At 40.8% G+C, this 51,644-nt stretch overlaps 1 protein-coding gene across 1 annotated transcript; it reads left to right on the forward strand.

The window, feature by feature from the left end:
- The first annotated feature begins 4,933 nt into the window (after positions 1 to 4,933).
- Positions 4,934 to 20,827, forward strand: LOC101522461 (guanylate-binding protein 5). The gene is made up of 11 exons (XM_004582189.2): positions 4,934 to 5,106; positions 9,668 to 9,872; positions 10,341 to 10,468; positions 11,414 to 11,523; positions 11,772 to 11,968; positions 12,276 to 12,518; positions 13,869 to 14,149; positions 15,742 to 15,954; positions 16,779 to 16,881; positions 17,166 to 17,347; positions 19,786 to 20,827. Exons 2-11 carry the CDS (start codon positions 9,683 to 9,685, stop codon positions 19,897 to 19,899), a joined length of 1,761 nt encoding a protein of 586 aa, XP_004582246.2. The 5' UTR covers positions 4,934 to 5,106; positions 9,668 to 9,682; the 3' UTR covers positions 19,900 to 20,827.
- Positions 20,828 to 51,644: the final 30,817 nt, after the last annotated feature.

Here is a 51,644-nt window from a genome sequence, read left to right on the forward strand (position 1 = left end):
TTCTCGTGTGCTAGATATTGTTATGGCCCTGCTAATGAGACCCATCTCCTGATCCATCATCATGTCAGGTAACAGGATATGATTCTGCTGGACAAGCCCCATGTCTTAGCTTTTGCATGGACAGGTATTTGGTGATCAGCATTATTCAGTGATTACAAGTTCTTCAAAGGAGGAGTTACTGTCATTGGGAATCTTTAGGATTGATTCACATCCCAGAAGCACTGTGGGTTCAACCTGGAGCCACCTAAACAGCACTTCAAAGAACCAAAATCCAAGAGCTCCCCAGCCGAGTGGCCAGCAGGCAGAGCCTGGTGCCAAATGGTGCACTGGCTGCCTGGGGACAGCTCACCACGTGCATGTGGTGACCGTAGTCTGGGATCTGAGCATAAAGGCGCCCTGTCCTGGGACCCACCCGCAGCTGGGAGGCAGCAGGAAGTTTAAACCCCCAGGCCCAAGGTCGTGCCCCTCTCCAATCCCATCCCCCGCCCAATGATGGTAGCAGGTGAGCCCATGCCCTCCTGGGCCCCAGAGACTGCCCCCTCGGTGTACTCACCCCGTAGGGAGCAGCCCCCAGAGCCCAGGCAGGCCTGGCGACAGCTCACCACGTGCATGCAGTGGCTGTAGTCTGGGATCTCTCATGTTTTCTTGTTTATAAAAAGTCACACACTTCTGCATCAGGCATGAGAACACCTAGCACCTCTAAGTACATCCCTCTCTTTTTCCAAAATAGCCCTTAATAGAAGTTGTAGCTGTTGGAATGTTTATTGTGATAATTACAATAAGGTATTCATGAATAAAAGCACTTTTCTCCAGCTGTTTTTTTCCAGGTAACTAGTAGGCAGCTGGATTGGAAGAAGAGCTGGGAAATGAACCAGTGACAGTTTTCCTCTCCATGCCAACAAACTTGAATTGTGAAAATGTACACAATTGTAATTTTATAGTAGACATCATATACATTGTTGACTTACTCTGTTCATTAAGAATAGTATTATATTGTAATTTCACATTTAGGAACTTTCAGTGTTAACAGACATAAGTAAGACTGACAGATTTTTTAACCTTCTAAAATTTCAGTACATAATGTATTTGAAGTTGCAGGCCTCCTAAGAAGTGAAAACTTGATCTACTCAGTACATGGCGAAGGACCATCTGAAGTCATCTGAGTGAACACGAATTTTAAATATAATGATGTTTGCAAGTATATTCCATTATGAAGAGAATAGATCTTTACTGAACTCCAGCAAACAATCACATTGACACAAAAATAAAAAAATACTCATTAAAGTTTTTGAATTTTGGAGGAAGTAAGTAGAAAAAAGGTAAATGTTTCTATTTTTATCTACACAAATGTATTTTACTAAATCATTGTTAACCATAGAAATCTCAGCATCTCAGAAAAAAATGTTTTCTTTTACCTAGAAGACAAAACATTTAAGTATCAAACCCAAAATACTTTAAATAGACATAAATCTATACATTTTATTAAATTTATCCAGTCTAATTTGACTAAATCCTGTCTTGTTTAATCAATAGATTTATGAATTCATCAGTACCATGGTTTTTAGGAGTTCTGAAAATCCTTACTTAGTCTACTTTTTTTTATTTTTAATTTTTATATTTCATGACAGAGTGTCATAGACTCAGAGATTTCCCCTTCCACCCTCCCTCTTCCCCATACTTTTCCTCCATATTATCACCATACAATAGTTGTTCAGCAACAGTCACAAGTCCATCAATCTGATATTTAAGTGTATCATGATATTGTAGGTATAGACTGTTAGAAAGTTCAACATCCTATTGTCAAGATACATTTAATACTTTCATTGGTAGTCCTTCTTTGATTTCTGAGTAGAGATGCATACTGCAGTGCTGCATCTTCACATCCTGGTATGCTAGTTTCCATTGTATAGTTCTTCTAGGTGGATATATGTATATGCACGAATGCCTGTATATCTATTGATCTTGTGTTTTGTATGAAGCTTGCCTTATATTAGAGGGAATGTATGCTATTTATTCTTTTGCGACTAGATTACTTCACTGAATATAATCATCTGTGGTTGGGACCATTTAGTTCCATGGTAGAATCTCATTCTTTTTATTGACTGAGTAGTATTCCATAGTCAGTGTACCACTGTTACTTTATCCATTCCTCTTTTGATGTGCTTCTGGGTTTTCCTTTCTTTCTTTTTTTTTTTTTTTTTTACTGTTTTAGATTGTGCTGCTATAAACTTAATGTATTTGGTACTTTCTCATATGAAGATTTCATTTCTTTTGGATATAGTCCCAGAAGTAAGACAGCTGGGTCATATGGTACTTCAATTTTCAGTTGTCTTAGCACTCTCCCTGCTTATGCCCATATTGGCTGTACTGGCCTACAATTCCATAGTAGTTGTAGTAGTCTACACACTTACCAGACAATAGATACTGTTAATAGAATCTGAATGTTGGCCAATCTCACTGGAGTTAGGTAGAACCTCAATGTGGTTTTCATTTGTATTTCCCTGAGAGATAGGGAGCCTGAGCATTGTCTTTTCGCATGTTTTAGCAGTTTGAGTTTGTTCTTTTGAAAAATGCCTGCACATTTCCTTTACCCATTTCTTCACAGGCTTATTTGTTTTTCTGCCATTGAGTTACCGAAGCCCTTTGTAAATCCTGGATAGTCATCAAAACTTGGTTGTATAATGTGCAAAGATTTTCCCTCATTTTGTTGCAGTTGATTCTTCACTCTGTTGACCATTCTCTTTTCAGTATAGAAGCTTCTTATTTTAATGCAGTCTCATCTGTTTATTTTGGCTTTGACTGCCTGTGCTTCTGGTGACTTTCCAAGAAGTCTGTATGAATGCTTGTAACATGTAGCGTGCTTCCTGCATTTTCTCAAATAATTTGATGGTTTCTTGGTGTATATCAGGTCCTTAATCCATTGAGAGCTTACTTTGTGCATAAAGAGAAAGGCAGGGGTCGTGCTTCTTACTTTTGCATGAGTCAGTTGTCTCAACAGCATTTGCCAGAGACCAGACATGTACAGACGTCTAATCTTTGATAGAACTGTAAATAATTCAGGGAAAAGAATGTCAGTTACCTCATGATTCAGCTTCGGTAGATTATTATGTGGCCCAAAATCTATCCATTTTTTTCTAGGTTTTCTGACTTGTTGGTGTGTAGTTGCTTATAACAGCTTTGATTATTCTATGCATGCCTGAGCTATCTGCACTCTTGAGGAACAGCTTTTTCCCTCTACTTGCTAATTGTGTGTTTTTCACCTAAGAGAGTGTTAAGCCTATGATTGCAAAATTAAAGAAAAAATTGAAAGGAGGGGAGTGACTAGGGGACATGCATAGGAGGGAATGTCAGATCAAAAACATCACTTCATATTTAAATCTGTATTATGTAATTGGTTCACCTTACATAAATAAAATAATTAAAAATTACATTGGCAATAGCCACAGCCTATAAGAGTACAGAACGGTGTTTCTAATTTTTCAGGAATGAAGATGTGTGTTTCCCCATCAGGAGAGTAACACAGGTAAGCAGAGCTTCAAACTATGTGAGCAAAATCTAACAAAATGCAGTATATGGAACATTACAAGCATACATTTTGATGGTAAACTCAGTCGTGGGGTGAGGACTATAGTTTAGGCCTTCCATTTGTTTGAGCAGCCACCAGAGCTGCTGGGTGTGTGGAGGCATGGAGTTCCTGAGATGCAGGGAACTGAGCAGGGAAGGAGGTGAGCTTCACAGAAGCCAGGCATGAGGCTTGCCATTTGCCCTCTCTGCACATTCCAGTGAGGCCTTCCTGCAAATATCTCGGATCCTCCTTCTGAGGGTTTGCTCTCAACTCGTGTGAATTAGGTCTTGGTCCTAGGGTTTATTTTCTGAGGAGCAATCCCATTCAATGAGGGGATGACAGTGGAGGAAGCACACTCCCGGCTTCTCATCTGTCCTAGAGTAAAGCTAGAGGCAGTTCTCACATTATTTCCCAGGATTACCTCAAGGAGTTTGAGCTCTTAGCTCCCGTTAGAGGGACCAGTTGCTTCTATTACTGAGGACTGGTTTCCTTCCCTTTCAGTTTCCACTTTCCTACTCTCCTAACACACCATTGAAAAACACTTTCTAAATAAATCCCTTGATCTGCTATTGTTATCTCAGGGAGAGAACTTCAGGAAACACAAACTAAATTTCCCTCTGTTCATTATAACACAGGGAGATAATCACCTATCTTCTAGGATTGTTGTCAGAATAAATAATACATTTGACATATCCAGTAACTAGAATCTAATTGTTAAAAAGGAGCTAAGATGATGATAGTGATTATGATGATGATTCGCTCAACAAATACAATAATAGTATAGTGAAGAGCTTTAACGTGGATGTTGGGATCCATTCATCAGTGGCTTTGTAGTTTCAGATAAGTTACTAATTTTCTCTGGGTTCTAGATCTTGTAAAAATGAGAATAAACGCTTATTGTAAGTATTAAAATAGGAGTGAATATTCAGCAGGAGGACATGCTTAGTAAATGCTATTCTTTCATCTTTTAGTATGTATAAAATGGTCAAATCTGATTCTTTTGTGTGATTGAAAGTGGTAAACTATCGAACCCATTGTATAAGCAATAAGGTTGATCCTGAGTAATTTCCTCTAACATTTAGAGATTAGATTTCAAAAGCTTTCTGTGTTTTCTCCTAGTCCTGCTTTGAAGCTAGAGGTAAATCTCAACATATTTCAAGCTAGATAAAGTACCATAAAAGGTTGCCAACAATCTCAAAGTTGTTTTCTGTAGCAACATGGTATTTATGGGAAATCAGACAAATTCACCACTTGGCAACACCCATTAAATCTCCTGGATTTTCCTTTGCAGTTTGTTTATTGTAATAGTTTGCAGGTTTCCTTTCCTCTTTCAGTTTCACTCTATCTGTTACATAGTTAACGGTCTGCTGGTGTTAGGAGGGAGGGATAGGGGGACATCCAAAGCTGGGTGGTGGCGAAGTATATTAGAAATCATCACAGCTAAACTGGGTGCAAGAGTTTAGAACTCATCCTAAGCCCTTGTCGAAGCCACTTATTCTGAAAAGTGTCTGTTTCCTATTGAGTTTATTGCTACAATTAAGGTAAGACTGGACAGAGGTGGGAAGAGATGTGCAAGGTTTTGTTTGGTTTGAAAATCATTTTAAAGCTGGATGTATTGTATTGGCTTGCATTAAACATTAAATCATGATGCTATCCAGTAATTCCCAGCTTTTGCTGAATCAAATATTAGCATATAGGGAGATCAACCTGAGAGTTTGCAAAATTTTAAGATAGCTTTCTGCTTTTTCTGTGTCATGACTTTTTAAGGATCGTGCTTGCTTGTTAACTTAGTAATTTAGAAACAGTTATTTTTCTGTTTGCTAAAATCCAGATTAGCCACTTCAGATTGCAATCTGGATGTCTGATGAGCTGATTGTTATTTTCTTGACAAAGAGCAAAGACAGAAATGCAATGTAGACAGCTGGCTAGATTGCTCAGACAAAGGAATCTTATTGCTCTGCAAAGGAAAAAGAAAGCGAAACTGAGTATGAGCAGTGAAGAGGTTTCCTAGCAACAATACATTTTGAACCTTGGTCTGGTTCTTCTAAAGTGGATTTATTCTGATAGCCCTGATTTACTTAGTTGTGTTTTTTTTGTATTTGTTAATTGTTTACTGTATTGAATTCTTTCATCATTACTCTGTTGTTTCTGCTCCCTTCTGTTGTCATGAATCTTCTAAAAACAATTTTTGTTGATTTATATTATTTATTTAAAAAGCAAACAGAGGCTAACATTGTGCTGGAGTGGAATGAGCCTTCAATTCACTCCCTAAATGCCTAGATATCCTCGATTGGGCTGGTCTGAAGCCAGGAACCTGGAACTCAATATGGGTCTCCTGCATGAGTGGCCGGGACAAGTAGTCAACATCTGCTACTCCCCAGCGTCAACATCAGCAGAAAGCTGGAACTGGAACCGAACTCAGACTCCAAACACAGACAGTCAATCACGAAGTGCAGGTGTTGCAAGCAGCATTGTTTTTGTGCCAAATAGCTACCTGCCCTCTCCACCTTGCCCCTTACGAGTTGTTCAATTCATCAGTTTCCCATCAGGACCTCTCATTATTGTCTGGTGTTTGAATCACTTCCTGGATCTTTTTCTTCCTGGAATTTCTTACCATGGCACAAGTTTCATGTGTCTCCTACTTGTTTGATTTCCATTTATCTGCTTGATGGGGAACCTTGTCCATTTCTTCTGAATTTAAACCAAAAACAGCAAACACCACAGGAAAAAGAAACAATAAATTTGCTTTCTCAAAATACATTAACTAAATCACCTGAAAATGAGATGCTTCCTTCCCCTGACACCCTATCACCAGGACTTCTGTGCATTTTCTCTTGGTATTTCTTGGCAATTTTTTATATTTTACTTTTGTTCTTTCTCACAGATCTCTTTTGCTTTTAAGGTGGAATTCGTAAATAAAAAATATTTAGACTTGAAGAGGTGAGATACATGCCATTGTGAGAGACAATTAATCAGTTTTAGGGATGGGATGTGAAATCAAGTATGAATTATTACAAAATAAAAATGGGCATTTTTAATGTGTGTTTTAAAGATTTATTTATTCTTTTTTTAAAAGATTGATTTATTTTTTATTGGAAAGTCAGATTTACAGATACCAGGAGAGACAAAGATCTTCAGCCAATCTGAAGCCAGGAAACAGGAGCTTCTTCTGGGTCTCCCATAGGGTCCCAAGGCTTTGGTCCATCCTCTACGGTTTCCCAGGCCACAAGCAGGCAGCTAGATGGGATGTGGAGCAGCTAAAACACAAACCGGCATCCATATGGGATTCTGGTGTGTGCAAAGTGAGAATTTAGCCACTGATCCACTGCACTTAGCCCTATTTATTCATTTGGAAGTTAGAATTAGAGAGAGAGTGAGAGAGGGAAAGAGAGCGAGAGCGAGCGAGCGAGCGAGAGAGAGAGAGAGAGAGAGAGATTGAGAACTAGATTAAGAGAGGTAGAATGAGGGCCCGGCAGCATGGCCTAGCGGCTGAGGTCCTCGCTTTGAACGCCCCGGGATCCCATATGGGCACCGGTTCTGGTCCCGGCGGCTCCACTTCCTGTCCAGCTCCCTGCTTGTGGCCTGGGAAAGTAGTAGAGGACGGCCCGATGCATTGGGACCCTGCACCCGCGTGGGAGACCTGGAGGAGGTTCCAGGTTCCCGGCTTCGGATCGGCGCGCATCGGCCTGTTGCGGCTCACTTGGGGAGTGAATCATCGGACGGAGGATCTTCCTCTCTGTCTCTCCTCCTCTCTGTATATCTGACTTTGTAATAAAATAAATAAATCTTAAAAAAAAAAAAAGAGAGAGAGGTAGAATGAGAGAGATAGATTGAAAGAGACTGTCCACCGACTGGTTCAACAACTACTGGTCTCAACAACTGGGACTGGGCCACACTGAATCCAGGAGCTTCATCTGGATTTCCCATGTTGGGATAGGAGTCAAATACCTGGGCCATCTTCCTCTGTTTATCCAAGGCCATTATGAGCAAGCCAAATCAAAAGCAGAGGAGCCGGGACACAAAATGGCACTCATAAGGGTTGTCAATATTACAGGTAGAAGTTTAACTGGCTAATGTATAATACTAGTCCATTTTACATGTGTTTTGATCCACTCCTACATTATTTTTATTTGCAAAAGGCTATGAGTTTTTCATATAAATATGTAAACATAATCTCTTACAGGTCAGCCCCTAGTGTTATTTGGGTAGCATCTTTAATGCTTCCAGGGCTGTCAAGTCTCTAACATATCTTTGAAGACTTACCATACTTGAGCCACACATATAATTGTGGCTCTGCCTCTTTAGTCATCATCTGTGATGGATCCTTAGGGAGTAAGTCTCCCCAAACCTGTCATAGCATATAACCTTTTCGTAAGGGGAAACAATGCAGGGCTGAATCAAAACACATGTGAAAAGTACACATTTTGACTTTATCATAATTTAGATTTGGTTTTCAATCCCAGCCCTACAACTGGCTAGTTGTATCACATTGGCATAGCACTCACCTTTCTAAATCTCTTTCCTAAAAGAGCAGATAAATGTTTACAGGAGTATAACTGCCAACTTAAAAGCATGAGAAAGTACATACAGTACTAATGTTATGAAGAAATCTGAAAGGCAAGTTAACTTCTTCTTCCATGAATGACATCAAGCTAAAATATCAGAATTTGCAAGCCCCTAGTATCTGCTTAATGGATTGGTTTCTATATTTGACTTTTTTAAGATAGTTGTAGATCATCACTACAAGGCTCTGCCATAATTCTAATATAAAAGTTGATTCTGGCCCCTATTACGAACAAGCCTGGCAACTAGAATTCTACAAATATAAGACACCAGCATTGCATTGAAAGTGAATCGGAATGAAAACCTTTTGGTTTTTGAGTCTCCAAATTTATTGTAATTGTTTTTTGGATCACACTTGTTCTATGCATCTTCTGATGCCCAACCCTAATGCAATCCTTTTGTTATGAATATCCTCCATGTTCCCACATAGTTTCTGCTTTATTTTGTCTGTTGTTAGGATAAATTCCAGGCACTGATATAGAGGAAGGAGGACAATGAGTCTTTATAATTGTAAACATACAGCAAAAATAGCTTTTACACTCCCCTAATTTAAAAGAAATATGGTAAAATTTCTGAGAAAAGTCAAACATATGATGAATTTTGACTTCTCTACTGAATGATTAGTTCCTTTTCTTTTTTAAAAAAGAGTTATTTAATTATTTGTAAGAGTTACAGAGAGCGAGCCAGAGAAAGAACATGATTTTTTGCATGCTGGTTCATTCATGGTGTGGCTGCAGTGACTGGAGCTGGGACAGGCAAAACCCAGAAGGGCAAATTCCCATATGGGAGTCAGGAGCTCAAGGAATTGGACCAACTTCTGCTGATTTTCAAGGCATATTCATCAGGGAGATGGATCAGAAGTGAAGCAACGGGGACTCAAACTGGTGCTCATATGGGATGTTGGCATTGTAGCTGGCAGTGTAACCCACTGCATCACAATGCAAGGCCCAAACAATAACTTTTAAAACAGAAGAGAATTTATTTAAGACAGGGAAAGGCAAAGAAGCAAGCATCTGCTTATGTAGTTTAATAATATTCTACTATTGACTCTGTAGTAAGTGTTGCCTGGCATTTAGAAAAAAGGAAGGTTTCTTCACTTATTTATCATACTTAATGTAATGTGGTCTGATTGGACATGGATTTCACTAGGAGAAAATTAAGTTGATATGGGGTTAAGAGCAACAAAAGTCACTTACTAAATATGGTCATGAAGAAGCAAATTAGGGATTTAAAGAAGTGAAAGCTAACAAACATAAGGAAGTTAAATCCCATTGGAATGTATATTAGATTCAAACCAGTTAGCACGTTAGACTCAGTACAGAGTTTCCCTGAGTCCACCAAATGGCTAGGAGCCAGCAGGGTAGGAAGAACACAGGACATGTTCTACTGTGACGTGCATTGACCAAATACTTTCCTATTTTTTAAAATTTGCTTCAGAAATTTAGGTCATATTGGGTAGTACTATCTTTCCAGATTCAGTAGAAAAAGATTTTTTTTGCTTAACGTTACAATTCAAGCCTTCTATCTCCTCCTTTGTAGTGTAACACCCCTGACATGGCCCAGGAGATCCACATGGCAGATCCCATGTGCCTCATTGAGAACACTAATGAACAATTCACAGTCAATGAGGAAGCTTTGCAGATCCTGTCTGCCATTACGCAGCCTGTGGTGGTGGTGGCTATCGTGGGTCTCTACCGCACAGGCAAGTCCTACCTGATGAACAAGCTGGCTGGGAAGGAAAAGGGTGAGTGGCACTGGCTGAGCTCTGCGGGGTCTCCTCTGTCCACCCACACTGTCATCACCCAATGGGGAGAAGATGGGAAGAAGGCAGGGAGGGAGATGAACACTGAAAGCAAATCAGGGGAACCACAGGTGGTCTTGTTATCTCCTGGGAGACAATGCAGCTGGCTTTGCTTATTTACCTTTCATATATCCTGGGAAAGAGCACAATGTATTCCCTGCATAAAGAGTAGAATACCTATGATGTAATTTCTATTTGTATAATTATAAATTATTGAAATTTAGTAGCATTTTGTTATTTTAAAAATCAGATTTCCATTTATAGCGTTTGATACAGTTTTTCTGTTGTAATTCAGATCTGTACTGGTTGTGCCCTCCTCAGCTTGCTTTCCCTAATCCTGCTTCAGCGATTAAGACAATCCCCTACTTCCTGAGCCCTTCCTCTTTTGTAAAATCTCCACTTCCCTGGCAGGCTTCTCTGTTGGATCCACGGTGCAGTCCCACACCAAAGGCATCTGGATGTGGTGTGTGCCTCATCCTGAGAAGCCAGACCACACCCTCGTTCTGCTTGACTCAGAAGGCCTGGGTGATGTAGAGAAGGTAAGGCAGCAGGATTTCTTTGTGATTTACCTCTCAAGTTAACATTGGTTGGGGTAGGGAGGGGATTTGGCTCCCCCCCTCAATTTATGTTCTTACTTGACCAGTTTATGAGCTTTAAAAGCATTTACTCACGTGAAACGAAGAACTCCTACTTGCTAAGGCACTCCCTAAATGTCCACAGATGCCAGGGTGTGCCAGGCTGAACCAAGGAGCCTGGGGCACAATGCAAGTCCCTTACATTGGTGAAAAAGACCCAAGTTTATGGGTCATCAGCTACTGCCTCCTAGATTGTACAGATAGAACTGGGAGTGGAGCTGAAAGTGGAATCTATGCACTCTGATTTGGAACGTGGACATCACAGGTGGTAATTAAGCTACACCAAAATGCCTATCTCAGAATATACATTTCTCTCCCTTTCATTTTTTATGGTATCTGGGAACCTGAGTGAGAAAAGACATTTGTCAGACAAAATCAGTACTGGCAGAACTGCATTAATCTTGAGCTAGGGAGTTAACTCAGATTTAAAATGTTGGGGAAGGTCAAACTAGTGTTGCAAGCTTGGTCCTGCAGAGAACACTGGTTAGTAGTGTCCCCTGCTTAACACAGGCTTGTGTTCCAATCTTGCCTCTGGTTCTTGTTGTCTCCTCATATCTTTTCATTCTGTCTTTGGCCTTAGTCAATACATAGTTTAAAATTTTGATAGAAGAGTGTTTTCTAGGTGCACGGTGGCAAATGTTTCACAAATATTTAAGAAAAAGCAGCCTTCAATCCACACAACTGAACAACATTTAGAGCAGCATAAAATTCACACAAATGAAAGTTTTCAAAGTTTGTGTAAATCATCATTCTTTGTCTTCCTTAACATTTTTAGGTCAAGAATCTGCTTTTAAAACTGCTCATCTGGGAATGTCATGAGACATGATTTAAATTTGTTCTCACTTCTAGGCTGATGATAAGAATGACACCAAGATCTTTGCGCTAACGATCTTATTGAGTAGCACCTTTGTGTACAATACCATGAGCAAAATTGACCAGGGGGCTATGGATCTACTAAAGTATCCTTTTATAGATCAAGCAGCACCAAATTCAGAAAGAACTCTTGGTTAAATCAATAGTCTGAGTGGCTTTGTGATTTGTAAAAATGAAAGTATGGTAAAAACACTGAAAGTACAAAGAAAAAAACACCCTTATGTGAGGGCCCCAAGTGTGTTAATTAAAGCAAGTCAGAGTTTGGGGACACAGAGAACTGAATGTGGGGTTAGGTGTAGTCGTATCACCATCATTTTCCTTAGTTGCATGTCAGCAATGTGACAGAACTGACAAGTGTGCTTAGGGCAAGAGCCTCACATGACCTGGATGAAGTTGAAGACTCTGCTGACATTGTGAGCTTCTTCCCAGACCTGGTGTGGACTCTGAGAGATTTCTTCCTAGACCTACAAAAAGATGGGCAGCTCATCACGGCAGATGAATACTTGGAGCTCTCACTGAAGCTAAAGGAAGGTAGTAGGAACTTTAGTGTTGGGAAGGGAAGAGAATTAACCCAGGAAATGATCTGTTCAGGACTGGAGGTTAAATACATAACTTTCTTGTTTTACTCATTTAGCTCTCTTACAAAATCAATAATAGATGCTATTAATTTAGAAATAATTTAGTAGAAAATTTGTTAGTCATCTATACATTTTTTTCCTCTTTGCTTAAGATTTGTTTCAATAACACCAGATGGAAAGGCCTTAACCAGAGATACTTAGTTGAATGTTCAAGATGAGTGTGAAACCTGTATTAAATAAATACTGTTTTTCACGCTCAGGTGATGATCAAAGAACTCAGATGTATAACCTGCCCCGTAAGTGTGTAAAGACGTTCTTCCCAACAAGGAAATGCTTTGTTTTTGACTCACCCACTGACCTGAAGAAGGTTGCCCAACTTGAGACAATGCACGATGATGACCTGGATCCTGCATTTGTGCAACAAGTGGCAGAATTCTGTTCCTACATCTTTAGCCATTCTATGGCCAAGATTCTTCCAGGTGGTATCAAGGTCAATGGACCTCGTAAGTAACATTGATCAGATTTTTCTTCAAGGCAGCCTCTAGAGTAAGGGACACATATAAGACAATGCACGGGGAATTGTAATCACGAAAATCTTAAGTATCGTAGTTCCAATGCATGTCAAAGTTTCAATAGATTTTTCTATTTTTATTAGTAATGCCTCCAAAATAAAATATAGAACTTAGTGATAGAATAAGTTAAACGTGTTTTGACCATTTGTTATCCACTATTAAAACCCATACAAGTTGGCAGTATCTATATTGCAAACAGATTGACTGCTTGTTATGCAATATAGCCTATGACGGGAACTGTATTAGCAAGAGATCCATGTTCCCTATAAAAATGCATGCTAGTTGGGCCCAGCACCGTGGCCTAGTGGTTAAAGTCCTCGCCTTGAACCCCGGGATCCCATATGGGCACCGGGTTCTAATCCTGGCAGCTCTACTTCCTATCCAGCTCCCTGCTTGTAGCCTGGGAAAGCAGTCGAGGACGGACCAAAGCTTTGGGACCCTGCACCCGCATGGGAGATCTGGAGGAGTTTCCTGGTTCCCGGCTTTGGATAGATACAGCACTGGCCGTTGCGCTCACTTGGGGAGTGAATCATCGGATGGAAGATTTTCCTCTCTGTCTCTCCTCCTCTCTGACTTTGTAATAAAATAAATAAATCTAAAAAAATGCATGCTAGTTGATGTACAATTTTAAAAAGGCCCAAAAATCTAGCATGCACAAGAAGTCTAAGCACATTGTTGATCCAATTTTTTCCTATGATTTCTCTGCTAGAACTCTGTAAGCAATTGCTAGCTCACAGAGGGAAGTTGAATACAAAAATGTTTAAATGACAAGGAAATTAAGTAGGAAAGTCCCAACCAAGAAAAAAATGAGGAAAACAAGATCTTAATTGCTACCTTCACACCTGATTAATGGAGGTTAAACCTAAATAGCAGCTAGCCCATGCTTAAGTGAAAGAGATAAGAGAATTCTCAAGAGAATATAGTTCTGAGGAAGAAGAAATGAGAGGGAAGATTAAAGAGACACAGGCCCAATGACATTCAAATGCAATGTGCGTGCATGTCTTTTATATACTTATATTATCTATTCATGGGAGAATGAAATATGGACCATCTCATGGCTCTTGAGATTTTCTGTGTTTTCTTTGAACATTATTCCTGTCTCCCAAAAAGGAAAGAATCGTCCTATTGAACATGCTGTTTTTCACAGGAGCTCATTTTGTTCACTTGACCAAAATGCTGACAAATTTCATACAATAGAATGTTAACAATTTCAGAACTATTCAATATAGGTCATGGCCTCTTTTTCTGCAATTAATGAAAGCATGGTCTTACTCCATGAAGGTCTAGAGAATCTGGTGCTGACCTATGTCAATGCCATCAACAATGGCCACTTGCCCTGCCTTGAGAACGCAGTCCTGACCTTGGCCCAGATAGAGAACTCAGCTGCAGTGCAAAAGGCCATTGCCCACTATGACCAGCAGATGAGCCAGAAGGTGCAGCTGCCCACAGACACCCTCCAGGAGCTGCTGGACCTGCATAGGATCATTGAGAGAGAAGCCATTGATGTCTTCATGAAGAACTCTTTTAAGGATGAGGACCAAAAGTTCCAGAAGGAATTAGAGGTAAGTGTTATGTACTAGATCAAAGAAAAGTCTTGTTATAAATAGTTCAAAAGGACTTGATTTAGAAAAGCAATTTCCACTGAACTGGAGAATAATAACCAACTTTGTGCTCAAGTGACACTGTTTTGGTGAGTACAAACGAGAAAGCAATACTCTGTGCTCTATATACAGATTTTGAAGTATTTGATACTAACTCAAGGGTTTTGATTCATTGCAATATAAATTAACAGACAGATAAGTTTATGGGAGCTTATGCCTGACACAAGGAGATAGCACAATATTTTACTACCCAGATGAGAGATGACAAGAGGTGTTTAATCAGATTGAGGAGGTGGTGTCATGCCCTCTTGAACTCTGATATTTCAACTCTGGTACAGTTTTTTGTGTTCTGCATGGGCAGAGTCACTTCTTTTTCACATGCTGTACTGAACATGTCAATGCTGCTCACTACCACATCCACAAGAAGGTAACATATCAATATTACTAGACTACTCGGGACATGCACAAATTGAAGAGGTCACTAACAGGATAGTAGGAGTTCTTTTGCGGTGAGGATCTGGATGCTGCTTGTTCCTGATTGGTTTGGAATTGGATAGAGTAACTTTCAGTTGGAGAGGTTATACATGTATGGTTTGGGACATGGGCATGTGGTTAGGTCAGGAGGTGCTTGGTTTATTGAGTCCTGTTTCTGTTGCTTCTCATTTTCTAGTATGCGTACAACAAAACTCTACCATGTTATATCTATGGATTTATTTGAATTCATTGTAAACCCATACACAATTATATTTACTTAGCATTAAATATAATTTTTAAAAGAATGTTAATTTAGCATACACAATTGAAAATTGGACACATAGAAATCATACAGATGGTGCGTCTGAGTGTAGCAGAATAAGCTAATACACATCTGCAATTAATTTAATCAACTTGACAATTATTTTTATTTGAGAGGCACAGAAGTAAACAGAAAGAACGAGGGAGGGAGGGAAAGAGTGTGTGAAAGAGGAAGGGAGAGAGACTTCATCCACTGATCGCTGTCTCTGCAATGAGCTGGAATAACCAGTGCTGAGGTATGGCCAAAGCCAGAAACCAGTATCTCTAGCCTATTCTCCCTGAGGAGTCTAAGCAGTTGGGATGTCTTTCATTGCCTTCCAAGGCACATTAGCAGAAAGTCCGATTTGAAGGGGAGCAGACAGGTGTTGTATCTGTCCTCTGGTGATGGTGCAAGTGGCAGCTTAACTTAGTGTACCACAATTGCAGTCCCTAGTCCACATTGTCTTGGGAATTCCAGCCTTAGTAAACATTGAAACCAGAAAAGTTGTAAAAGGGTAGGCAGAGTTTAGAAGCAGGTTGTAAGAGTTCATGCCTGTAGTCAGAAGGTCACCTCTAAAGCAATAGTAACAAGGAAATGGGATTTCAGAAAATTTCACACTCAAAAGTAAATGCCAGTTCTCTAAAGAATATCATCATTAGAATTTTTCCAGGTTTGAAGGGTGGTTATAGTTTTGTTTGCATGTCTCTGTTTTTTGAAAATTTCATCCAGAAATTCTGAAACATTGCTAACATCTCTCCTGGGTTTTCTCTTTCTGAAGACTTTACTCGTGGCAAAGCATGATGACTTTTATAAACGGAACTTGGAAGCCTCATCAAACCTATGCTCAGCTCTGCTTCAGGAGATTTTTGGTCCTCTAGAAGATTCAGTGAAGCAGGGGGCTTATTCCAAACCAGGAGGCCACAGTATCTACCTTCAGAAGGTTGAAGCATTAAAGGCAAAATACTATCAGAAGCCCAGGAAAGGAATAGAGGTATCCTTGGTTTGATCTATCAATCACATAAAATATCTGAAGAAGCTCTTTAAGAAACATCGAGGACAGGAGTAAAGGAAACTCTGTAGGCCCAGACGTTTGTAGTTCTGCAAAAGTAAGCATGTGCTGGGAATTGGAATGCCTAGCACAAAATTTATGTTCAAGTGATAGTTGTGGAATCACATAGAACCATTATCATAGTGAGTAGATTCACATTGCATTGGTTGCAAATAAGGAATTTTTATGGTTATACAGGACATGATCCTGATAAATGAAACTATTTTAAGAAAAATAGTAATTATTTGCCTCTTTTAGCTCAACATGAAAGCTCTTTTTTTTCCATTTCTACTATAGATATGCTGAAGAATTTAAACACTTTTGTTAATTTCTCTGGTTTTCATTTTTAGCTTCCCACTTACTATTTGTGTTGCATTTTTCTGTTGACTTCACTTTCAGAATTCCTTTGCTTATATGACAAGAGATGACGCCCACAGATCTATACTTAATATTTCCTTAGGGCCCTCAGTTTCAGGAGGGAGAAAGCAAATTTCTCCAGAACCCGTAACAGTCTTTTAAACATCGCAGTTGATGTGTTTTTTTCATCTATGAACAAATCCTATGCATATAGTGGCCTTAAGTGCTCTGTTGAGAGCATTGGGCTCACCCCCTGATCCATGGCAGGAATAGCTTGGTGGACAGTTCTACCTTGAGTAGCTGAGCCACTTCTAGGACAAAAAGAGCTGAGAATCTAGAGAAACAAAAGACATTTATGACATTGATAATTCCCATTTCCTAGGGCTAACTGCATGTATTTGCCCTTGTAGGCCGAGGAAGCTCTGCAGAAATATTTAAAGTCCAAGGAGTCTGTGAGTGCTACAATTCAGCAGACGGATCAGGCTCTCACTGCCAGAGAGGCAGAGATGGCAGGTGAGAGGATGGAAGTCATGCAAGATGAATATGAACTTTCTACAACTTGACCTGTTCCACCTGGGATCATTACAATAAATAAACGGAGGTGGCAAAGTTGCCTCTTAGCCTCTAGGGCAACATCTGAGTGTGCCTGAGCAGCACACGTTGGCTACTTGGAAGGGTGAATCACGTCGTGGGGACACTCCCTGTGGAGTTGGTACAATGAACAGGGGAATGTGTGGGGCAGAAGGAAGGAACAAGTTCATCCTTTAGAGGTCTGACGTTTTCCATTCTCCTCTCAGAGGCACGTAGAAAAGCAGAGGCTGCAAGAGCTGAAGCCCAAAGGTTGGCAGCTATTGAACAGGAAAACCAGAGGAGGATGGAGGAGCAACAGAGGCGCCACCAGGAAGAGGTGCGGCAAATGGAGCTAAACAGAGCACGGATGCGGGAAAAGCAACAGAGGGAAGTGCAGCGCAGGCTCCAGGTACTCAGCAGTCGTGTCATCTCAGGGTTATCACCATCTCTGCTGTCACTGCACTGTCCAACCACTGTGAGGGTGAGGGGGTCCAATGTGGTGACTCAGAGCCAGGAATCTGGAGCCATCCTTGCCGGGTGTGCCTCTTTAGAATCAGGGGGCTTCACAAAATTCATTAATAAGTGGAATAAAAAGATAAAGTGATTCTGGTGCCAAACATTGTTTTGAAAGCCTTGGATAGCTTTTTTTTCATAATACACATTTCCTATGAATCTTGTGTACACAGATTTCAAAATTTTGTCCACAAAAATAAGCTCACCTTCTAATTCCTCTTTCACGAAGTTTTAGAACCACCATGTCATGTTAGCACATTTTATGTTGTCTTTCTGCCTAGTAAAGTGGAAATAGTGAAACACTCATTGATAGGTTTATTTTGGTTACCAATTGAGTTAATATTTATGTCTAAAATGGGAGTAGGCACTGAGGAAACACCATAAGCTATTAAATTAAACAAAAAAAATAAACAAAGATTTCTAGTACACATTTTGTTATTTTGATTAACTTGAACATTTTTATGATAGTCTTTTCTTAAACATTTACTTTATTTGAAAGGCTGAGTGACAGAGAAAGAGGGAAAGGAGCACACACACTCTGGTCCAGTCCTCAGATGGCCACAATAGCCAGCACTGGACTTGGCATTAGCTAGAGCCATGGAACTTCATTTAAGTCTCCCAAGCATGGCAATAGCTGCTTTCCTACACCAATGAGTGGGGAGTGGATCAGAAGCAGAGAATCTGGTACTCAAATCCGCATTCTAACAAGAGATGGTGCTGTGACAGATGGCAGCTTAATCGACTGTGCCAAAATGCTAATCTCTGAACAATCATTTGCTTTGACCATAGGTGTCTTATTAAACTAATTTTGTATTGCTGTGTCTATGTCCAGTCCTTGTCCTGACAATCTCTGGTTCTGAAGACCTTTAACTTCTAGAGATTATGGCCATCCTGTCCTGCAGTTTTTTCATCCCCGAATGCACAGTCATTTTTGTTTACCAAGAATTGTGTCAAACACATTGAATGCATTCTGTCATATAGCCTATTCAGTGTGAATCAGAATTACTGTGCCCCTAGGAGATTATTGGAATCCAAAGAAAATAACTGAAAGCCTATCTCTCAGAGCTTAGAAAGTTTTCAAAATGCTTTATTGACTGTGTAGCATATGAAGTATTTCTGCAAACCTGATTTGAAATGCTTATGTGAGCATCCTTGTGAAACAGAATGCAACTCTCCTTCTAATACTTAGAAGCTACTCCAAGATTTCTATTATTATTATTATTATTGGAAAGGCAGAATTACACAGAGAGGATAAACAGAAAAAGACCCTTCATCTGTTGACTAACTCTCCAAATGGCTGCAACAGCTGGAACTGAGCTCATCCAAAGCCAGAATTCAAGAGCTTCTTCTGGGTCTCCCATGTGGGGTCAGGGTTCAAGACTTTGGGCCATCTTCCATTGCCTTCCCAGGCCACATACAGAGTAATGATTGGGAAGTAAAGCAAGAAGGACGTGAATGGGAGTGCATTTGGGATACTGGCACTTGTAGGAAGAGGATTAGCCAGTTGAGCCTTTATGTTTTCCCCACTCCAAGACATTTGCTGGATTTTTATTGTTTTCCTAAAGGACCAGCTGGATAGCCTATGGTTCATGATATTCTCTGTTTCTGCTTCCAAAGCTGGTGACCTGACAGAAATTCTCTCATCTGAAGTTCAAACCTCACTGATTCCTGGATGTCACCTAGAGTTCCTACTTGTCTATTAGCACAGATACTGTGACACAGAAGGTTATGTTGCTACTTGCAACACCGGCACCTCATATTGAAGTGCCTATTTGAGTCCAATTTCTCCACTTCTGATCCAGCTTGCTGCTAATTCACTTGGGAAAGCAGTGTAAAGTGGCTAAAGGACTTGGGGTCCCTGCTACTTTTGTGGGAGCCAGATGGAGCCAGGTGGACTTCAGCCTTCTCCTTTCCTCGCCGTTGTAGCCATTTAGAGTGAAGCAGCAGACACAGAAACTCATCTGTGTCACTCTGCCCAACCCCAAAAGAAAAAACAAGCAAACAAGCAAGCAAACAAACAAAAAACATTCTCTCATGTGTAAGGGAGAACTGGTATCACTTTGTGACTGAGATTCTCCAGGAAACTGTACAATGTAACAAGAGAGAACCTTGGAATGGAACGCTAATGATGCCAGCATGTCATACATGTAAAGATATTTCTGGAGGTTGGAAAGAGAACCAGGTTGGATAATTTCAAGAGTGGGTTGGGAATAAATGAATGGTGGGGATTTGGAGCCTGTGTACTGTTACTGTGGGTTAAATTAAAGACAAATGAAAAGAAGGTGGATTTCAGCTCTTGGCTAAACTTCATAATTTCTTTTTGTCGCTCTTTAGGAAGAAGCTGCCAGGCTAAATGAGGTACACCAAGCTGAGCAACAACGGCTTCAGGCGGAAATCCGTAGACTCCAGACGTATTCTCCACCTTCAAACGAATGCGTTTTGTTGTAAAGTGGTGAACACCACAGTCTCCTTTTTACAAAAGAGATAAAAGAATAAGAGATTTTAGCTGTTTAGTAACACTTAAACTACTAATTGCTATATTGATATTTCATACAGAGTCATAATGTTGTAACTGTAAACTAACAAAATATGTATATTGACAGTCCAGTGATTCAAATGATAATCACTTCCTTGAATAGTTTATAAATTAAAGAAGGGCTACTTTATCAATAACTTCATTTAAGCAGTGGTGCTGGGATACACAAGGGGCAGTTTCTGTTGCATTCCAGTTTCACTTGTCTGGTCTTCCACATTCCACCCATGGTATTTTCAATTATGGAGAGTATGTGGTCAACGTCTTGGGCTTAGTAGGATGTCACTCCTACTGGTGGTCATGTGTTGGATGCCATCCAAGGGAGGCCCCAGTGGTGAAATGGGAAGCAGGTGCAGGTGTCCTGGGTGGAGAGTGCTCTAGCAGCACTGACATGACTCCCCAGCTGTGCCTTAGACCATCTGCACAAACACTGCAAGCTGAGGATGTGATGCTCTCACAAGATGGGTATCTTTTAGAAGGTGAAAGAAACTAGGAACATGGAGATTGCATCGTAAGCTTAGAGGTCAAAAAATAGGCTTTTCTTTTGGTTTACACTCAGAAAGGGCATAATATTATTAGACTTTTTGACTACATTATAGTGTAGTTAATAAGCTTACATGTTTATAGTTTTTGAATGCTGATACAAAAATGATATAAGGTGTGCTGTGTGAACTATCAAGAAATCTGATGAGGCTCATTCAATTGGATGTTTGTAATTATATGTAAAAGTCATTGACTTTTCTCTCAAATTGTACTTTATGAGTCTTCTTTTGTATATTTCCATCCATAAAACATTTAGAAACCATTAACTCAGAATTACTTCATTTTAATTTTCCTCAATAATAAAAATCTGTAATATATGTTTCCCTAAGGAAATGAAGAATTACTTTAACACTAGAATTAAAGCACATTTTATTTTATCTTTTTGGTTGTTTTATTGTTATTGTTTGTTTCTTTGTCTTATTTGTCTGTAGTAAATATATATTTCTAAAATTATAGAGGGACTGACACTGTGGTGTAATGGATTAAGCCATTGTTGGCTATGCTGGCATCTGATGCAGGCAGTTTGATTTCTGGATGTTCCAATTCCAAGCCAGCTCCCAGCTACTATGATTGGAAAAAGGAACTAAGATGGCCCAGGTACTGGAGTCCTCGTACCCCTACGGGAGACCCAGATGAAGCTCTTAGCAGCTGGTTTAGGCCTGGCTCAGCCCTGGAATTGAGGCCAGTTTGGACTTTTCACATCAGGTAGGGTCTGGGATGCTCAGCTCTGTTTCCAGATAAAAGCCAAAAATCAAAAGATACCAGCACATTCAGCTAAGCATTTAACTAGCCGTATCCCATAGTTAACTTTGTAGGCTATGTGATTTATAAATGAGAAAATAAAATACGTTTTTGTACTGGTTAAATGTCATGGTTGAAAAGAACAACCAGATCTCCAAGTTAAATATTGGTATGTATGTTGACTATCTGGAACAGGTTCTTACAACCATGAGACTTAGCATCACTAAGTCACTTACCTAGGGTTCTATTTGTTGGCAATGTTATCCTACTGAGGATCTAGTTCAACAGTTCTGTTATATGTGTCTTCATCAAGCATGAAGGTTTGTTTCTTTTTCGGAAGCTCCTGAGAAGCGTGTTTTCCAATACTACGATTCATAAATGTCTTTTTGCAAATTGGTTCCCCTGGCTCCCATTCTTCCTCAGTATCCTGATCACACAGTACAGAGGATTGTCATTGGTGAAAGAAAAGAAAATGCTCTGCAGTGTAAACTTGGTCCTTGAAAGTGCCAAGAATCAGACTGTGTCATCTAACCTTCTGTTCCTGCTGTGAAGTTAAATAATTACCTGGTAAGTTTTGTGAACAACAATGAGCTCCTCCCCAGAACCTCCCCGTGGAACACAGTCCCAGCAAATGCTTGGATTTTGTGTCTGAAGGACTTGAGATTTTCCCAACTGGAAGGCAATAGGCTTCTGCTGTTTGGAGCTATGAAGTTCATGATGTTTTGTTATGGCAGCCATGGGAAACTAATACAATATTTTTAATAAATAACAGTCTGAGTAGGTATTTATACCAGCTAGTATTTTTTTTGGTATTCATCCTCTCCCAATTTGGTGATTGTGCTATTCTATCTGTTGCTTACACAACTTTGCTGAGAATTTATTATTTTCTTATTAATATCACTAATATTTATTAGTGTCATTATAAAAATTTTGTTTGCTGAAGCATTTAAATGAAAAAAAATTGTGTAAGGAAAATACCACAGAAACCCATCTGTATCTAGACCTCACATGAATAACCACTTTGTGGCACTTCCTTTTTATTGGTTAGGAAAACAGAAACATTCAATAAAATATTAAAAATTGAGGGGTATTTGGGAGACTCAAGATGGCAAATAGGGTGAGGACATGTTTAAACAGACAGAGAAACATTACCCAGGAGGAAGCAGAGTGGGCACATTCCAGGAAATAGGAGAGGACAGACCAATAGCAAAAGAGCCCCTGGTGACTGCTGGACACAGGAAAGCAGTGGAGACAACGGCATGGTGTTGCAGTGACGTGATATGCCAGCAGCATTTGGCAGTGGCAATCTGGACTCCACCGGTAACTGAACACCAGCAACCAGGTGGGAAAGGGAGTTCACCAGGAACTCAGAAGGTGAACCCAAAGAAATACTTTTCTTTTTGGTTTGTTTGATTTTACCAGCAGCAGCAGAGAGCAGCAGAAGATCCTAATCAGGTGGTGAGGGAACAGGGTAAATATCACAGCCTCACTAGAGCAGAACCTGGCACCATCTTGTGTAGGGAGGCAATGGCTATAGGATAGGCCTGTTGCATGCAATAAGCTGAGAGGGAACTCATTCCTGGTTCAGTGAATTGCAATGACATGGCATCCTTCAGGTTCCACCCAAATTTGGTTCGGGTAGCCCCCAGAACTAAAGGCCAGTAGATAAAACTCCTTGAGTTTCACATCAGGCACCATTTTATACAGTGTGGTAAGGCTTTGACAACTGTGAGATGCACATGTGCTATCATCCTGGGAACTGCATGACCAGGAACTGGAAGGGACATTCTACAGACAATAACGTGGGATTACAGGAAGTGGGGTGCTGAGCCAGGAGCTGTGGCTACAGAGACCATGGTGGAAGTTTAACATAAGAGCCCAGATTTGAAACTCACTGGAGGGAGTGGCATAGGTGACTGCAAACAAAAAGCTGTGTGCCAACTGCAATAAGTAAAATCAAACTGCAGACCTATGTTAGACAGAACTTAGAAACCTGCCCCAAGGAGAAGACTCTGATAATCAGAAGTACAATGACTAAAAGCAAAAGAAGAGACAAAGGCACAATGAATATTACTGACGACTCCCCTGCAAAGAATCAAAACCCTTTGCCAACCTCAGAGTTAACTGAGGAAGACATTGAGAACCTGGGGGAAACAGAATTCAAAACATTCATTATAGAACTTCTTATCAACAATGAGAAGCACATAAAGCAGACATTCAAGGAATTCAAGGAATATGTCACACTGGAAATGAAGCAAATGGAAGCTGATACATCAGAAACTAAGAATATAGTGGAGCAAATTTTTTTTTATTAATTATGTCGCATTATGTGACACTGTTTCATAGGCTCTGGGATTCCCCCCACCCCTCCCGGGGCCCTCCCCTCCTCCATAGTGGATTCCTCCACCTTGTTGCAGTATTACATTTCAAATTCAGTCAAGATTCTTTCATTGCAAGCATAGAGTCCAGCATTTTATTGTCCAGATAAATTCAACAGTTTCTTGGGGAGACCATCTCTGGTCTGAGGGTAGAGCTGGCAGAATATCATCCCGATCAATTGGAAACCCCAGCACAACATCAACAACAATTTACAACATTATGGAATTAATTTACATGATTTAAAATATGTTTAAAAATGCAAGTTCTTAACCACATCCTGTGACTACTTCATTGATATTTCAATTTTAGTTTATACACAGAACCAGCTGCTATATACCTTAAAATGGCTATAGGGTACTATTCAGCTGTCTCATGTCTATTTTCATTTTAGTATTTAGCAGTTTATTATGTTGAAGCATAATTTTGCTGAACTTGGCAGATTTTAGGGTAGTCCAAACTGACTTATAACTCTAACAAGCATATGTCAACAGTTGAAGTGCAGAACAGTTTTAGGAGGGGTGTGCAGAGAAATCTTCAGTACCCTAGTGAGGAGTAACTAATCTTTGTGTCCTACCTAGTAAGGTATGTGTGAGTCCACGCTGACCGTTTCCTGCCTGGTTCTAAGCTTTCCTTGTATTTCTCTGTCTATCTATTCTAATGTGTGTGTGTGTGTGTGTGTGTGTGTGTGTGTGTGTGTGTGTTTTGGGGTGGGGGGGCCTCTGGAGCGACCCTGATAGTCAGTGCAAGAGAGGGTAGAGATCTGTGGGGAGCAGCCGAACCCATGTGTATATGAGGGGCCGCAAGATGGCGGCTGGCTGAGGGCCAGGAGGCGGGATTTGTCCTGTCTGTAGGCAGGCGGGAAGTCACAAGGATAGGCTAATCCTCCCCTGCTGCGATTGCTGGCCTATCAGATAGCGCCCCGTGGACCCACAGGGAGAAGTGATTGGTGGAGAACTGTATATAAGCAGCCCGCTTTCGGCAATAAACCTTCTTTTCGTTCAGCTCATTCCCTTACCTTCCTTTTCGTTTGTTTGTTTGTGTGTGTGTTTGTTTGTGTGTGTGCCGATCGTGGTGGGGGTTCCTGTTTTTTCCAGGCCCACGAGATTCCTCGCCATTTTAGTGTCGCTGCAGGGCAGCGACAGGGATCCAAAGCTGGAACTAAGTAAAGACCAGAGAAAGCTCCTCTCCTTAGTCCTGAAGGAAGCTTACTGTTCTTCTGTTTCTGCAGACCACTCGGGGCTCCTGGCTGTTGTTCCGATGACCTTGGATCCTGTGAGGAAGGATTTGGACTTCTTCCATCCCATGTGGTAGATCCAAATGGGGGTGGATGACCTCAGAATTCTTGGCCTCCGAAGGCACTCCAATTTCCCGTGGTCTCCTTGGCAGTTGAGATGTAGTCCTTGGTGCCTGTACTGATAGTCCTTGGTGAGGATCTGGGAGTCTCAGTGGAGCAAACTTGAAGTACAGTGGAGTCTCCAAAATAGAATGAATGAAGCAGAGGGAAGAATCTCGGAATTGGATGATACTTCCTGTCACCAGAGGGAAACAAACAAAGAGCTGGAAGCAGAGCTGCGTCAAGCTAAAAAAATTATGCAATAATTGAAAGACACTATTAAAAGGCCAAATATGAGTAATGGGGGTTCTGGAAAGTGCAGAAAGAGAATTTGGGTTTAAAAATGTGTTTGATGGAATAATAAAGGAAAACTTTCCTAATTTGGAGGAAGAATTCAGAAACAACATCTAGGAGGGGCACAGAACTCTCAACAGGGTTGACCAAAAGTAATCTTCACCATAATACATGATAATCAAGCTCTCTTCAATTGAACACAGCTAAAGATCCTTAAATGTGCACTTAAAGAAAGTTAACTGACATATGGAGGAATGCCAATCAGTTTCACAGCTGACCTCTCAGAGGTAACTCTACAGGCAAGAAGAGACTGGAGTGACATATGCCAGATTCTAAAAGGAAACAGTTGTCAGCCCAGAATGATGCACCCAGCAAAGCTTTCCTTTGTCTTTGAAAATGAGATAAAATTCCTCCACAATAAAGAAAAGCTAAAAGAATATGCCTCTTCCAAACTTTCCCTACAAATGATACTTAAAGATGTTCTCTTGACAGAAAACAGGAATAGCACCCACCAAAACCACAGGAAATTTTAAGAACATTCCTGTAAAATAACAACAGAAGACTAAATTAATGAACAACCCACTGCTAAATGACAGGATCAAATTACCACCCATTTACATTAGCCCTATATATAAATGGCTTAAACTCATCAATCAAATGTCATAGATTGGTAGGCGAGATTAAAAACACAAAACCCATCTATTTGTTGTCTACAGGAGATATATCTCACCAACAAAGATCAGAGGAAACTGCATCTCATGGATTTTGATGTCTTTTACTTCATTTCTTCAAAATCCATTTTTTCTCATTAATTTTTTAATGACTCAGATCATACAGTAGCATCATTTTCTTCAAGAAGTTTTTAGATTTCCTTTTTCACTTTTTTTTAGCAACACATTAGTCATTCAGTGGTATGTTGTTTAACTTCATGGTGTTTTTCATTTTTTATTTCTTCTTGTTATTGATTCTGTTTTTTGGCTTTTCATTTAAAGGGATGTATAGTAATTGTGTAATGGAGACCATTATATCCAGTGGCATGTTGTTTAACTTAATGGCATTATTGATTTCTGTTTTTCTTTCTCTTGTTGCTTTTGTATTGTGGCTTTTCATTTGGGGAGATTTATAGTGATTTTGTAGTGGAGACCGACATGTCCAGATGTGAGGATACGGTGAAGTGTGCATCTCTTCCTCTGGATCAAGGATGGACTTCTAGTGAAACTGTTGGATATGTCTTGACAATGGATGATGAATTTTCTGCCGTTGTCCATGCACTCAATCATGGACTTATGACTGTCTGTGAGGAACTATGCCATTTTAAATGATATGGGGGATCTCAGTGGGGTTGATGAGCTCAGAGGAATTGGTAGGGGAAATCCCAAGGCCTATGTAACTGTATTATAAAATGATAATAATTGATAATAATAATAAAAAATAAAGAGGAAAAAATAAAAAGGAATTGAGGGATATTTGTTAAAATAACTGAAATCAGAAGCAGCTTGAACAATTCAATAATTTTTATGGTATTTTAATGAAAAGAACATGTTTTTGTTAACTTTTCTTTAATTTTTATTAATATAAAGAGAACACATTCCATATATCTTGTAGGTATAGAAGATGACCTTTCTTCCCTTATCCCAAACCCTTCCTCAACCTTGTCCGTCCTTCCTTCCTTCCTGTTTTTAAAATTTTTGCAAAGACATAGTTTCAATTCATTTTATAATCACAGGCTTAACTCCTCACAAGCCATAATATGTAGCAAATTAAAAAGTAGGAAAACCATAGTCTTTGTCACATGGATTCAACCTCTGGTAACACTGAGCCAATCAACATCATAGTTCTTTTCCGAGCTTCATCATATATGTTTGGGATCCCCAAATGTATAATATGTTTTGGTTTCATTTAAACTTTATATAAATGCAATTCCATTGTATGTATTCTATCATGCTATTCTTCATCTGGCAATGAGATATTTATAAAATTTGTGAAGTCTGTTGTGTGGAGCTGTGAGGTATATATATTGCAGTGCATGAATACAAAGACAATTAACTCATTCTGTTGTAGACAAGTATTTGGATTTTCAGGGTTATCTTTTAAAAGTATTACTAAGGAGATTTTAAATATGGTACTTGTATGTCCTGTATACGGAATTTCCTCCTCAGAAGGGAGATGCCAAATTATGGAAAATGTGGGTCTAGATCAGGTTTAGAGTGAAGTCAGATCTCTTCAGTCACACACCCATCAGAAGATTACAGTTGGCATCTACTTCAACAACTTTCACTGCTGTTGGCATGGTAGCTGTGAGTTGGTATTGTTTTGGGAAAGTAATCCCCATTTTCTTTATACAAGCTGAATGAAACGCATTTTATGTGTTTATTTGCTATTTTCCTTCCTTTCTTCCTCCTTACCTTCCTCCACCCTCCTCTCCTCATTTACTTTTTCTTTCTTTGTTTCTTTGTTTCTTTGTTTCTTTGTTTCTTTCTTTCTGGAAAACACCGTTCATGTATTGGATTTTTTTGGTTATCTTTTTAATTTTTAGGAGTTCTGGATGAGTTTTTGCGGTCAGTAATATTTTACTTTATGGTTGTTTGTGTGTGTAATGGTGTGTGTGTTCTGTAGGAATTCTCTGTAAACTATTTCCCATTTATGCTTTAAATGGCTATCTTTTCACCAGTCACATTAAAACTACATACAAATTTAATTTATACAAGTTGTGAAGAACTGGTCTAAAGTATTTTTCTGGAGAAGGATAACTCTTTGAAGATAAGTTAATGAGAAGATAATCTTTTTCCCAATTTTAAGAAAACACACTTGCCTAAGTGAAATCTCTTATGTTGTCATTTCTGTTTTGGTGTTTTTTCCATGATTTCCTTGATTTATTTTCCATTCTATGTGTTAATATTATAATGTGTAACTAATTTTTCAAATAAATTCACGTTGCTGTTACTATCAGTCCTTTGGGCCTTCGATAAAGTTATTTAAACTCATTTTAATTTCCATTGAACATTTGCACTTATACTACCAAAAAAATTTAAGAATCATTTTGCATCTGTACAGGGTTTGAATTTTCGTAGTTATTGCATGGAAACCCTTAAAATATATTTTTGTCAGATGTATCTGGGAAAACGATATTCATTTGAAACTTTTTCATTGAATAGAGAATTTGGGATTTACTTTTCTGTTGTTTAGACATATTTTTTCCTCTGGCTTGCATAGCCTCCTAGACTCTCTCACATCATCAGCTTTGCCCTTCTGCGTGCAATGTTTTTTTTTTTTTTTTCTCCAGTTGCCTTTTCAATAGACTTCCTTTGCCTATAGTTTACACACATGTGTTATTCTTTGTAATTTTCTGCTTGAAGCTCTCTGAGTTTCTGAGTCTTGTCTTGCTGTATTTAAGTGATTTGGGGATTTCTCAGTTATGTTCTCTTTACCTCCTATTTCTTCTTTCAGTGTTCCAGTCACATTTATATGGAGCCTTTCTGCAGTGTTGTGTGGGATGTCTTGTGTTCACCTACTATGCCTTTCTTTTTCTTTTTTTAAGATTTATTTATTTTTATTGCAAAGGCAGATATACAGAGAAAAGGAGAGACAGAGAGGAAGATCTTCGGTCCAATGATTCACTCCCCAAGTGACTGCAACGGCCAGTGCTGCGCCAATCCAAAGCCAGGAGCCAGGAACCTCCTCCAGGTCTCCCACATGGGTGCAGGGTCCCAAAGCTTTGGGCCATCTTTTCCAGGCCACAAGCAGGGAGCTGGACAGGAAGTGGAGCTGCCAGGATTAGAACCAGCGTCCATATGGGATCCCGGGGCATTCAAGGCAAGGACTTTAGCTACCAGGCCACGGCACTGGGCCCACTTACTATGTCTTTCACTCTCAAAGATCTTCATATCTCAGTTTGGTTAATTTGTATGGACCTATCTGAAGATCTCTGATTCTTTCCTTGGTTTTACACACATCCATTCTTTTCTTAAGCACATTAAAGTCATTTTCCATCATTAATTAGGTGCTTGGCATTTACAGCATTTTCAACTGACTATACAAATAGTTTTTTCTGTTGAATACCTGCCTCTGTATATGTACATTTATTGCCTTTAACTAGATCTTTTAGCGTTAAAATTATAGTGATCTGTGAGGTCCTACATGACTGTTGCAACAGTTGATCTGTGTTGCTTGTTTTATTCTTTCAAAATGGATAGCTTTTAGTTGAGCCTTATGAGCCTAATAAGGATTTATTGGATGTTGAGTGTTGTTAAAAAAAAAACATTTGGGATGTGGATCTTAATGCTTATTTTTGTTAATGGGCATCCTTCTGCTATGTTATGATGTTTGGGTGAATGTTGCTTTGGTGCAGTTGTAGTTCAGGTAAATTTGAGTTTTGCTTTGTCTATAACTGTTTTCAATGAACCAGAAGCCTAAAATTTCACCAGTTCTTTTCTGCAACTGCATGGGTTTTTAGGTAAGACAGTTGTGACTTTATTCCCAATTGTCATAGGCCTTTCACTGCTATAATGCATGGACTTTTAGCTATTTATTTATTTATTTGTAATTTTGCTGTGTCTTGAAAATGGCTTGCCTTGGATCAAGTCTCCTAGTGAGCCAATACCATCACTAGTCTCCCTGCATTGCTGCCAAGCTCATCTCTTGAGATGCTCTACCTGCCTGCTCCTCTAAGAACCCATTGATTTCTCTTGTCTGTATCTGTCCTTTCCTGTACGCACCCGCAGTTTCCTAGCCTTTCACTAAATATTGTGTAGCAGGATATCTAAGAGCAGCACTCTTCCTGTCTGAGTATTAACTCAGGCTCCAGAACTGAATACGTTAAAATAAAACTCACACCACAAGTTCCAACAGAAACTACCAGGTCTTTTAGGTGTTCAACAGACAGGAAATGAATGAACCTCATTTCAGTTAAATAAAGCCTCATTGAACTATGTCACTTTGGAAAACATCTTCAATAAATCTTCCTCTACCAGTGCCAAACTGTGATGGACATTTCCCATATTTAATATTAAAAGATATTCTTCACGGCCTGGTACTATGGCTCAATTGGCTAAATCCTCCCTTGCAAGGACTAGGATCCCATATGCATTCCAGCTCTTCTCCTGACTGCTCCACTTCCCTTGCAACTCCCCGCTGTGGCCTGGGAAAGCAGTGGAGGACAGCCTAAATCCCTGGGACCCTGCATCTGCGTGGGAGATCTGGAAGAAGCTCCTGCTTCCTGGCTTTGGATCTGATCAGCTCTGGTCATTGTAGTCATTTGAGGAGTGAACCAGTGGATGGAAGAGCTTTCTCTCTCTGCCTCTCCTTCTCTCTAGAAACCTCCCTTTTAAGTCAATCTTATAAAAAGTGACTCTTCCTTTTGGTCTTTAGAAACCCTGGTGCCTAGAGGGTGGATTCCAGATTTATTTCGTCCATTAGCAAATAATATAAAAAGACCTTGATTGTTGTCAAAAAAGAAGGAAAAGGCCCTGATGCTTCTTTTCTAGAGTCATATCTTCATAACAATATTAGCAAAGGGAAGCACAGAAACATGAGTGAGACAGGGAGTTCTTGGATTGAGTGCAGAAACAACTTTTATCATTTAGTTTTGGATCATGAGCCCAAAAGCTGCTACTTCCAGTTTTGTATCTCACTAAATAGAAAACACTAAATCTAGCCCAGGATTGTTTCAACCCCAAATATGGCCAAGTATAATTTCAATACTTAAAAATGTCCCCAGATTCTGTGCTGCCTGATCTGGGCATTCTTCCCTGACCCTGCTGTGTCAGTCCTTCCCTGTCACCATCTTCCCACTGCTCTGCCTCCTTGCTCTTTTCCCATCATTGGAGAAAGTTAGCTACATTAAAAAAAAAAAAAAGATTTATTTACTCGTGCTGGTGCTGTGGGTAGAGAAAATTAAGCTATTTCCTGAAGTGCTGGCAGTCCACATGGACACCAGTTCTAGTCCAGCTCTGTTCTCTGATAACATTTTGTAGAAAGCATTTGAGGATCACTCTGGAGCCTAGTCAAAGTTTCTCAATTTCTGGATTTTAGATTTGGCCTGGCTTAACACTGGCCATTGCAGCCATTTGGGGTGTGGACCAGAAATGGAAGCTCTTTCATTCTGTTTCCCTGGCTCCCACTCTTTAGGCTTTTGAAATAAGACAAGAAAGAAATTTGTTTATGTGAAAGGCAGAACTACAGAAAGGGTACGGGGGGAGAGAGAAAGAAACTTTCCCATCTCCCAGTTCACTCTCCATAAAGCCCAATGTCCAGGGCCGATCCTGACCAAGGCCAGTAACCAGGAACTTTTCCTGAGTTTCCTACATGGGAAGGAGAGGCCCAAGCACTCTATGCATCCTTTTTTCCCATGTCATAAGCATGAAGTTGAATCAGAATTGGAGTATCAGGGACTCAACCAGCACCCACACGGGGAGCCAGGGATGCAGGTGATAGTATAACCCGCAGTGACACAAGATTGGCCCCAGAACAACATTCTTTATCTTTCTTCTCTTAAAGCTCTCCATTCAACCTACAAGCCACTTTCCTGCTCAGTCACTGATCCCTTTCATCTTACCTCTTCCTCTGAAATGCTATCTGTAAATTCAGCCCTTAACATGCCCTGTTGTCATTTTATGCTTGGTTCCTTCATCTAACATGCACATTCATCTTTTGTTTGTCTTCATTATCTGAGTCCCTCCACTGTATGGGGCCTTGTGAGGCAGAAATTTGTATCCATGGAATTCCCTGCTGGATATTGAGCACCTACAGTACCCACTTCAGTTTTTTCCACGAAGGACTTTTGACTCTTCCCAAGAAACTTTTCACCTCTACTTTTTGTGTTTATAAAGCCTTACTGTTTATTAGGTCATAGAGAACAGTTCTACACAAAGTACCTGTTTCTTTTTTCTTATGAAAGTAGCATGATACAGAAGATTAGCGGTGGGTGCCAGGCTGGGGCATCACCATGCTCGGATCTCTGATTCCAGCTACCGCATACATGTGGTGAGCTGTCCCCAGGTGGCCAGTGCACCATTTGGCACCAGCTCTGCCTGCTGGCCTCCCGGTGGCCAGCTCTGGGGTTTTGGTTCTTTGAATTGCTGCTTAGGTAGCTCCATGTTGAGCCCACTGTGATTCTGGGAAGTCCATCAATTCTAAAGACCCCCACTGACAGAGTAACTTTTCCTTTGAAGGTAAGTGAGGGTAATGAGAAGTGGAAGTTTTGAGAAGAGGGATCAGATGATCTTTATGGATAAGTCTGATATACCAACCTCCTATGAATCCTGTGTAGAACTTGTACTCACTGAACAAAGCGGACCACTGAACACCAGTCCATGCAAAAGCTAAGGCTTGGGGCTTGTCTAGCAGAATCATATCCTATTAACTGACATGATGATGGAGCAGGAGATGGGTCTCTTTAGGCAGGGCCAAGACAGTATCTAGCACATGAGAGAACCATATCCGGGGGTAGATTCTATGGGGGATGTGTAGGCCAAACCCTGTGGAAATACTAGCCCCACTGGTTAACTCAAGAGTTGGGATGGTGATGGACTAAGTTAGGTGTGACCAAGGAGCTAGCTATCACTCATGGGTAAAGGAACCCACAACAGTCTGGACTGGTCAAGGCAGCAGCACCCAAATGTGCATCCTGAATAGGGTGTGGGGTGGGCCAGGCTGCAACGTTCACCAGCTCATACAAGGCCAAATGAAAGGCCAGACTATGCCGGACACAGGCCTAAAATCCACTGGCATGTATGAGAACTGGGTCTGGGAATGAGTCAAATGGAAGAACTTGGGAAACTCCCCTGGCAGGTCATAGCTCCCACTGGTGAACATGTGGTCTAGACCTGGGGGTCAGACAAGCTGGGCAAAGAACGTTCAATGGCTGGCCAATGTGTGAGTTGGCAATGAAATGGGGTGGACTGGACAGGACTGAGCAAACCTTAGCCCACAAGTAAAATTAGAAACCAGGATGCAGCACAGGTCATACCAAGCTAGGCATTTGCACCTAATGATCGTGTGAGCCAGTGATGGTAAGCCACAGTGTGTAAGGCAGGGGCTGGGACAGGTGAGGCACTGTGCCAAGCCAAGTCAGAGCAACCACTGGCATGCACGTGGACTATGGCTGGGAAAGGCCTGGTTGGGGAGCTATGAGGACACCCTAACTGGGTTGAGGCTCCCACCAAGGGGTGCGGAGCTGGAATGGGGGCTGCGTTCTGATCAGGATGGAGTTGTAGTCTCACTTAGCACAAGTATGAACTGGGACTGAATGCACCAAGCCAGGCTAGACTCCAACACCATCTGGTGTCCTGGAGGACCAGGGTAGATGTGGGATGGACTAGGCAAGGTCTCAACCCCTACTGAACCATGTGTGAGCCGTATGTGGGTATGGGCGAGCCGTGGCTGGGCTGAAACATCCAACAGTAAGAACCAGATTGTGTTGAAGGCCAGTCAGGAAAAGCCATTGTTCCTGCTAGGACAGGAGGTGAACTGAGTAGGGCTGGCTCATGGACCCCCTGGTATGAGTGAAATCTGACACTGGCAGAGGTTCTGATGGAGGAGCCTGTGCAACTCCTCTGGCAGGACACAGACCCGACAGGTAAGCGCAAGAAACATGATGGAAAACAGCCCAGAGCAGGCCATGGAAGGTTTCCCACTGGCATACATTTGGCATGGGTTGGGTGCAGACCAGGCTGACCAGTTCACATCACCCACTGGTGAATCTGAGCACCAGAACAGAGTGTGGGTCGAGCCAGGTTTGGTTGCAGCAAAAACCAGTGCACATTATGAAATGCCAAGGTGAGATGACCTGCACCAGATGCGGCCACAGTGCCCAACCAGGAAGGGAGGGGGCAGAGCCAGAAGGGGGAATATGGGGTGGGGGTTCCCCTGCTGGACAGCTACTCCCACTGGAGAGCGTGAGCTGGGATGTGGGTAGACCAGACCAGGCAGGGCTACAACACCTATGGGCCTCATGTGGACTAAATCAGAGAAAAGCCAGGCTGGGCTGATTGTTCCGATTGGTGAAAACAAAATTAGAGTGGGTGAGGGTTTTTTGGGCTTAGCCACAGCATCAGCTGGCAGATACTGACACAGGGGGCTAATTCTGTCAAGTTAAACCACAGAACCACCTGGAGAGTGCATGATCCGGGAGTGGGAGTAGCCTAGAACGGAAATAGTGGACTCCTCCCTCCTGGTTTACCACTCCCACGAGAGGACACAAAATCCAGGACAGGAACTTGGGTGTGCTTGACAGAAAGGCACCCAACAGCATCTGTGTGGGTTGGATAGTGGAGCTGGTTAGATGGAACTAGGTTTCATTGCCCATTGACATGTATGAGAGCTGAATGGGATGTGGGACAGACTGGACTAGTCTACTACACATACTGGCAAACCAGAGTAGGGGGCAGGCCTGGTGGGGGTTATTGTGGGATGCTCCAACTAGGCTGCAGCTCTCAGTGGTTTATGTGAGGGCCGAGTATGTGATGGGCAGAACCAGTCTGGACTGCAACACCCATTGGTTCCAGTGGAAGACGGGACTGGTAACAGAACCAATCCAGCAATTGCAACCACCAGCTGATTAGGGCGATGGACTGTGCTGGTCACTGTGCTTGCTAGTACATACAAGAATCTGGTCTGGGAACACCTCAGACAAAGTTTCTGGACTCAGAACCCTAACCAAGAGAAGACAGAAGACAGAACAAGTCAATCAACCACCTCAGTCATATGTTGGCAGTAAAATCCTGGGCAAACAGAGACTCTATGATGGACTATGTCATTCAGGGGATTCTTCAACAACCTCAACATGCTTGGACTGGTAAGATTGGCAGCGATTCATAACTGGTGAACTATCAAAACTACTTGAGCAAAACCCTCGGAGCATGGCCCACATCTGGGACCTGAGGTGGGTGGGAGACTTGGTGGGGCTTCTCCCTCAAGATCCCCCTTTACCTCAGATACATGAAGGAAACAATGTGAAACTAATAGTCTTACCTAGTTTTCTGTAGCCCTTGAACTTTTCACCCTAATTAACTATGTAAAGATTGTCAAAAATATAATTTAAAAAATGAAAAAAGAAAGATAAGCACCATGTGCTTTGTAGAAATCTGTGTGTACATATATACGTGTGTATGTATATATATGTATCACATACATATATAGCACACACATATGCAAGTATATATATCACGTACACACATATATAGTATACACATTCAAGAGTTACACACATTGATAATGTCATTTACTTCTTTTAATAGATAACTGAAGCTCTCAAAGAGAGTGGCTATTAATGTAAAAAATTAGGCTAGAATTTTGGATAGTCTTGAAATTTGTATTCAAAACCTTGTCTTACCATTCAAGTGTATTTTGTGTGTGTGTGTTTTATTTTACTTCACAAGGAAACATTGTATGTAAACATAAGATTCATGAGAAGATCATAAACTGAGGAAAGAAAGGCATATCATTCTGGAAGGAGTAGAATAACTGTGAAGGCAGCATGTATAAGTATCAATGAATTGGAATTTCATATGAATTATTGAGTGATGTTAAATGGGTGAAGAGGGAGGGTACACTCTAGCCCCGTGTTGTACTGTGCATTCTAGAATGACCTTCAGAATGATGTGTGGCTCTCTGTCCTGTCAGTGCTTCTGGACAGCAGCCTTGCATTCCACAGCCTGGGTGCCATCCATCACCATGCCCTGGAGAAACTGCAGTCTTCCACGAATGGAAACACCACATTCTGTTGCACTTAGGCGACTGAAATGCTTTCTCCTTGCTCGTCATTGGGTGGTCATGTTTGAAGAGAAGGGAACTTGAGAAAAATGATAATGTTTAATAGTTATTTCTCAGTGGGGTTGATGTGGGCAGGCAGGGAGCTAGTAAGAAGGAGCTGAGCAGTTGCTAGCATCCTGGTACTCAACCCTTTGCCTGTTGTTCTAGCAGGAGTGCGAGCTCAGCCCCTCCACTCCCTTTCCCTTCTTTGTGTACCTGAGCCTCATTTCCCACCATGCATGAGATGCCAATACATTTCCCTTTAGATGACCCTGGGTATGTTGCAGACCTCATGGAGATACCATGATACCTCCTGAGATTCTGAACAAAGGGAGCACAGAAGTAAGTAATCAGGCTCCATTCAAGTTCTGCCATATTTGAATATTGCTGTAGTACTACCTTCATCTTATATAAGGATGGTCTTAAGGTTGATGGGGGCAATGACACTTCCTTCCTCTTAAAGAGAGTGGCTATATGAGTGTGTGCTAACTCTTCAAACAAATTGTACTTTCCTATACAATTTATATTGCCTTTTTTTTAAACATATGGAGACAAGAACCTCAAATAAGCTCAGGGGCTCTGCTGTTCACAGCAGGGCCTGTAAATTGTAGTAGAGAGCAATTCTCATTCTTGGCCAGGATCCCAGCTGTGTAACTGAATTAACATTTGATTAGTGCCAAAGCTTGTGGGTCAGGATGACTCTAATGAGTTCATGAGTTTCCAAACTTGCCTGTATTACACACAATTTCATTCTGGCACTGCTATTGAATGGATGGCCCAGCAGTGGTGATACATAGCTTGGGAATACTTTTCTGCAGAATGCAGGAAACAGAGCAAGTCCTTGTTTGGGGAAGGCTCATCGCCTGACACCAAGTTTGTGTGAGACTGGGTTGAAGCCCATAGTAATAGTAGCTCATGATATTTCTTTGTTGGATTATGATTATTTAAAAGATTCTAATGGTTGGAATTTGAACTTGCTAAGAATTTTATAACCCAATAATGAACTGAATAGTTTTCATAAATGACATTTTCCAGAGTACAATTAGTAGTATAATTATCTCAGGCCCACACATTTATATTTCCTGTTAGGTGCTTTTTCCATTTTATATTGAGAAGATGAGCTGATTAGGCTGGAATTTGCGAGAAAACACAACCGCACAAAGAAGTAAAACAGGTTCTTAAAAATGCATTAGATACAGTGCATTTACTAGTGTCTGTCTATATCCTTCGAGGAAATGATGCTTAGACATTAAAAATTCTGAAAAATATTGACACATTGTTCTAGCAAGAATAGAAAAAATTCTTTGTTTTCACATCACTCTTTATTCTGCAGACTGACTCAATAAGTTATCTTAATAATATGAATTTAACATGTATTACTTATCAGAGTGAATAACTGAATGCATCTAGAGGGAAGATCCATTTCATTTATTCATTGACTAATTTTCTCAAAAATTGTTTATTGAACATTTGAAATGTGCCATAGAAATACTCTAGAAGGCTTGATCTTCTGAGCTTCTTTTCAAAATAATCAGTGGTTGAAGTGTATTTAGCAACTAATCAACATATCGAACACCATGCCAGGACTACAGGTATTCATTAGACGCTTCATCTTTCAGTGTGATAATCTCTGTTTTTCTCCCCTAGGAGTACTTCCTTGACTCTTTGCTTTGATTAGAAATGGACTTTGTCTCAAGTGATAGTCACAAGGCTGATTGCCCGTGAAGCAATAAATGATGGCATTACAAGTGATTTACAGGTATAGGAGCTGCAATGCTATATGAATCCTGGAAGTAGAAATGGAAGATTTCAGTCCATTGGGTTGCATGCTACTTTTAGTTTATGTAATTTATATTTTGATTAGTCTCCTATTTTAATCTATTTATTTACTTCTTTTTCAGCTATAATGAGGCTGATCAGAAGCCTGGAGGCAGGAGCCTCTTCTTGGTGTCCCACACAGGTGCAGGGAGATCCTTAGCTGCTTCTCAAGCCATCAGCAGGGAGCTGGATTGAAAATGGAGCTGCGGGGATACAAACTGATGTCTCTATGGGTGCGGTAGGGGAAGACTCAGCCTACAACAACATGGTACTAGCCACTCTTTTTTATTTTAGAGAAGAAATTTTTTTTTTCCAGAAGTCCACAACCTAACTCCTGGTAGTCAGTAATTTAAATTCCAGTAATGAACTGGAAAATCATAATAGACTCAATGGTAAAGAGTTACTAAGAAATGGTATATTGGCAAAAAGAGAAAAGAAAATATAATGACATACAGGTTTCTGTGATTTACAGATTTGGGAGGCATCAACCCAATTAAACAGTAAGTGAGAAACTGATATTTATGCTTGCATTTTCTGGCTCTTCTGGGGCTGAGGAGTCTATTGGTGGCCTAGGTAGATGCCATCAACAGTGGTACATTGACAGCTGCGGCCTGGTGTGAGAACTCTGCTGAAGAAGACAGACAACGACTACTGCATGCCAGTGAGGCTCCCGTACTCTGCAGGAGTTGCTGGACATACACACAGTCAGTGAGAAGGAAACAGTTGCAGTTGTGATAGTCCTCTTCTGAGAGAATGAAAATTAGGAGTTTCAGAAGAATGTTGCACTGTGTCACATAATTTGTTTCTCTTGATTCCTGTGCTTTTGGAATAATACTTGGAGTCTACCTTCTCAATGCAGTGGTTCAGCCACCAGTCATGATTGAAAGACTTTTGTTGGTGACAAAGATATACAGGGCTACAGTTCATCTTCTCCTAAAAGATGGATCTTTGATTTTTCTGGTACTGCTGCAGACCAAAATACCTTGAGTCTGCCTGCTAATGTGAAACATTTACAAGCTCACATTTGTTAACACTGAAAGTCTGGCAGTGGATGGCTGAAGGGTGTTGGGAAGCTGAAGACAGGGTGTCAGCTCCATTGAGTTTTTCAATGCAGGCCTGAAGACCCTCTAAACTCATTCCGATTGTTGGTGGTTTCGTTTCCTTAAAGTACAGTGCACACGTACAAGAAACAAGTGTCTGCTTTCATGCCTTCATAGTATCAAACCTGATTGGAAGACTTAATGACAGAGAAAACTCAGCTCATTACTGGGTGCACTGCTTTCCACATCAACATTTTCATCTGTGGCAACACAGTTTCTCTGAAGAAATCCTGCCTTCAACCACACTTAACTTTCTCTTGTTTGTTGGTTTTTGATTGGGTTGCTATTGTAATTCAGAGGGAAGCCCCCTTCACTTACTTTATAGAGAATGAGCCTCACTTCAACAAAATTAAGGGATTTCCCAAGATTACACAGGAATCGGACAGAAATGGTAACAAAACAAGTCTGCTGACTCTTGATCTGTTTTTCGTAACCTGGTCTGTTCTAAGGTCATTAGATTGCTTTTTCCAGGAAGACAACATTTGAGCCTTGCCTTCTAAGTTTCTTTTGGTTTCTCCTTCCCTTCATGTTTCTGGCAGAAAGTCATAGAGCAAAACAAGGAAAATACAGTGTTGCATAATGACAAGCCATTTCTCAAATACTGCCAAACTGAGTTTAAGTGGCTAATGGAATCCCTGGGAGAAAGCTGTTTCAGAGGAATTTTCTCTGTTCTTTGAGGGTATAATCTCTACTTAAATGTAAAGAAAAAGATTGTGTTTGAGTATAAGTATAAGCTCGTGTCGAGAACAGGAGTGAAGATGAGGAATGTGGCCGGAAGAGTGCAGTCAGAGTCTCATTGTCTTATTGTCTTATTGTCTTATTGTCTTATGTGTAGGATAATAGTGCCAATGGTGTTGTAGAGAAAGTGGACCATGGTATCTCATGAATTTTGGTTTTTATAACACAGATAATCTTGAGGAGACCAAAGTGTTTCTTCTCATAGTAAGGGACAGAATCAAAATAACTGCAGGATAAATAAGCCGTTTTGTTTATCAGAGACAATAGCAGTTTTCGGCACCGGATTTTCAAAGATGAAATACATAATGTTTTTTATTGATGTGATGAAAAGTATCACCCTGCCATGGACATAAAGGTAAAAATAATGATTATGATAATTTAATAATAAGAATAATAATACATTGATATATTCCGAGTTCCCCCTCACTGTAATACTCAAATTGTATGAAATGTGCAGTTAGATGTTTATCTTGAATTCTGAATTTAATCTTAATAAAAAATGTTAATTAGCTACTATAGTTAAGAATGTGATGCACAGAGATTTTATTATGCTTCCTAAAATCATGTATCAAGCAAGCAGAACTTGGAAGGAAGCTCAACACTGAAAGCAACTCAAATCTCAGAAGGAAGATTATTACAGAAATTTCTTCGAAAAGGCCACAGATGCCTCAGGCAGCTGTGTCAATAGTTGCTCTGGGTTCATATACGGTCAGACTGAGCCTGCGCCTTTGGGGAATAGGCCAGGATAGGCATGGGAACAGGACCCAGCTCTCGGAGGGATGGGATAGCTCTCTGCAATGTCCTTTCAGGGATGAAACAAAAGGCCCTTTCTGAAACAGAAAGTTCTTTCTATATAACTCACACTTCACTCAGTCTGAAAGCAAAAAAAGAGAACTATGTTTGACATTAGCCAGATTTTCAGAGACTTTCGCATTACATTGTGAAACTCTCTTGTTGTTTCTGAGGAAGACAGCACAGACCTAACTATTTCCTTCTCTTTAAAATTTTGATGGAATAGCAATATGGGCCAAGAAAGAAGAAACTCAACAGCTGCAACTTGAAGCGAAGCAGCAGCAGCACATGATCGAGGTTACTTAGCTGCAATATTGGACAAGGAATACTGAAACCTTCAAGCAGACAAACGAGGAAGAGAGAGAGGGCAACAGAGGAAAGCACATGGAAGGGTGGGGAAAGTTGCTGAGTATAAGCCACAGCTGAGTCTGAATGAGCCTGCTGGAGCATGTGCTGGTTTTTCTAGAAGGGATGAGCTAAGATTTACCAGACATCAACCCTGAGTGAATCACGAAGACAAGATTCATTGAAACTGCAAATCCATCTGGAGCCTCCTGAAGTGCTTCAACCCTCAAAACCCCAACACTTTGTGAACAGGCAGGCTTTGTAAGGAGGCTGGGATGCTATATGTGGTGATTTCAGGAAGTTCTCATTGTGGCCCACAAGGATTGGGCCCTAATTCTGTAATCCTATAATCTTAGAACTTTCATAATTTTTAAATTTTATCTTTTTGTTAATACAAAGAGAACAGATTTCATAGGTTTTTTAAAAAGATTTATTTATTTTTATTGGAAATTCAGATATACAGAGGAGACACAGAGAGGAAGATCTTTCATCCACTGATTCACCTACCAAGTAGCTGCAAAGGCCCAAGCTGAGTTGATCTGAAGCCATGAGCCAGGAGCTTCTTCCAGGTCTCCTGCGTGGGTGTTGATTCCCATAGCTTTGGGCTGTTCTCTACTTCTTTCCCAGGCCACAAGCACGGAGCTGGATGGAAAACAAGGCCACCAGGAAGTGAACTTGTGTCCATATGGGATCCTGGTACATGCAAGGTAAGGACTTTAGCTGCTAGGCTACTGTGCCAGGCCCTCACAGATATGATTTTAAGGAGATGTTTTAATAATCACCAAGTTTTAAAACTGATCCATTTAGTGTTAATGTAGTAAGATACGGCCTAAAAGCAAATGCAGAATGCTGAAAACTTTGGAACTTATATTTTTTCTATGGATTTGCCTAAATCATTTTACACTACTAGAGTAAGCTGCAAGCTCATTCCAACTTGGAGTTTTATAATCACTATCATATACAGCACCATTACATATGTATGCAAAGCTTCCTCAGTTAATGTGAACTAAGCTTATCTTGCGATGCAAATGGCATCCACAGGGCTGCAACACTTTATAGAGTTGGTTCTCAGCCGGGACTTAGGCAACCCCATCTGCATATGATGCTGAGAGGATGGTAAAAAGCTATAAGCCATGGATTGTTTTACTATTCGTGTTCAAGTACAGAGTCTCCCCCACCAAGTAAACCAGTATTGCATCACAATAAACTCATCATAAGCTAAAAGTGTCATGAATTTATTGTTACAATGTTTTTAATACACAAATGCACTGGACTTCATAGCTTAGCCTACCTTAACATATTTAGAGTACTTACATTAGTTTACAGTTGATTAAAATCATCCAACACAAAGTATCTTTAATAAAAGTGTTGGGTATCAATTGAGCACTTGTACCCAGAGGACATTGGCAGCACTGTTGCCACTTATTTGCATTCAAAGTCATAAGGATGCCTGCAGGCTATAGATTGGTTTGCAATGACCTAATATCACTATTTGCAGAAAAGATCACAATACAAAAAGCTCATTGCTTTTGCACCAGTGTGAAACTGAAAAACTATAAGTTAAACAATTGTAAGTCTAGTTGTCTGTACATGGAAATATTCTACAACCTCATCCAAAGTCATTCACAGTTGTTGGTAAAGGTATAAACTGTATTTGGTTGATAAAGTTGTTAAATATTAAATGTTGCTTGAATAATTTTCCAATTTCAGAGGTGAGCTTTTCCCCCTTTCATAAGTCCAAGTTGATCTACTTTATGAAATACTTGAAAGAAATCCAAAGAATTAGTTGTAGAGACAAATGGCCTGAACTAAATTAACTGAAGCAACTGAAAGGATCAGAGGCACCTTGGGTTCTTGGCCTTTAATGAGGTTGGTAATGTGTTAATTACAGAAATGCCAAGTTCTTGACAAAATGATTAGTCATTTTAGAATCTGAGCCAGTTTCTGGTAGTCTGGGTAAGTTTTAGACCTTAGATTATTTTTTGAATGATCAAATATCCTGTTTTGATAAAAAAGGCCAGTTTCAATATGATAAAACTTGTTTTATTTTTACAGATGATCACTTTTTTATTTATTTTAAAGGCAATACTTTAGACAGAAAGGGCAGAAAGAGAGAAAATTTTCTGTTTTGCTGGATAACTATTCATGACCCGGTCTGGGCCAGGCTGAAGTCAGGAAACCAATGTTTCTTTTTGGATCTTGTGCATGAGTACAAGGGCTCAAGCAATTGGGCCATCTTTTGCTGCTTTCCAAGGTGTATCAGCAGGGAGATGGATTGAAAGTTGATCAGCCAGATTTGCATTCTCCCATAAGGGATGTTGGCATCAGAGGTGACAGCTTCATTTGCTGAATAACAGCACCAGCCATTGATGACTTTTGTTTTTTCTTTTAAGAGATGAGAGTTCTTTGCTATTTATATCAAGAGTAATAAATGATGTGCAATATGGTTCCTGTATCCAAGGTTGGTACAAGGAATGATCAACCTGAAATAAATTATTTCATGTACTATAGCTAGTCTCCAGTATAGGGTGAATTAGCCACTCCTTGCTATATTTCCTTTTGTCTGGAGTCTACTCAGGATTTCCTGCTCCTCAACAGACGGCACTAAATATACAGTGCATGGAGAAGTTCCCCACTGTTGTCTCATTCACACTAGATACAGATGGACATTTCCACAACATTTCATGGAATTTCCAGGATATAAAAAGCACAAGCAAGAATCCAGTCAGCTAGAAGGATCATTATAGTCTAAGAAACTGTACCTATGTTTGCATGAGAAGTTGGAAGTTTCTCAGTCTTTAATGTATTAATTCTCCATTACATAATCCCAGCTTTATGGTAAGACTGTCTGCTACCTACAATTGAAATGAGAGGATAATAAAATCATTGGGAACATGTCCAGTTTTGCATTTGGTATACAAACAAGATACTGATTTTAAGGTCTTATAGCACTGGATGTATCATTTTAGTGGTCTTGATAAACTGCATTGGGAATGGACCTGAAAGCAGGTGCCTATCCATTTAGAAACTGCATGCTCTTCCCTAGTGATGAATGACAGTGGTTAACTTAATATAACGGCACAGCCCCACATAGATGAAAAATCCTTTCCTGGGGGAGCTATTTTCTCTTACTGAAACTCCAAACTGTTTCCAGGAATTTCTATTTCCAACATAAGAGAGGAAAGCTTTGAACCATTTCTGCTAGTTTCAGTGAAAAAAATCAGATCCTAATAAAAATGAAAGAAAATTATGCAAGCTTAACTGCAAATTGCTCAAGCAGAGTCTCAATCTCCAAATCTCTAATTTCTCTGCAAAGTATAATTCTTCCTTTATAATTTGTATGAACCTAGTTCTTTTTTTAAAAATTTTTTTATTAATTATTATGCATTATGTGACAGTTTCATAGGCTCTGGGAATCCCCCCACCCCTCCCCACGCCCCTCCCCCCTGGTGGATTCCTCCACCTTGATGCAGTATTACAGTTCAAATTCAATCAAGATTCTTTCCTTGCAAACATATACCAAGCATAGAGTCCATCTACTTATTGTCCAGATGGGTTGAACAGTTTCTTGGGGAGACCATTTCTGGTCCAAAGTTAGAGCTGCTGCAATATCATCCCAGTCAGAGCCTAGTTCTTAATCTCCATTGTGGTGGTACTAGAAAACTTTCCAATGCAATTTAAATTCCATTTATTTTTCATTTAAATTCATTTTGTACTCACCAAAAGATTATTAGAGAAAGTGTGCTCCAGGCTGTTTCCCAAGAATTGAGAAGGTAGCAGTTGTTATACTATGGCGGGGAAGAAACCATGCAATGAGATAGAAGCTCTGTGGCTAAACATGCCTATGTTCCTTCAGGAGTTGGCTGTACTAGAAAGATGGAGGCTTTTCTGGAATTCTTATTGTGAGGTGTGAGAGCACAGGTTTCTGGAAGGCCACAAGAATCTGGTGTCAAGTACATTAGAAAAATTAAGAAATGAGGTGGAGTGTGTGGGGAAGGCCCCCAGGACATGAGGATTGATCCAATTTTAAAGTTGCAAAACCAGAGTTGTTTTATCTAAGGCCACAACTGCAGTTTTCTCTTTCCCTCAAACTCTAGCAAACACAGGAAAGAGAAAAGAGGATAAGAGCCAGTTGGCAGACTGAGACATTTTTTTGCCAAGACACACAGGCTGGTGTTCAGATGACCAAGCGTTTCACTCTACATCTCCATTTGCACGGTGTTTCATGTCTATTGTATTCTGAAGGACAGTAGAGGTGAGTGAGGTAGATACTATTGAAAGAATCAGGAACAGTGGGTGCCAACACCTGCGGAGTGTCCTTTTAGCTGCAGCTATTCCAGAGGAATGCAATTAAATATGGTCCAGAGTGTTGTTCAATCTGTCCTTCCTTCCATCCCTTGAAGAGTTACTCTAGAACTTCTGATGGCTTAGATGGCTTAGATGAGTTGGCTGTCTTGCTTTTTTTGTTTGTTTGCTTTTTTTCCTCTGGGTATGTTCTTTATTCCATTGGCATCAGCAACTGAGAAGGTCCAAGCCTACAACATTGTGCTTCAGGGTTGTCTACATGCCTACAATTTCTTTGAGATCAGGGTTTGAGTTTAGTAGTCCATTTAGGAGTCCCCTAAAAAATCTCATGTGGGAGGTTCTCAGACCTGGGTCTCCTGTGTGCCAGATGGTGCAAGGTCATGCTAAGCCCACTCCATATAGCAGCCAGTGTAAGCCTGAGAACTGGCCAGTCCCACCCCCAGCTCTGATTTTCACACAAACTGGCAAGTGTTGCTGCCATTTCTACCTCTAGTTTTAGCTCTTGCACACATTGCACATAGTGACCTAGTTGGGGTGGTCCCTAATAACTCCCACCAGGTTTTCCCCCATGCCTGTTTTTTGTCATGTGCAGGTAAATGCTATGTCCCTGCCTGGCCTGGCCTGCCCCCAGTCCCAGTTCTTTTCAGTAGATGCTGAAGCCTGACCCAGCCTGGCCTGCTCCCTGTGCCAGCTCTCGTAAGCACCAGTGGGAGCTACGGCCTAACTGGGGAGTCCCCAAAGTTATTCTACCAGGCCTGTCCCCAGCCAGCATGTGGGTTCTTACACATACTGGCAGGTACTGAGGCTTAGCCAGAGGTGGCCCCTCCCAGCCCCAGTTTTCATATATGTTGACAGGTAATATGGCCCAGTTTGGCCTAGTCCAGCCTGACCCTGCTGCCCGCCATCCCAACTCTTGCTGCTAGGTGCTTCAGCATATCCCAGTGCAAACCTTGGCTTTTGCAAGAACACTGGTAGATGGTGTGGCCTAGTTAGGGTGATCTAAACAAACCCTTATCGGCCCCATCCCCAAACACAGCTCTTGTGAGCCCTTGTGGGTATCATAACCTAGCATGGGTGGGTCTGCTCTCAGGCCTGGCTCTTGTGCACACGATCATTTGCCTTGTTCTGATCCAGGGATGCCCTCTGATTTGTCCTGTTGGGCCCATCCAATCCCATTTCCCCTGATTACCTACTGTAGTAGTAATTTGGTCCATAGAACCCCCCAGAAGCCATCCTATACATGTTGAACCAACCCTCAGTGGCTGCTATTCTGATTTGTCCCGAAACCAGCTTGCTTGCTCTCAAAATCTTCTTTCTGTCAAGCTTGGGCTCTGTATGCACCTTCATTCCAAAAGCCCCCTTCCATCTGATCTATCTTTGTATGAATCATTCCTCTGTGTCCAGTGAACCAACCCCAGTATGACAGTGTCTTTGCCGTAGCTGGTGGTCCGAAATGCGTATCAAGCAATAATTGAGCAACTGAAAAGAAACATTCAATATATAGAACTTCTCTAGATTTTCTGAATTTTTTCTTTTTAAAATGTGGAACTCTTCATTGCTGTGTAGGCACATTTTTATGACTATCAAATATATTCACTGAACAGAAATTTATAATTCACAGAAGATAATGAAAAGTTACCAATATATTCAGTGATATAAAAATTTGATTTTTGAGTATCCTTATATATTGCATATGTTTACATAAGCTTATACATTTATGAGCATTTTTCACAATTGAAACCATGCAAAATACACCTGAAGTTAAATCACTTAACCAATATTTTCAACTTTATCTACAGACTTAAATTGGAAAGTGGTTTCTTTTGTAGTCAGGAAATTCTATTATTACATAAGCATTCACAAAACATTCATTTGTCCTTGTAACTATGTTTTGATTTGCTGATGTAAACAATAGATTTTATTGGTCAGAAGAAGACAGCTGGTTTCTCAGCACTAATTCTGTTTCACAGAAGACTTTACCACTTTCACTTTCCTTTCTGAGAAATGGAATTTCATTCCTTCTGTGTCATGTAATGGACACTAATATTTACTTTTTAAAAAAATTATGTTATTTTTGTTGGAAACTTAGGTATACATAGAGGATGGGAGACAGAGAGCATGATTTTCCATTAGCAGAATCACTCCCAAAGTGGCCGCAATGCCTGGAGTTGTGTCAGCCTGAATCCAGGAGCTAGGAGCTTCTTCCAGGTCTCCCAAGCTGGTGCAGGGTCCCAAGGTTTTGGGCCATCGTCAACTGCTTTTCCAGGCCACAGTCAGGGAGCTGGATGGGAAGCAGAGCTGCCGGTTTTAGAATTGGCACCCATATGTGATCTCTGAATGTGCAAGGTGAGGACTTGAGCTGCTGGACTACTGTGCCAGACCCACTAATTTTTGTTTTAATGGAAAAGCTGTGGAAAACTTCAGTTCTTATGATTCAAGACGTAGTCTGCTGATAAACTGAGATGACAGCAAAAGCTTGAGAAAATATTGGTGAAACTGGGGAGTTTCTCAGACAGTTGTACATTCTTCTGACACTCAGACTGGCCATTTAAGGATCTAAGTCTCTATTCATGCTGTTTATGCAAGATCCATTTTTGATTAGTTTTTAGCTATACATATTTCCACAAGAAAATTCCAGCACACAACATGACACAAAAGCCAACAGTTCTGCCTTCTGACCACACATTTCTGTTTTATATAAATAATTCTGGTTCAATCTGCTCTGTAAAAACCTTGGATTAGGACCTGGTGTGATGTTCAATTGGCTAGTGTTTCACCTCCAAGTTCCAGGGTCCCATATGGGCAACAGTTTCTATCCAGCTGCTCCACTTCCCATCCACCTCCCTGCTTGTTGCCTGGGAAAGCAGCAGAAGATGACCCAAAGCTTTTGGACACTTCACTCATGTGGGAGACCTGGAAAAAGCTCCTGACTCTTGGGTTTGAATTGGCTGCAGTCACGTGAGGAGTGAACCAGTGGTTGGAAGATCCTTCTCTTGGCCTCTCCTTTCCAAATAAGAATAAATCTCTCTTTATTTTCTAATGAACCCTGGATTATCCAGGTTTTTAACATGACAAAAATAAAGGCCAGTTATGAACAAAAGTTTGTTTGGCTTACACTTTTGGAGGCACATAGTTTTGGATGCTCAGGAGCATGATGAGTGCATTAGTTCAGCTCTGATTGGGACCTCTCAGTCATATCCCATCATGTAAGAGTGCAATGGCAAGAGTTAAGTGAGAGATGGAGATAGATGTTGATGGAGGAGGCATCAAAGAACTGGACAGGGGCAGGTTTAGTCATTTTACAAAAAGCCTCTCCTGAGAACTAACTCAGAGGTACGTAAGAAATTACTTACAACATTCTGATGGAATGGTTCCAGTGACCTAAGGAATTCCTACTAAAGACTGGTACTGTGGAGTGATGGGGTAAGCCTCCACCTTTAACAGTACCATCCCAAGTATGCACAGGTTGAGTCTTAGATTCTCTGCTTCTGATTCATCTCCCTTCGTATCTGGCCGGGAAAGCAGTGGAAGATAACACAAATACATAGATCTTACAGCTCATGTGGGAGGTCCAGATGGAGTTCTAGGGTGCTGGCTTCAGCCACCTGTAGTCCCAACTATTGTGGCCATTTGGGAATGGATTGACAGATTGAATGACCTAGTTGTGGCATTTTCTAACCCTGCCTTCCAAATATATGAAATAAATATTTTTTTTATAAGTAAAGAACCTCTAAGTTGATCCTACATCTTAAAGACTACACTGAGGAGGAAGTCTCAAACAGGTGGACCCTTAGAAGACAACCCATATCTGAACCATATAAAACCCCAGAACAGGACAAACAGGAGGGATGGAGAAGAAAAGAGGAGGAGGGCAAGATAGAAGAAGGAAAAGAGGAGCAGAGGAGGTATACAAGACGTGGATTTTGCCGTGTTTGAATGATGTATACAGAGTAGGAAACCTCAGTCACACAAATAATCACCCTGCTAAATGTAACAATTCTACTGAGGGTGAGAAGTTGGCCTCATTCTTCAGATCTGCACCTTCCTCCATTACCACATTTCTTCTGTGGTAGTTTGGACCTCAATGACCTAGTTGTGGCATTGAGATTTGGAAGGAAGTATCTTAAACAAAACAGGGAAAAGTCCATTTAATACCCAGAACGCTGGATGTTTTAGGCCATTGTTCTTGATAGGGTATTTCTGTGTAGTCTGGGAAGGGAACTGGGGATACTGAGTCATTCCTGGTGTGAACCATTTTCTTGTGGTATTACCATATTAACCATAGCTTCCCCTCCCAACTCTGTTGTAACAGGCCTCACTGTTGAAGCGATAATAATAAATAAGAAACATGTTCCAGGAATAAAGGTGAACAACAGTGTACTGTGAATGTACTTGTATCAGCAAACAGACATTATAGGCTGCAAGGATAAACCAACTGTGTTTGATTTTCACAAATAGTATCTTAGGATAGTGTGGAATGTGCTCTTCTCCACTCTTCTCATTTGTAGTATACTGTTCTAATCCTAGGGAAGCGAGGAAAAATCAAGGGTCCACATAGACAGTATCTGTGGTTACCACCAATGTCATGACATAAAGCAGAATTGAAAGCTCCCATTACTTGCCTGTGATGTTATTCAAGACAACAAGATCTTGGGGCCACTATCTGAGGGGCCTTCATGTTCTCCCCATCCCACACCTGTCAATCAGGTCAGATAAATGTGTCCTTGTCCCTCTTTCATTCCTAAAGATGCATAATTTGCTTTTTGTCACAGCAATGAACTTGAGGACAAGACTAACATCAAAAGTAAAAAGAATTGTTATTTTCCAGTACTAGTTCAGATGATAGGTAAATAATAGTGAAATGCAGAAGGTTAATTGTAAAGGAAGATAGAAGGCAACCTTTTGCCACTACTTGGCTTTCAGGAACTCCCAAGTAAATTTTTTTGTATCTCAGAAAGAACAATATGCTCCTATTGACTATAAGTACCACAGTCCCAAAGTGCTGGCAATGCCTGCATCACCATGTACCCCGAGCTGACCAGAGGGACTACGGTTAAAAAAAAATCACACTCACACACACACACACACACACACACTGGGTCATTCGTGTAAGAATGCCATTTATTGCTGCTTCAGGCTGTTCTAATACACCCTGTCTAGTTCCTCCTGGGGAATATTCCCACGCTCTGATCATTGTGTGTCTCGCATGTATTGTTAAACCCGAGTGGGCAGTGGCCAGGGGCCCCTCGCCCCACCACGAACGGAGCCCTCCGGCAGACACCAGACAGGAGACCAAGAGATGCAACCACGCATGAGGCAAGGTTTATTTCACACGGGCCTGTGGGCGCTCCCGCTAGTTTGAGTAAGGAGTCGCGCCGAGCCGCACAAGCTGGGTCTTGTTATACGATATGGGAAGCAGGAAGCGGGGTTACAGAAGCAGATGCATAGTTACAGGGATCCCATTGGCACCTTTAAGTCACACAAGGCTATGATTGGTACAGGAGCTGCCCCTGCTTAAAGCAGTCTTCAAGAATGGTTCAGTGTCTGAGAAATGGAAATTTATCTCTCTTTTGTAAAACAGAAACTTGGGAAACTGAAACTTACTGTTCCAAGCTCTTGGAAAGCACCCAACGGCTCCTAGCTCTCTATCTTGCAAGGTCTTCTGCAGCTCCTTATCCCTTACAAGGTCTTCTGCCTGCAGACATCCTATTGACCCTTTTTCTGCTGGAGCAAAATTTGGGCTCTACAGTATCAGGAAGCTTGTGGTTAGGTCAACATGACCATCAGCCCTGCGGGGGGACGTCGTGTCCTGTTGATCGGCCCGCAGTTTCTCAAGCTTTCTCAAGTGCAACCGGTATGAGAAAAAGCAAGATGAGTGCAGCAGGCATACCTGGTGAGGTTAATCCTTGGGGGGGCCGGGCCCTGCACCAAAGCTAGTCAGGAATCTCTTTACCTCTGAACTTAGGAATCTATGTGACGATTGAAAGCATGGACATGTGGACTGGCAGATGGGATGCCAGGTAAGATCTCATATCCCATGTTGTGTATCCAGCTCTGGTTCCTGACATGAGCTTCCTCCTAACGCTGATCTTGAGAGGCAGTAGTGTTGGGGAAGTGGTCGGATTCCTGTCATTCTGATATGAGAGACTCAGACTGAGTCTCCAGCTGTCAATTTAGGCCTGGTTATGGCTGTCATTCAGACTTCGAAAGGAAACAGCAGTGTATACCTGGGAGCCCTCTTTCTTTCACCACTATCTGTCTCTCTTTCCCTCAGTCTCTGTAATCTGAAATAAATAATACAAAGTAAATGAGTATACTAACAGCAAGTTCATCATGCAAACTACCAACTTCATACAACAAATTATTGAGATTTTCTAAGAGCCTAAATTTACTTGTTACAATTTCTAAGGCATTTGGAAGGCAGGTATGGTACCATATTTATCTCTGTTTCTACCGAAAGGAAAACAAATAAGAGAAGTGGCAGCAACTCCAGTAAGACTTCAGTGCACAGACATGGTACAGA

Source organism: Ochotona princeps, chromosome 2, assembly GCF_030435755.1.
Source record: "Ochotona princeps isolate mOchPri1 chromosome 2, mOchPri1.hap1, whole genome shotgun sequence".
In the NCBI taxonomy this organism is placed as follows: Eukaryota; Metazoa; Chordata; class Mammalia; order Lagomorpha; family Ochotonidae; genus Ochotona; species Ochotona princeps.

Bases quoted from the DNA above. Each gene is read 5' to 3' on its own strand.
- LOC101522461 (XM_004582189.2), top strand. From the start codon at position 9,683: ATGGCCCAGGAGATCCACATGGCAGATCCCATGTGCCTCATTGAGAAC. The intron at 11,969-12,275 runs GTAGTAGGAACT...TTTCACGCTCAG, and splicing joins CTCACTGAAGCTAAAGGAAG to GTGATGATCAAAGAACTCAG. The intron at 14,150-15,741 runs GTAAGTGTTATG...CTCTTTCTGAAG, and splicing joins AGTTCCAGAAGGAATTAGAG to ACTTTACTCGTGGCAAAGCA.